This window comes from Physeter macrocephalus, chromosome 14 (assembly GCF_002837175.3).
Source record: "Physeter macrocephalus isolate SW-GA chromosome 14, ASM283717v5, whole genome shotgun sequence".
NCBI classification, from domain to species: Eukaryota; Metazoa; Chordata; class Mammalia; order Artiodactyla; family Physeteridae; genus Physeter; species Physeter macrocephalus.
In genome coordinates, this window is record NC_041227.1 from 15,140,647 (window position 1) to 15,209,323 (window position 68,677).

At 43.9% G+C, this 68,677-nt stretch overlaps 2 protein-coding genes, 1 non-coding gene and 1 pseudogene across 9 annotated transcripts in view; 1 reads left to right on the forward strand and 3 right to left on the reverse strand.

The window, feature by feature from the left end:
* LOC102986508 (cAMP-dependent protein kinase inhibitor gamma) overlaps positions 1–6,738 on the reverse strand; it is a 75,748-nt gene extending 69,010 nt beyond the window's left edge. The window contains exon 1 of the transcript XR_003683113.2: positions 6,648–6,738. This is a non-coding gene — a transcript (cAMP-dependent protein kinase inhibitor gamma). The remainder of the gene's footprint in view (positions 1–6,647) is intronic.
* An 8,721-nt stretch (positions 6,739–15,459) lies between these two features.
* SERINC3 (serine incorporator 3) lies at positions 15,460–31,374 on the forward strand. Its single transcript, XM_007123008.4, has 10 exons — positions 15,460–15,602; positions 20,881–21,042; positions 22,050–22,243; positions 24,023–24,102; positions 24,760–24,897; positions 25,025–25,194; positions 26,343–26,433; positions 27,739–27,919; positions 29,693–29,920; positions 30,567–31,374. Exons 1-10 carry the CDS (start codon positions 15,564–15,566, stop codon positions 30,703–30,705), a joined length of 1,422 nt encoding a protein of 473 aa, XP_007123070.1. The 5' UTR covers positions 15,460–15,563; the 3' UTR covers positions 30,706–31,374.
* Positions 31,375–32,034: 660 nt separating this feature from the next.
* On the reverse strand, positions 32,035–53,643 carry TTPAL (alpha tocopherol transfer protein like). Of its 7 annotated transcripts, none has more exons than XM_055090945.1 (6): positions 53,548–53,639; positions 48,345–48,577; positions 47,459–47,918; positions 44,197–44,390; positions 42,932–43,042; positions 32,035–40,800 (listed from the first exon to the last, which is right to left on the reverse strand). In XM_055090945.1, the coding sequence occupies exons 3-6, from the start codon at positions 47,901–47,903 to the stop codon at positions 40,522–40,524; spliced, it is 1,029 nt and encodes a 342-aa protein (XP_054946920.1). In that variant the 5' UTR covers positions 47,904–47,918; positions 48,345–48,577; positions 53,548–53,639; the 3' UTR covers positions 32,035–40,521. The 7 variants fall into 7 exon arrangements, with proteins under 7 accessions (XP_054946920.1, XP_054946919.1, XP_023984319.1 ...); XM_055090944.1 differs by lacking the exon at positions 53,548–53,639 and adding an exon at positions 50,257–50,273; XM_024128551.3 differs by lacking the exon at positions 48,345–48,577 and having other exon boundaries at positions 53,548–53,643.
* A 3,275-nt stretch (positions 53,644–56,918) lies between these two features.
* LOC102994405 (mitogen-activated protein kinase 6-like) lies at positions 56,919–59,233 on the reverse strand (annotated as a pseudogene).
* Between the last annotated feature and the right edge of the window lie 9,444 nt (positions 59,234–68,677).

Here is a 68,677-nt window from a genome sequence, read left to right on the forward strand (position 1 = left end):
AACTGGCGGTCACCCAAAAAATCTTTTAAATGACATTCTAAAATGGATCAATGTACTGCACTATTTTATAAGTAGTAGATTTGAACATAATTGAATCCTTGGCTGAGAAATTTGCTATACATCTCAGGGTGGTCATCTGAACACTGGAATAATATGGTTTTGAACATGACCACAATAATGGAATACATTTTATACCATTGGCTTACACATACATAAAAAGGGCTGAAAAAAAGTTTTACAAAAGAAAGCTTATTCTTAATATATGAGATATAATCTTTTTTCTGTTCTATTGGGGTTTTTTTTCCGCTAAAAAAAAATATGCTGGAACTCCTCTCCCAAATAATTCCTCTACCTACTAATTCCCAACCTACTGTAGGTAACAACCTACGGTTTGAAAAGCACTGGTACAAGCAGCCCTTCACAGTGTGGTTTTGCCAGCACATAAGACCAACCCAGGAAAGCAATGTTGTAAGTAACCAGTATTGGACAGAACATACAGGCTCTGTTTTCTTAAAAAATATATATTAAGCTGAATTATTAATTGAGGGGATTTTCTCCACCTACCAGAGGGGAAAATACATGACAGTTGTGCAAAGGTTTCCTTTAATCGGGACAGTGCGATTTAACAGAGCACATGACTTGGCATCAGAAAACCTGTATTCATTTTGCAACCCCTAATGAAATAGCAGATCTTGGCAATGATAATTGACAGCTGCTAAAACCATTCTGTGAAAGGCTAATGAGAAACTTACAATGAAGGGATCCTGCCAACAAACACCTGAACCCAATGATGAACCTTAATATCACACAGGTGAGAGCCAGCCTTTACTGCCTGCTGATATACACAGCACCACCCATAAAGTACAATGGACAAAAAAATAAAGGGAATGGAGGAACACATTAAAGGGATATAACCAGCCAAATCCAGAGTAGCTGTACAGGACAAATGACCTGATTTTTCAACAAATAAAAGGCAAGGGCGGGGGGTGGGGAAGAAGAGACAAAATTGCTATAGATTCAAAGATTTACGAGACTATCACCCAGATGTAATAGGTGGTCCTTGTTTGGATCCCAATTCAAACAAACCAACTGTAAAAAGACATTTATGAGATAACTGAGGAAACTGAATACCAAACGGATACTAGGTAATATTTAGGAATTACTATGTTCATTTTCTTAGGTGTGATTATAGGGGGAAAAAGGGGGTGAAAAAGATCCGTACCTCTTAGATGTGTATTAAAGTATTTATAGATGAAATGATATGATGTCTAGGATTTGCTTTAATATAATCTAAGGTGGGGAGGGAGTGGGGGGTATAGATCAAATAAAACTGACCATATGTTGGTATCTGTTGAAGCTGGGGTGTGAGTATAAGGTATTATACCATCTTTTGTACTTTTGTATATGTTTAAAACTTTCCATAATAAGAAGCTATAATATAAAAGGAAAATAAGAAAACCTGGATTCAAACTCCAGAATTCATTAGATGTAGGAGCTGGGAGGTTTCTTAAATCCTTTGATCTTCAATTTCCTCATCTGAAAATGGAAAAGATAATCCCTATTTAAGAGTTACTGGGAGTAGGGCTTCCCTGGTGGCGCAGTGGTTGCGCGTCCGCCTGCCGATGCAGGGGAACCGGGTTCGCGCCCTGGTCTGGGAGGATCCCACGTGCCGCGGAGTGGCTGGGCCCGTGAGCCATGGCCGCTGAGCCTGCGCGTCCGGAGCCTGTGCCCCGCAATGGGAGAGGCCGCGATAGAGGGAGGCCCGCATACCACAAAAAAAAAAAAAAAAAAAAAAAAAAAAAAAAAAGAGTTACTGGGAGGAATGAAATGAGATCATGGGTTCACATCTTTTGGACATGCAGCTCTCATAAACTGCAAAATGCTTAAGAACATCAGCACGATAGTTAATTCCCTCTCTGCGATGCTCTGGAAGCAGAGACACATTACAGGTTTGTGGGAATAGAGATAGGTAATAAGCTGAATCCATTTGAACGCTCAACAATTTTTGTTTTGTAGTAACCCTTTAATAAGACACTGTTTACTTCAGTGGCCCCTTTCTCCCCAAAGGACAGTGTCAAAGATATTGTAATCAATTGCATGTCTCGCGGCTTCCCTGGTGGCACACTGGTTAAGAATCCACCTGCCAATGCAGGAGACACGGGTTCGAGCCCTGGTCCAGGAAGATCCCACATGCCGCGGAGCAACTAAGCCTGGGGGCCACAACTACTGAGCCTGCGCTCTAGAGCCCGCGAGCCACAATTACTGAAGCCCGCGTGCCACAACTACTGTAGCTTGTGCGCCTAGAGCCTGTGCTCCGCAACAAGAGAAGCCATTGCAATGAGAAGCCCTCGTATTGCAATGAAGACTAGCCCCCGCTCGCCGCAACTAGAGAAAGGCTGCACGCAGCACTGAAGACTCAACGCAGCCAAAAATAAATAAATAAAATCTATTAAAAAAAATTGAAAGTCTCTAACTTGAGTTGTTTATATTTCTTGTTTACTTTTTTCCCCTGCTAAAGGTAGAGAGTAATTTTCAGGAGACTGTGTTAAGATAAAACTGAATGCAATTAGGAATCAAGGTAATCTAAATAGGACTTTGTTTAAAATATTCCAGGTGCTGTGAGAAGAACAGATTTGCATCTTCCAGCATTAATGCTTCACCTCAAATAAAAGGAAATTAACAAAGGTTCAAGTCTAAGTAACACAAAGGGAAATCTGTCACTATCTGGCTTCAGCTTGCAGAATGGGTTGGTGGGAGCCAAGGTGATCTTTCTATAATGCGAATCTGATTAAGTCATTTCCCTTCCTTTCAATGGTTTCCCTCTGCTTTCAGGAGAGAGTCCAAACTCCTGAACAAAAAGGCTCAGGTGGCTCTCCAGCCTTACTTCCTCCCTCCTCCCCTAGTCTAAGCCCCTTCTGCCCACAGGCCCCCAAGGCTTCATCCTCCACTCCTTTCTCCCTTACCTCTTAGTTGTCAAGTCCTGTTGATTCTCCTGAAACGTCTCTCAAATCTGCCCACTCCATTCCATTCCTGCTGCCACTGCCCTAGACCAGACCCTTTTTTTTTTTAATAACCTTTACTCCCCCATCTCCCCAAATAGGATATATCCTTATTGCTTTTTCCAATTATGAAAGCCATTCATGCTCATAAAAACGAAAAATAAGGCAATAAGGAAAAGAATAAAAGTCTCCCCATGATCTCACGACACAGACATAAAGAACTTATCTTTCTGGCACATTCATGTTTGTAGCAGCATTATTCAAAATAGCCAAAAGGGGGAAGTAACCCAAATGTCCATCTATGGAATGGATAAACAAAATGTGTTCATAAATACAATGTACGTACAAAATGTGTATATCCACACATGGAATATTATTTAGCCTTAAAAAGGAAGGAAATTCCAACACATGCTACAACATACACAAACCTTGAGGACATGATGTTAAGTGAAAAAAGCCAATCACAAAAAGACAAATATTGTATGATTCCACTTATATGAAGTATCCAGAGTAGCCAAATCCATAGAAACAGAAAGTAGAATGGCAGCTGCCAGGAGCTAGGGAGAGGGGAAAACGTGGAGTTGTTTTAATGGGTATAAAGTTTCAGTTCCGCAAGACGAAAAAGTTCTGGAGATTGACTGCACAACACTGTGAATATCCTTAACGGTTAAAAACGGTTATGATAAATTTATGGGTATTTGACCACAATTACAAATAAAAAATTGTTTTAAACAACTCATCTTTCTAGACATTTTTCCTATAAATATGTATACACTTAAAAAATCAAAAATAGAAACATACTGTAATCTGTTTTTTCACACCTAACCATATGATGTAAACATCTTTCTCATATATATGGCTCCCACCTCCTTTTTTAACAGCTGATAGTACCCATCCTATAACTGCATCATGATTTAACCAGTCGGTTTTCAGTTTTTCAATATTATAAAAACATCACAGTCAACATCTTTGCATATTTTCTCATCATGTCCTTAACAGACATCTGGGTTTTTTACATGCCTTTTTTTCTGGTATCCATACCCTGATTTTCCCAAGGCAAAAATACCTCCTCTTCACACAAGCACCCATCCTGACCCATATCTCCAAACCTCCAGCCAACTCTTACTCTATCTGACTAGCTAGGCACATTTATTTTAAAGTTTATTCCTAGGTATTTATTTTTCATGTTGCTGTTGTCATTTTACCTACAATTCCATTTTCTTACTATTGCTTTTTGTCTCTCTTGTAGCTTGCTTATTTTTAACTCAATTCTGTTGAATTTTCTCAGCAGATAATCATATCATAGGCAGACAATCGTATCATTTAAGTAGCGATTAAGAGCAAAAGTTCTGGCTCAGGCAGGCCTGGATTCAAATCCTGTGTGACCTTGGCTAAGCATTTTTTACCTCCATTTCCTCATCCATCAGCTGGGAATTACACTAGAAGCTATCTTCCAGGGTTGATGCAATTAGGAATCAAGGTAATCAAGGTTTTCAACTGAGACTGCATGGAGAGTGCTTAACACAATGTTAGCTCAATAAATGTCTCCTATCTGTTGAGAAAGAAAATAGAACTTTCTCTCCATGCTAACATCTTTTATTTATTTCTTCTGGTTGCATTACACAGGTGTGCTCCTTTTCGGCAATTACCTTGCTTCCCACGTCTCCAAAACAAAACGAAACGAAACAAAAAAGCAGTCATCCGACTCTTTGCAAAGAATCTGTGCTGTGGATCGCATCCACTCTCACATTTGCTGGAAAGTTGTGCCATTGATTTTCCCCTTCATCTCCTGTATTTTCTCAGTCTCTCCCTCACTACTGGCTGTTTGCCATCAGCATTTAAATCTGCTTGTGTCTCTCTCTCCTGCTTAAAAAGACTTCACCTGATTCCCCAATTGCTCTCCAGCTTTCTCGCTTCTCTTCACAGCCAAACTTCTTGGAGCTGCCTACACTTTGCCTTTACTTTCTCACATCCCACTCTCTCCTCATCCCACTGACATATTACATTGAACCTTTGGAACCTGCCGATATTATAGATTCCACCCCCATCATTTCACCAAATCTGCTCAACTGGGGCTTCAGTGACCTCTATATTTACTTATGCAAAAGGCACATTTTAACGTTTAACTTCTTTTACTTGAAATCTCAGCAGCATCCAGCAAAGTGGACCTCTTCCTTGGGCTTTCGTTACTACACTCTCCTAGTTTTCCTCCCACTTCTCTGGCCATTTCTTCTTGGTGTAGTTCTAAGTGAATGGTTCTGCCTAGAGTGTACAAGACAGTGGCCCTGAATGACCTGGGCCTTCAAAAGAAAAAAGAAAAAGCTCTCTGAATGGGTCTCTTCCAATACCGATTCAGTTCCAGTTGTACTGGACTGCTTCTGTCTCCATGAATGTACCTTTAATGTCTGGAATACATGCCATGAGGGCAGGAACCTGATTCCTTACTACTTACAGTGCCTCGCACACAACAGGTGCTCAGTTAATATTTTTTTGAATCCCCATAAATGAATAGCTGCAATGTGAAAAACAGACTGGAGAAGTGATGAGACCAAGAGAGAACAAAAAAAACCCTGATCTTTTGAAAACCATACCTCTGATCATGCAACACACACTCACTGCCTGATTTAAATCCTTTGGGGCTCCCCACTAACCCCCATGACAAAGTCCAAACTCAGGAGGAGATACAAGTAAGGTCTTTCTTCTATAAGAAGAGCACCTGCTTACCTCTCAAACACACCAAGCCAGATCACTTCCACTTCCCGGAATCTGTCTCTAAACAGGCTAGGAAATCCCTGCAGATGCCCAAGAAGCCTGCACTCTCTCCCCAGGACCTTGCACTGGCCGTTCTCTCTGCCTAGAACACTATGCACTCCACCAGCTTCATCTTCCGGCCAATACAGAGGCAGCCTTCATGTCTCATTTTGGAAGTCATCTTCTTTTGGAAACTCTCTTTGACCATCCTCCCCAACCTCATCTCCGGAAATCTGGGTTAACTGCCTTCTCTGTGCATTCACAGTCCCCTGTATGTCCAAAATCATAGCTGGAACCACAGTGAGTTCCTATTTATACCTTAAATCTGTGGAGTTCCCTGAAGACAAGATGTCTCATTCACTTTTTTACCCCTGGCAATTAGCCCAGGCCCTGATACACAACACATGCTCAATGATGGACCTCCTTGGAGTAGTAGTAGTAACAACGAAAGCTCCCAAGGCTTACCTGCAAGGATTTGAAATATATTATTTGCTTTGTAATAAGCTTCTAAGATAGGTGCTATCATTATCCCCATTCTGCAGAAGGGAAAACTGATGGACAAAGAAGTTAATCCTCTCTGGCCCCAGAAGAGTCACACAGACGCACATTTTCTGCAATTCTGAGTTATTCCTCGACCCCAAATAAGAAGAGCTTTTAAAAAAAAAACTTCCGAATCAGGCCAATGGCCCTCTAATATAATGAACAGACCAAAGCGCAGGACAGGGTTAAAGGGCAAGAGGGGGCACAGCCCCGGCGCCAAGGGTGGGGGAGCGGATAAAGGTCAGGCCCCGTCTCCCTCCCGGGAGTCCCCAGTGGCCCAGCCCCTCGCCCGCTGAGACGAGTCGACGCCGGGAACCGCGCGTTAAGACCGCGACTGCCCGCCCGGCCCCTGCTCACCTGCCGTCCCGCCGCCAGCCGAGCCCGGGCCGCTGGCCCGCAGCGCCTCCTCCGGGCTGCCTGGCGCCCGCCGAGCGCAGCTGAGCCCGTTGCCTTGGCGACCGGAGCTGCCGAACTCCCGCGGCTCGCGCTACGGCGTCTCGGAGGGGACCAGGAGGCCTCGCGGCCCCTTCCGCAGCCCCCTAGCGGGCGGAGGAGGGAAAAGCGGGCGGAGGAGGGGAAAGCGGGCGGAAGTCCGGGTCCGGAGAGGAGGGGGACCCGGGTAGGGGTTGGCAGCTTCAAACTTGGCCCGGAGGAACGGGAGAAGGAAGGAAACTTTGGGGGAAAGGGGGACAGCCAGGCCGGGGGAGGACTTGGGCTTCATAGCCTGCCTGTGCCTCAGTTTCTCTCTCGGTCACCTGAGATGGAGACTATTCCGGGAGATGACGGAGCCGCAGGCGGAAGCTTGCGAGACTGGGAATATATAAAGACGTGAAAATTGATGTGGGAAGGGTGGCACATGCCTCTCCCTTTTTAATTTCCAAAACTGTGGTGGGACAAAGAATTTTTTTTAAAAAAACCAGAACAAGAAACAAAAAAACTTGTTTCTTTGGGCTCATGGTAAGAATGCGATCACCAGATTTAATTTCAATATGAGAAATAATGTACTTTAACTTGTGACTAGCAGTTATACTTCCTGGAATAATCCTGCAGATAATCTTGGAACATGAGCATAAAGAATATTCATTGCTCCATTGATTGGAACAGAAAAAGGGCTGAGACCAGTCTAAACGTCCATCAGTAACAGATTAATTATGGTACATCCGTAAAATGGATTACCAGAGAAAGAATTAAGAGGGGCTGAGGTAGATACACATACAGTTTCCATATAGACCTAGCTTCAAGCTATGCATATAGCTGTTGACTGAAAAAAAACCAAAAAAAAAAAGCACAACCTAAAAGTTGAGAATTATGTTTTCTTTGGCTGGACACAACCTCTCAGACAGCTCTGAGAGACTGCTCCAAAGAAACGAGGGAGGAGTCAGAATATATCTGAGTTTTCGCAACAAAGATTACTGTTAATTAAAGAAAAACATATCTCAAGTTGAGGAATTTAGCGCTTTTCTGTGTATGGGAAGATGCAAGAGTCTGGGCTCACTGAAATCATTCCTTTGATATGCACCTTAACTATCTAGGGCCAGTATCCTGCTTTTCTCCATCCTGAATCCCCCAGGGTGCACAGCTGGGGGTGACTGCAGTGGCTGAGGTTTGGCAGCCCGTTGGTCTCCATCCTGAGTTCCTTCAGGCCTCGCTATCTGGGGTGTCTGTAGTGGTTTGATGGCTGCAGCATCCTTTGTTTACTGTTATGTGTCACCTACAAATTGGCACTTGCCACCTGCCTCTACAAGGATTAAATTATGAGTTGCTGCAGCTGCTGACCTTCAACACCCAGTGAAAGGAGTTCAGGGTGGAGATCAGGAAGGAGGCACTCTGTGCTCTAGGAAAAACTGGCAGAACAGGTCTTCAGATGGTTAGATATTTTTAAGAAGATTTTATGAGCCCAATTCTTACATTTCCTCTTATCTAGAAAAGCACTAAAATCTTTCATGGTGATGTCTGCTTCTCGTGACTAGCAGCAACCTTCTGCAAAAATGTGTGCTTGATTGCATGTACACCCCCTTCACCAAAATCACATATACAGTGACCTTCACCCCTACCTCTTTGGAGCCGTTTCTCAGAGCTATCCGAAATGCTGTCTCCCGGCTATAGTCCTCATTTTTGCCCCCAGTAAAACTTAACTCACAGCTCTCGCGTTGTGCATTTTTTTTCAGTTGACATATGGCAGGCAACATTTTTCACTTCACACAGCGATAGTCTCCTAACTAGCCCTGTCTTTGCTTCTACTCTAACTTCCAACCCTGCCCCAGTCTCTTCTCCACCCAGCAACCAAAACGATCCTTTTAAAATGTGAACATGATCACATCCTTCCCCTGCTCAAAACCTTTAAGTGCGCTGAACAAAATCTAGAGTTACCATGATCCACAGACCCCGCCTGCCCCCAAGTGAACTACCTCCCTGGATAGCCATCTCTCACCATTTTCCCTCTTGTCCATGCTCCAGCCACCCTGGCTTTGTGGTTTTTTAAGTTAAGCATACTTCTATCTCAGGGCCTTTCCTCTTGCTGTTCCACATTGGGACCACCCTTCCTCCAGGTATCCCCATGACTTCCTCACTTCCTTCAAATCTCTGCTCAAATGTCAGGTCTTCAAAAAGACCTGCCCTGACTATTTAAAATAGCAGACCCCACCAACTCTGGGGAATGTAAATTGATACAGCCACTATGGACGACAGTATGGAGGTTCCTTAAAAAACTACAAATAGAACTACCATACGACCCCGCAATCCCACTACTGGGCATATACCCTAAGAAAACCATAATTCAAAAAGAGTCATGTACCAAAATGTTCATTGCAGCTCTATTTACAATAGCCAGGACATGGAAGCAACCTAACTGTCCATCAACAGATGAATGGATAAAGAAGATGTGGCACATATATACAATGGAATATTACTCAGCCATAAAAAGAAATGAAACTGAGTTATTTGTAATGAGGTGGATAGACCTGGAGTCTGTCATACAGAGTGAAGTAAGTCAGAAGGAGAAAAACAAATACCGTATGCTAACACATATATATGGAATCTAAGAAAAAAAAATGTCATGAAGAGATTAGTGGTAGGACAGGAATAAAACACAGACCTACTAGAGCATGGACTTGAGGACATGGGGAGGGGGAAGGGTAAGCTGTGACGAAGTGAGAGAGTGGCAGGGACATATATGCACTACCAAATGTAAATTAGATAGCTAGTGGGAAGCTGCCGCATAGCACAGGGAGATCACCTCTGTGCTTTGTGACCACGAGAGGGGTGGGATAGGAAGGGTGGGAGGGAGGGAGACGCAAGAGGGAAGAGATATGGGAACATATGTATATGTATAACTGATTCACTTTGTTGTAAAGGAGAAACTAACACACTATTGTAAAACAGTTATACTCCAATAAAGATGTTAAAAAAAAAAATAGCAGACCCCACCAACTCTGTCTTCTCTTCTCCTGGTTTATTTTTCTTCGCAGCTCTTGTCAGTATCTGATGTCATTTTATACATTTATTTGTTGCCTGTCTCTTTTTGTTCCCAGTGAGTTTAAGGTTCTTGCCTCGTCGTGAAAGAATTTGGAGACAAAGCAGGGAGGTTAAGAAAGTAAAGTGAGGGTTTATTTAAGCAAGAATCCACTCTCAGAGGGAGAAGGCAGACAGGTGAGGAGCTGCTGCCCTGGGCTTCTTTGGCAAGCCGGTTATGAAGGGCATACAAATGAAGGGGTGAAATAGTCACTGGGGAAAGAGGAGTTTGGGGGTCGTATTCCCTGATTTTCATCCCAACTCCATCTTCCCAAGGGGAGGAGGGATTTTTGTCCCTATTTAGTTTAGATCAGAAGTGTCATGGCGTTGGTGCATGATGGGTCCTTCTAATCTGCTAATTTAATAAGGCTAATTTTATTGTAATGAGAGCATAATGAGCAACAGGTTACATTCGGACGCAGGAGATTCCTGCCTTTCCTCACCTTTCTTTGTCTGCTTCCAGGACACTTAACACCCAAAAGGTGTGGTTTCCTGTTAGTCTGGAGGTTCCTGCTTTTCTCTGTCTGACCACGGACTCCTGCTGTTTACAAGATACGTGACTTCCTCCCACCTGGCCCCTGCCCCTATTTCTCTGCTCATACCTAGCTACCTGCCTGCTCTAACATTTTCACTACAGCATAAACTCTTTTAAGGGCAAGCATTTCGCTGTTCCCTGCTGTTCTCTCATCACTGGCAACAGTGCCTGGCACATAGTAAGAGCTTGGTAAATATTTCTTGAATGAATGAATAAGTTATGTGATATAAGCAATGTACAACACCACGTGGTTGGAACGCTACAACAGGTAAAAGGGGAGTGGTAGGTAATACATACACAGCTGGCATATGCATACAAGAACTCTGGAAAGAGATCTGGGAGACGGCGGGGGCGGGGGGAGTAAGCTAACACATTTTCACTGTATGTACTTGAGAAATAAAATACTGCCTGCCATATCAGTAAACAAAGGATCTAGCTACTACATTACAGCCTCCCATAAGACACTGAACCCTGAGGGAACTCAGGAAGGAAACAAAGAATGCCTGCCATCTAGTAGTCATCAGACTGCAGCCACTCCCAGCCGTGCAGCTTGAGGAATCTCAGTTTGAGAAAACACAGGATATGCACCCAGATAGCTGAGGTGCATATCAAAGGAATGATTTCAGTGAGCCCAGACTCTTGCATCTTCCCATACATAGAAAGTGCTAAATTCCTTAACTTGAGATATCTAGTTTTCTTTTACTAAGAGTAGCCTTTTGTTCCGACTACCTTGGTGGTGTTGCAAAAACTCCTATCTGTCCTGGCTTCCCCTTTTCCTCTTTGGAACAGTTTTCTCAGCCTTCATCTGAGACGCTGTCTCCTGGGCTTGAAGTCCTAAGAATGTCTGCCGAATAAAACATAACTCTCAACTTTTAGGTTGTGTATTATTTTTTCAGTCGACATTCTTTTATGCAGTATTTTTAAAAAATCAAGTTCTAGTAATTACAATGAAACAAGAAAAATGAAATGTTTAGTATTAGAAAAAAATTAATAACTTATTGTTTATAGATGACATGATTGTTTATATAGAAATTACAAAAAATTCTATATACACATTATTAAAGTTAATAAAAGTTTTGCAAGTTTGCTGAATACTAAGTCAATATACAAAATCAATTATATTTCTATATACCAGCTACAAATAGAAAATTAAATTTTAAAAGATAACCTCTAAATGGACTTGAGGACACAGGGAGGGGGAAGGGTAAGCTGGGATGAAGTGAGAGAGTGGCATGGATATATACACACTACCAAATTGTAAAATAGATAGCTAGTGGGAAGCAGCCGCATAGCGCAGGGAGATCAGCTCGGTGCTTTGCGACCACCTAGAGGGGTGGGATAGGGAGGGTGGGAGGGAGACGCAAGACGGAGGGAATATGTGGATATACGTATGCATACAGCTGATTCGCTTTGTTATACAGCAGAAACTAACACAACATTATAAAGCAATTATACTCCAATAAAGATGTTGAAAAAGAAATAGAGAATCCAGTTTAAAATGGGCAGAGAAACTGAACAGTTTTCCAAAGTAGACAAAACAATAATCAACAGTTACATTAAAAAGTGCTCAGCATCACTAATCATCGGGAGAAGACAAATCCAAACCAAAATGAGATATCACCTCACCTTTCAGAGTGGCTATCATGCAGACACGTGATAACAAGTGCTGGCAAGGATGTGGAGAAAAGGAAATAATGCTATCATATGTTCCAGCAACCCCACTATGGATACACACCCTAAAGAAATAAAAATAGGGTATTGAAGATATAGCTTCATTCCCAAGTTCATTGCAGCATTATTCACAATAGCCAAATTATGAAAACGACCTAAGTTTCTCTGAATGGATAAAGAAGATGTGGCATATACACATATGATGAAATACTGTTCAGCTATAAGAAAGAAGGAAATCTCGCCACTTTCAACAACTTGGATGGACCTTGAGGATACTATGCTAAGTGAAATAAGCCAGACAAAGAAAGACAAATAATGAATGGTATCATTTATATGTGGCATCTAAAAAAAAAAAAAAAAAGGTCACACTCATAGAAACAGAGTCAGATGTGGGCTGGAGGATGAAGGAATTAGGGAGTGGGTGGTTAATGGATACACACTTTCAGCTATAAGAAGAAAAAGTCTGAGTATCTACTGAAAACATGGTGACTATAGTTTATCACACTGTATTGTGTAATTGAAAATTGCTACGAGAACAGAGCTTAAATGTTCTCAACAACAACAACAACAAAAAGACAAATGTGTGAGTTGAAGTATCTGTTAATTAACTAGATCGGAGGAATCCTTTCACAATATATACAGACATCAAATCATCACGATGTATACTTTAAATATCTTAAAATTTTATATGTCAATTATACTTCAATAAAACTGAAATAAAAATTAACACATTAACTTAAAAAAAAATCAAGTACATGGGTTACCTTTTTTTTTTTTTTTTTTTGTGGTATGCGGGCCTCTCACTGTTGTGGCCTCTCCCGTTGCAGAGCACAGGCTCCGGACACGCAGGCTCAGCGGCCATGGCTCACGGGCCCAGCCGCTCTGCGGCACGTGGGATCCTCCCGGACCGGGGCACGAACCCGCGTCCCCTGCATCGGCAGGCGGACTCTCAACCACTGCGCCACCAGGGAAGCCCCATGGGTTACCTTTTGAAACAATATATAGGAGTGTAAGTGATCAGATCATTCCACCCCAAATATGCCACTTTGGCATAAGCATTACCTCCAGCTGAAGACACCTGAGAAGTAGACACAGAAAAGGTCTCTGCCCTCCCCCTATAAATTTCCCTTTGTGACGGTGTCCCCCATCTCCTCTCTACCAGGAGGGGCAAAAGTTAATCACAGGAGACAACTCTAGACTCTTATCGGTGAGAGGAATCTACAAAACAAACTTTCCTAAAACAACCCTTATCTTCCATTAGTTTCTCCCATATATTTACCTACCTACAGGCTGCCCCCTAAAAGCCATAAACCCCTTTCCTTTGACTTATCACTTCTCCACAAATTTAAATTGTATCGCTCTTCGTCAGAATGGTATAAAAGCCTCCATGCCTAGCTTGCCCAATCACTAACCCTAAGAGGTGCGGGGGAAATTTTTCCTTCCCTCCAGGGGGGAAAACAACCTAGTTTTGATAGTATGAATATGGGCGGGGCTGCTGTGACAGTGAGCTCCGCCCCCCACCCCCCCCACCCCGTGCTCCCAGAACAGATGTTGCTGAGGGATTCCTACAGGAAGAGGTGGGAAATTGGAGCAGAGGATCTCAAAGATCCGCTCTCCCCCACCTAGGCCACCTAGACAAGGCACACTTAACCACTTAGGGTCAGAAACACTGAGAGAAGGGCAGGGTCCCACATTTGGGAGGACTAATGCTTGCAGGTCAGAAAGTGAAAAACCCTTCAGCCGCCGGCTAGACCCATTGTTCCTCACTGAACGTAAACAAGTGCTCACAGAATATAAACAAATATCAAACAAGGCCACTCTGTATTTGGAACAAGGCATAGACAAGGCCACTCAGGAACCAAAATATGACTCAACATCCTCCTCTTCTGACAAACATGAGTGGGTCCTGGTTCTTTTTCAGTGACAACTCTGGCCCTGCTTTAAATCTCCTACCTTCTGGATGAAAAGTTAAGATACCTGTTATTGAATTGTCCCTGCTTCTTGACTGTGTCCAATTCAAAACTGTTCCCCACTTCCTTAAACCCCTCTTAGAGGTACCCAGCACAGACCCAAATCCTACAATAAGCTCTTCCCAACTCCCTCTTACCAAGATACCTCATGGTTTCTCTTAATGCATTCTCCCTTAACAAACAAGCTAAATAACTAATTCATTTTGACTGTGGGCATGTTCCTGGTAGAATTTGATCTCGGGCTTTATCACAGTCTTAGCTTTATTCTGCCCAGTCCAACAATACCCAGACAGGGAGAAGCAAGGATTTTAAGGGCTACCTGGAAGGTTCAGTGGTCCTGAAACAACCTGACTTGGGCAAGTAGTGTGGGGGGCAGAAGAGAGAAGGGAATTAGGAAAGACTGAGTAATTCTTCTTCCTCAGCCATCAACCCTTCCTGTGGCTTTAGGCAAACCATCTCACTTTGGGTCTTTTTCCATTTCTTTACAAGAAAAGATTTGAATCTATTTCTAAGGCATCTTCCAACCTAAATATTCTAGGATCCAAACTCTACAGGTTCTCATACTCCCAGGTAAATGTTCCCCTACACCAGTTATTTGTAGAACATTGTCATCATTGTTGCCATATCTACATACCACCTGTTCTGTTACGTAAGTAAATAATTTTTCAAAATTTTTTCTTTAAATGGACTCAGTTTTTACTTAAATTTACAAAGGAAAATTTACACCACTACTTAAAGGGAAATCAAGTATTGCTTGGTAGAAGTGGAAGAATTTCTACAAACACACATATACACAAACCCTAAAACAATGTTATTTAACTGTAGATTTGTTACCTTTTGATGAGATTTGGAAAATGAAGCCTTTGCTCTGCTAAAAAGGGAGATAAGCAAATGTTAGAAAAATGTTAAATACATACGAGTCGCAAACACACTTTCTCTTTAGTTTGAAACAAGACTTTCTCACTCTGCCTTTCAGTGTTACTAAATGTCCTATATATACGTGCATCCTTAGATCCTTTCAGTCACCCCAAATGGTTTATATATCCCACAGTTTAAGAAACAGTACCCATCTTTCTTGCTTAACTTGGGCTCATCCTTCAGTTCTTAGACTTAATATAAATACCTCAGATTAAATATAAAGTCCTTCCAGGACTACTCCCTAACTGATTACCTTCACCTTACATAGTAGGCATTAAATACACTTTTACTGAAAGAATATTTCCTCGTAATACTTTTGCATAGTGATCATCACAATATGCCATGGTGCGTTTCTGTCCATTGTCAGTCTCTTCTTAACTTGGCCATAAATTCTTGTGCACTTCTGTACCCCAGATCTTGACATAGTGGACTCCCAGGGAATGCAAACGAGATGAAGGAATAAACGCTGCTCTGTTCCTGCAGCCTCCGGCCGGTTTAGCCCCGCCTCCTCTCCCCAGCCCCGCCGAGAGCGGTGGGCGGGGCCACGCATGACGCAGGCCGCACGTTTCTGGCCTGAGAAACCGTCGCGTTTCCGAGAAGACACCTCAACCAGCAGTTACTACCGCGGTAGGAGCTTCCGCATCGGCCACCTCCATCACCCGCATCACCATGGGAGCTGTGCTGGGCGTCTTCTCCCTCGCCAGCTGGGTGAGTTCGGGGTCTGGTGTCTCCGTCGGTCCTGTGGTTTGGGGGAGGGCGATAAGGGCTCACCAAGCGCAGACCCCGACGGGCCTGGCGCCCGGGGCCCGGGGTTTGGGGGTCCGTCCCTGGGCTGCAGAGGGTATCCGGGGGTCCAGGGTAAAATCCGTGATGCCCTGCGATCAGGATCAGGCGGTTCGCCTTCTGCGATTGTGGAGGAACGTAAGAGGCCAGCCCTCCATTGTTTACAATTTTGATTGCCCCGCCCCCGCGAGCCGTCCGGCCTCTGGGTTCCTCCGGAGCTGGAATGGGACCGGGGACTGAGCTCGGCTCCCGGGGCCCGGGCTCTCTGGTTCATTTCCAAGCACCTTCTTAAGGTGGCGTCATTTATTTGAGCGGTGGGGTGGGGCTTGAATAATATTTTTATCCCCTAGCACAGGATTTGCCAGAGCTACAGAGTCTGTGGCAGAGGTGAGATTTTAACCGAGGCCTGTCTGCGGTTCTGGCGCAATGGAAAGACGGCCTTGTGGATTATTATTCAGAATTGGAAGTCATGGCCTGAACATTTGGGGACCTTGTACAAGTCATTTCTTTCTGGCTTCCCTTAAGATGAGGACAATCACCCCAGCACTCCTCGCCTCAAGAGCTGTTGTGAGGATGAAGTGAATAAATAGGTTGAATCACTTTGTAGATTGTAAACACCGTATTTTAAAAAAGGAATTTGGGGATCTATGGAAGAGAATATGATGAGTTCACTCATACACTCGCTTCCGAGGAGCATGATTCCTTAACATCATTTCCTTGTTTCCTAATTCCCCAGCTGACTTAAATGACCAAGGACGCTATCTCAGCTAATGCCACTACTTTTTCTTAGGGACAGAATGTATTTTCCATCCTTTAAGGCTGTTGATCTTAAATGAAAAGGGCAGTTGGTCTTTTAAGGGCCTAGCTTGTAGTGGCTTTCCAGTTTTTCAACCTTGACCCAAAGTAAGAAATAAATTTTACGTGCTTGATTTAATACACCCATTTAGACACACGTTTCGTGAAATAATTCTTACCTTTGCCCTCTGCTGTACAATTTTTCTTTTCTATCCCATTAAAAAAAAAATCCTGGTCAGTTCATTTTCTTTCTTTTGTTTTTTTACAGTTTACTAGTGGGTCAAACTCACTGTTTACAAAATAGATTTAGAAAAAAATAGTTAAGAAGGAAATTAATTAGGGCGTGAATTGGTAATTTGAAACCAGAAACACATTTTGGCTTTGATGTAAAGCTGAGATTTGAATTGACGCCATCAAAGCATTTCTACCTATAAATCACTTTTATATTTTATTAATTCCTTTTGTTCAAGAGGAACAGCAAGGAATTCAGTGTACCAGAGAATGGAATGAGTGAGGGCAAGAATAATAGAAAATGAAGTCAGAAAGGTAAAGGGAGCCAAATCACGTAGATACCCATTGGCCAATTTAAGGACATTGGCTTTTACTCTTATGTGATTATGGGGATCCATTACAGAAAAGAGGAATGATGTGATCTGACCAGTGTTTTAACCAGGTTGCTCTGTGGAGAACAGATGTTAGAAAAGAAGGGGTAAAGCAGTGTAGGGGAGGAAAAACTTCCATTCTCAATGGGTTAGTGATTGGGGCCTGCGAATTAAACTGAGAAAAGACAAATTAGCAAGAGAAAAAAAGAGTTCGTGTACTTGTGCAACCCACATACACACAGGGGTTCTTAGTGATGAATAACTCCAAGGGGTGCTTAGAACATCGGGCTTATTATATGCCTAACTTAATGGGGGTTAGGGTTAGGATTGGGCGGGGCAGGAAAGGGCTGCCATGGGAAGAACAGATAGGTTTCTTTAGGAAAGACAAATGGGTTTTTAGGAGAACAAACAGGAGATAAGAAAGTTTGTGATAGTACTTGTTTCTGTGGGTGCAGATGTCTTTTTATCTTCTTCATGGCCATAAAACTTCCTTGGAGAGAGAATTTATGGCAGTTGCTGCTTTCAGTCAGATGAGAAAAGCTCAGAAGGCATTTTTTTCTGCTTCTTTTGAATCTCACATGTCTTCATCTGAAAATAATTTTTATACTAACTCAGGGTTCTGAATGGGTTGCTATAGCAGCGAGACAGGAGCTGTTGCATTTAATCCAGGTGAGGGATGATAGTAGTGGCTTGGACCAACGTGATAGCTGAGGATGCTATGAGAGTGGCCAGATTCTGGATACATTTTGAGGATAGAGCTGATGTGCTGACAAATGGAATGAGAGTTTTGGAAAAAGAGAAGGCATGGAGGATGACTCCAAGGTTTTTGGCCTGGGCAACGGGAAGAGTATGTGACTCACCTGGGTCCTTGGACTCTTTAATCAATAGAAATTGTTAAGAGGCCAGACGAGAATTTCAGCCAAGCAAGAGAGAGAAAAAACAAGTAACAGATGGGGGAACTGGTTCCTTAAATGGGATATGGGTAGGGGCGAATCAGTGGATTGAGCAAGAGGTATGGTTTAGGTAATCTGCTCTCCCCCTTGGTGGGGCTCTGTGCAGGGATTATGCACAGGACCCTGCTATTGCTCTGCGCACCTCAGAAGTGGCAGTTGGTTTGTGGCTTTTTTGTATCTTACTGTTCATGTGTGCAGTTATTTCGAGTCCCTTATAGTTTCTTTGTATTCTGTTGCTCAAGGGTTAGTCCAGGTGCAAGCACTCAGGTAAACGGTCCCAGGTTCCAGCCTATCTCAAATAGAGTTGTTTACTGAGATGGGGAAGTGACATAACATATAGTAGCACAAGTTTGTTCCACAGATTGAGTACCTACTGTGTAAAGGTGCAAGAGATATAACGCTAGGTGGGCCCCCCTCAAGGTACAAGACGTAAACAAGTTAAGTAGATGTATTGGTTTGCCAGGGCCTCATAACAAAGTACCACAGAGTGGTTGACTTAAATTACAGAAATTTATTGTCTCATGGTTTTAGAGGCTAGAAGTCTGAGATTAAGGTGTCAGCAGGGTTGGTTCCCTCAGGGTGGTGAGGTAGACTCTGTACCAGGCCTCTTCCCTAGTTCCCGGGAGTTTGGTAGCAATCTTTGGTGTTCCTTGCTTTATCAATCTCTGCCTTCATCTTCACATGATGTTCTCCCTGTGATGCATGTTTGTGTCCAGATTTCTCCTTTTTATGACATCAGCCATGTTTGATTAGGGGCCCACTCTTCTCTAGAATAACATCATTTTACCTAATTACATCTGCAGCAACGCTGTTTCCAAATAAGGTCACATGCTGAGGTACTGGGGATTAGGACTTAAACATATGAATTTTGGAGGACACAATTCAACCTATAGCAAACAGTAGGCAACTATCATTAGTTTATTTAATTGGCTGAGGGGAAAAAATAGCTAAAGGGAGTCAGGAGTGTGAGAGTACAGACAAAATAAACCCGAAGCAATTAGTGTCATTGTTTTCAGCTGTAAAATGTCTGTATTTCTGTCTGCGACCAGATACAGACTTCTATTACAGTCTTTTGACCCAGATTGTAGTTAAGAATTGGAGATGAGGCTGGGTGGTCAATTCTCCGTGGTTGTTTTGATTATGGATATTAACGGTTACCTTGATATACGGAGCCCCTGCTATGAAAGGCATTGTGCTAGGTGCTATGTATTCCTGACATTATCTCATAAAAGATTATTACTGGGACCATACTGTAAAACCAGAATCCCCCAGCGTTGCATTTGCTGCTTCTGCTGATGATTCTGAACTAGACTGTCCTTGTAATGTGACTTCATAACATCGCCTGTCAAAGCAGTTCAGGTGGTTTCCTAATCAAGCATATAGAAGAATGACTCAAAGTATGTCCTCTCATCTGGAATGTTCATTAGGAGAATTTAGCTGACCAAAGATCCAGGTTACTTTTTTTTTTTAATTGAGGCAAAATTCACATTACATAAAATTAACTATTTTAAAGTGACATTCAGTGACATTTAGTATATTCACAGTGTTGGGCTATCATCACACCTGTCTGATTCCAGAACATTTTCATCACCCCAAAGACAAACTCGATTTCTGTTTAGCAGTCTACTCTCTTCTCCCCACTCCCTCCAGCCTCTGGAAACCACTAATCTGCTTTCTCTCTCTGGATTTACCTATTCTGGATATTTCATATGAATGAAATCATACAATATGTGACCTTTTGTGTCTGGCTTCTTTCACTTAGCATGATGTTTTCTAGGTTCACCTATGTTGTACCAGCTATCGGTACTTCATTTTTATGGCCAAATAACATTCCATTTTGTGGGTATACCACATTTTACTTATCCATTCATCAGTTGATGGACATTTGGGTTGTTTCTGCCTTTTGACAATTGTAGATGGTTTTGCTTTGAACATTCATATACAAGTTTTTGTTTGAATACCTGTTTCAGTTCTTTTGGGTGTATATGTAAGAGTGGAGTTACTGGGCCATATGATAATTCTATGTTTGACTTCGAGGAATCTCCAGGTTACTCTTTTTTTTTTTTTTTTTTTTTTTTGGCTGCGTTGGTTTTTCGTTGCTGTGTGTGGGCTTTCTCTAGTTGCAGTGAGCAGGGCTACTCTTCGTTGTGGTGCGCAGGCTTCTCATTGCAGTGGCTTCTCTTGGTGTAGAGCACGGGCTCTAGGCGCATGGGCTTCAGTAGTTGTGGCATGTGGGCTCAGTAGTTGTGGCTCGCGGGCTCTAGAGCACAGGCTCAGCAGTTGTGGTGCACGGGCTTAGTTGCTCCGCAGCATGTGGGATCTTCCCAGACCAAGGCTCGAACTCCAGGTTACTCTTGAATGGAGCTGAATGTCTCTTGCTTTCATTATTTATAAGGGTTTCCATGTAACGTTGCCTTATGCTGTAATATCAGATTTAGTAGCTAGGATTCCCAGAAAACAGCAAGTGGAGTTAGTTTCTATTTTTCTCAGTATTAAGATATATTGTTTTTAAATAAAATATGCTGTCTGTGAGAACATAACCAACATTTATTGGGCTTTTACTATGTTTTAGGCACTGTGTTGAGTGCTCATTTAATATAGCAATGTCTGAGGGAGGAAGATTCTGTTGTTGAGTTTAATTTACAGATGGAGAAATAAGCTTACATTATGTAACTTGTTGAGGTAAAGTGGCAGAAATAATATCAACTCCAGAGCCCATGCTTTTAACTACGTCCTCCCAGCTAAGTTCTCAGTTAAAACTCTCAAAGCCTGGTTTGCCTCATCTGCTGTTCTGGATGTCACCAAGGAGTCCACCGAAGGAGGTCTCAAATGGTGATGATGTGCTTATTACAGGTTCCATGCCTTTGCGGTGGTGCATCATGTTTGCTGTGTAGTTGCTGTCCTAACAGTAAGAGTTCCACTGTGACTCGCCTCGTCTATGCTTTCATCCTCTTCCTGGGCACTATTGTATGTTGTATCATGTTTCATGAAGGGATGGAAACTCAGCTGAAGAAGGTAAGTAGAAGTAACTGTAACCTTATTTAATGTAGTGGGTTTTGTTGTTTTCATATTTTGCAGAGTTTTAGTCGTAATTAGTATTTATTTCTTCACTGTTGTGAAAGTCAAGTGCATCAGTCTTTTCCCAAAGTAAAGGTAGTCAGAATGAACATCTTTTTAGTCTAACAGCTTTGGAAAAGATATTAAAAGAGTGGCCCTAAAACTTTATCTTTTCTTGTATGTATAGTTTTAAACATTTAAACTAGACTAGCCCTTCACCTTCGGAAGGAGTGGGTTGTAGCATGAAAACTCATGGGAAAATGGGAGATAACCTCATCCACAGATAAGGGCCAAAAAGAGGGCACTCAGGACTTCCCTGGTAGTCCAGTGGTTAAGAATCCGCCTTCCAGTGCAGGGGACGTGGGTTTGATCCCTGGTCGGGGAAGTAAGATCCCACATGCCGCAGAGCAACTAAGCCCGCGGGCTGCAACAAAGAGCCCGCACGCTGCAATGAAAGATCCCGTGTGCTGCAACTAAGAGCCAACGCAGCCAAAAAACTAAATAAATAAAATATTAAAAAGGGGGCTTCCCTGGTGGAGCAGCGGTTGCGCGTCCGCCTGCCGATGCAGGGGAGCCGGGTTCGCGCCCTGGTCTGGGAGGATCCCACATGCCGCGGAGCGGCTGGGCCCGTGAGCCATGGCCGCTGAGCCTGCGCGTCCGGAGCCTGTGCTCCGCAACGGGAGAGGCCACAACAGAGGGAGGCCCGCGTACCGCAAAAAAAAAAAAAAAAAAAAATTAAAAAGAAGAGAGAGAGAGAGCACTTGCCTTTTATTTTCAAAATGCAACTTGTTTATACTATTTGGTGACAAGATTGTAAGTGAATTGGAAGGCAAAGAGAAAAGTCCCACAGGAGAGTCTTGCAGTTGTTGAAGTGGTCAGCTTTAAAAATCCAGGCTTTCCTATTGTGGAATAGAATCTCTCTTTAAATGTGGATATTCCCATAACATTAAAATTGCTTTTTCCAGATTCCTGGATTCTGTGATGAAGGACTTAAAACCAAGGTGGCTGATACAATCATGGATAAAGATTGTGATGTGCTGGTTCGTTATAAAGCCGTATATCGAATCAACTTTGCCTTGGCCGTCTTTTTCTTTGCCTTCTTTCTGCTCATGTTAAAAGTGAAAACGAGTAAAGATCCCAGAGCAGCGATACACAATGGGTTTGTAGGAATTCTTTATTATTAACTTGTTATGTTATGATGTGCATCCCCCCCTTCAGCAGTTAATGTTGCCATTTTGATGAAAGCAGTAGAGTATGTAAATCAGTGGCCCAGATGTATTTCTGACCTACTATACATGGGAAGTTGTTTCAACGTCATTTTCAGCTGGAGCCCTGCGGCATGGAAGAGGTAGAGTGGACCAGGAGAATCTTGTCTTTTTCCTGTATTTTTAAAAAATACCTTTGCTTAAAGTGCCTAGATTTTTATGGAACACCTATGAAACAGTTCAAGCATTGTACTAAGAACTACACACACACACACACACACACACACACACACACACACACACACACGTTTTTTCTTTCTATTGTTAAAAGAGAAACATTTACCTGATATATTTAAACAGTATACAGAAAGATAAATAGTGAATATATTTGGGCCACTGATTCATATATTCTGTCGCTTCCCATTCCTGATCCCCGGTTCCCCTTTACAGAGAGGTTAAATAAATTGCCTGAGATCTCTCAGCTAGTGAGGGTTGGAGCTAGGATTGAAACTCAAGTCTGTCCAGCTCCAAAGCTGCTTTCTTTACACTCTGCCATACAAGGCAGTCTTTAAAGATTGACTGAAAGCCAGGTTTGGTCCTGGCTTTGCCAGTGACGGACTGTGTGATTGTGGGCAAGGCATTTATGTCCAATCGCCTGACGTGCAGCAAGCCAACCTGAGATGCTGAGGTTTGCAGCAGAGACGGGAAGACAGACCTCAGATCCGCCTCCCCAAAGGCGAGAGGCTTTAGATATTTATGGGATAGAGAAGCAGAGTAGTCTTAGGTTTGGGGAAGGGGAATTGGAGGTAAGGAAAAGGTGAGGTAATCAGTGTTCTGCACAGGTGTATCTGAATTACATGCTTCTTAATAGGATGCATGTTCAAAAATGGAGATGCTTAGCATAATCTGAGGTAGAGTTTTTGGCACTCTGACATCAAAAGGGTTATTCATTGCACATCTGTGCAGGCCCTGTTTTAGGGTCAGTGGTCCCGACCAGTCTTAGGCAGCTTGAACTGGACAAAAACTAACGCCCAGTTTCTGAAAAACAGCTTAAGCCCCCGTTACTATAGTGACCCATAAGTCAGAGGCACGTTATCTATAGGGGTAGTTAAAAAAGAAAGAGTCTTGTGGTATATTATCTAGGCTATATGAAGGTTGGAGGGTATGAAATTTGAAAAAAAAAAAAATTACGATGAGCCTTGTGAAGGCAACGCTGCAAGCGGGGGCGGTTTTTTAACCAGCTGTTCCCTTAGCACTGTTCTGTAAGGCAAGCTCAAGAATTTCTGTTAGGCACCAGTGTCTGTTAACTATGGGGCACGGTTTCAGGATGGATTTTTTAACACTATGGGGCATGGTTTTACCATGTTGTAAAAGAAGGATTCCGTGATTCACTTTCCCCCAGATCTTAGTTGATTGCTGTATATTTAGCTAACATGATTAGTTCAGAATGCTCCAGAATTCTAGAAAAATTCCTATCTTTAAGTGCTAAAAGTAGGGAAATACTAAATAACATGTTTCTTTCTTGTGAATGTGCATGATTTGGTCTCCGTGCTAATGTTTGTCCTTCAATTGTGTGAAGTATTGAGTGAAGTAGTTTCATGTCAGATGAAGAAATAAGCCTAATCATGTTAGAAGTGGCTAGTAAGGCTTTATTTTTGCATTTTAGAAGTTCATTTTTCTCAGTGTAAGGGCAAAAATTAGCATTTCGTAAATGCACTTTTATATTTTAATAGGTTTTGGTTCTTCAAAATTGCTGCCATTGTTGGTATCATGGTTGGATCTTTCTATATTCCTGGGGGCCACTTCACCACAGGTATGGTTCACTATTAGGGGAGTCAATTATAATATATACAAACTCCACAAATGATTGTGTTAAAGCTACATTTTCATCACTGATTTTTGCACAACTGGTGATTAAATGAGATGGTGTCCCATTACCATGACTTGGTACTAATATTAAGATATTAATGGATTGATTAAAGCCGGGAGGCATTCAGCCCACTTCTCAGCTGTTCTGGAACCATATGTTCGTTTGCCAATATTTTAATAGTTTCCCTTCTCACTTGGCAATACCAAGTTAATCGGAGATCTTGTCAACGTAAGTACGTGTAACCATGTGTTCCACTATCCCTGTCTTAACCTGCTTCCTTATCGTGACATCTGTGGATTTCCACTGTGATTTTTATCCCTGTAAGTAAAGGAAAAGACTTATATCTTTTCCATTTGGAATGTCAGACCCTAGGCGCCCCTTGGCACAAGCTAGAACAAGTTTTAAAAGGTCTGAAACCCAAAAGAACACTTCTCAGAGAATGCCTTTGAGTTTGGAATTGCAATAATCTTGCTGTACTGCTGGAGACAATGTCTTTATTACCTCTCTATTACTTGAATTGAAATCTTTTTAGAATGTTGGACAGTAACATTCTGAAATGTTGCTCCTATGGTGAAGAGTAACTGTGCTTTTGGTTTGTAGCCTGGTTTTTTATTGGCATGGTGGGGGCTGCCTTCTTCATACTCATCCAGCTGGTGCTGTTGGTGGACTTTGCTCACTCTTGGAATGAATCATGGGTAAATCGAATGGAAGAAGGGAACCCAAGGTGCTGGTATGCAGGTAGGTATCTTAACCCCTCTGAGAGCCATACTGCATCATGCTACGTTAAATAGGGTGCAAATTGGTCCTCGTTAGTATAAGAGTTTGTTATGATTGTGGGCATTCATGTTTGTTTTCTTTTTTCTAGCTTTACTGTCTGTCACAAGCGTGTTTTATATCCTGTCAATCATCTCTGTCGTATTGCTCTACACATACTACACCAAACCAGATGGCTGCACAGAAAACAAGTTCTTCGTCAGTTTTAATCTGATCCTTTGCATTGTGGTTTCTATTATGTCAATCCATCCAAAAATTCAGGTATGGTTGTGATTTCTGCTTCTTCCTCCTGTGAAGGATTTTTAATTAGTGCTAAACTTGAAACCTAGGTAACCTGTTGTATGAATTTATGTCTAAGTTTATCTCCTTAAACATTTTTCTACTTCAACATGATAAAGTCTTCTTAATTATAACTTAATCACTCTAAAATGTACCATTGAGGGCCAGTAAATGAATAATTTCCCTATTATTTAAGAAAAAAAACTATATAACTTGAGAATTTATCGTTCTTATAAAATTGTTTATATCATGAGAATGATTCTTAGGAATCTTTAGCAAAGATATTTTAGGGGAATTCAACTAGAAAAAATAATTGATTTTAATATTTAAAACACAACTCATGCTCCTGAGTTTCCTCATTTAAATATAATATTTTTAAAATTCAGATATGAATTTAGGTATGAAAAGAACATCTAGACATCATCGCTCCTTTTTTAAAAAAAAAAATATTATTTATTTATTTATTTATTTTTGGCTGCATTGGGTCTTTGTTGCTGGGTGCGGGCTTTCTCTAGTTGCGGCGAGCGGGGGCTACTCTTCGTTGCGGTGTGCGGGCTTCTCATTGCGGTGGCTTCTCTTGTTGCGGAGCACCGGCTCTAGGTGTGCGGGCTTCAGTCGTGGCTCGCGGGCTCTGGAGCACAGGCTCAGTAGTTGTGGCACACGGGCTTAGTTGCTCTGCGGCCTGTGGGATCTTCCCGGACCAGGGCTCGAACTCGTGTCCCCTGCATTGGCAGGCAGATTCTTAACCACTGTGCCACCAGGGAAGCCCACCTCTCCTTTTAAAAATGAGAAAACTGAAGTTCCAGAGAGGTGATGGGTCACCAAGCTAGCCAGTGGCAGGCTTAGCTTAGATTTCACTATACCAAGGTACTAGTAGTAAATCTAAGCCTTTGTATGATATACAGGAATTTCCAGGATTATGAAATGCCTGAGAACCAGTAGTACATGCCTCCTCTTTCTTGGTTCTTTTTCAAGCTAACTCAAACTGAAAGGTTACTTGTCATCTTTCAACTGTCAAGCAGAATCAGAAGGTTCTCAATAACAATTCACTGGGTCCCAGGAAGTATGCTGGGTTTTAGAAATTCAGCCCTTGCAATTCCTATGGCATTGCTTTCTTTTTGATTCTGTAGGAACACCAGCCTCGTTCTGGCCTCCTGCAGTCCTCTATCATCACCCTCTACACCATGTACCTCACATGGTCAGCCATGTCCAATGAACCTGGTAAGGGAGTTTTAATAACACATTCATTTGGTGAAAAGAAAGTAAGAAATGAGAATTTCCCTGGAAGCCCAGTGGTTAGGACTCCATGCTTTCACTTCTGTGGGTCTGGGTTTGATCACTGGTCGGCAAACTAAGATCCCACAAGCCATGCCATGCAGACCGAAAAAAAAAGAAAAAGAAAAAAGAAAGTAAGAAATTACTCATTTGGTGGGTGCAGAAACTAGAGCTGGAGCAAATGTCAGACAAACAAATGAACAGACAAAAAACTTCACTTAAAACTTCACTTAAATAAAACCTTTTAGGTTTTATTCTCCGTGTCTATTCATAGCTGTTCAGAGCTGACAGCCTAAAGGACCACAGTCCTTTATATAGTCCAGGCTTTTCCCTGGACTAAGTCAAACTAGTTAAGAGCTGAACAAGGCAACATTGTTTTGGCCCTTTGTAGAATTACTTTAATTGAATGTTACTTTGGTGGTACAGGCTCCAGAAGAAACAGCTGCGGGAAATCTTTTGTAGATCTTATGGGATTGTTTCTCAGTGGGGGTATTTTATGGACTCCTTTTCAAGGAAAACCATTATTTCAGACCGTTCAGTGATGACTCAACTTATTTTTATTGTATTCCTGTGTAACTATGTAGAAACAAAACTAGGGATAAACTCCTTGTGCTTTTTTTTTTTTTTTTTGATAACCAAGTTTATTGAATCTAACCTTATTTTGCAAACAAATTAGTCTTTTTTTTAACTTTTTATTTTATATTGGAGTATAGTTGATTAACAATGTTGTGATAGTTTCAGGTGTACAGCAAAGTGATTCAGTTATACATTTTCCCATTTAGGTTGTTACATAATATTGAGCAGTGTCCTGTGCTATACAGTAGGTCATTGTTGGTTATCCATTTTAAATATAGCAGTGTGTACATGTCAATCCCAACCTCCCTAACTATCCCTTCCCCCCACCCTTCCCCCCTGGTAACCATAAGTTTGTTCTCTAAATCTGTGTAAACTTGTGCTTTAAGCACAACTATAGAGCCAAAAAGACTTGCCAGTTAAATTTCAAAACCAGTGAGATCAAGATTGACATTTATAATATTTGACAAATACTTTGTTGTTGTAGTTTCATTTCTTTTTCGCTAAAACTAAGTCTCTGGTTGCAACACAGATGCATTACTGACTGCCCAGTCGCAGGTTCTTTGAAGTGTAGCATTCCCATGTTTTAAATCGACAAGTGATGTATAGCACACCCCTCAAATCCTTTTGGACCAAGATGAGTTATACCTAAAGATATAAACCATTTCTCATTTGCAGATCACTCCTGCAACCCTGGCCTGTTGAGCATCATTATGCACATGACCTCCCCAACCTTGGCTCCTGCAAATGCGACTGCTCTTGTCCCTACTCCTGCTCCACCATCACCGGGTGGGCCTTCTCTGAATAAAGAGAATTTTATTGGGCTGGTAGTCTTTGTTCTCTCCCTTTTGTATTCTAGGTAAGTTAAAAAGTACTTAGGACAAGATTCTTCTGAAGGTTAGTAATAGAGTGAAAAAGCTATTTTGCTTTCAAAAAACAGTGAGAAGAATTACAAAAATCTAACTCTTCTTTATTAAAGTCATTGACTTGCTTCAGTTACCCTGCTGTGTACATTTCTTTAAGTTCAGTAAATCCTCTCATCAAATAATTCCTCCCAGGCTTACTAAGAGATACGTTGTCCTTTGTATGGGAGGATAAAGCCCTTACCTGACCCTAGATCAGCTAGAATAGTGGCTCTGAAAATTGGTTGGCTTATCTTTTTTTAAAACAATCTTTATTTTCTGATCACTGTAAATAATATTTAAACAACTACAGAATTTTATACATGAAATGTTAGTCTGTAGTTAAACCAGGACACCAGATATAACCTATGTTAGCAGTGTTCACTCCTTCTCCCACCCATTTTTATTGATATTGTCTGTATAAGTGTATGTTACTTTAATAACTTAAAAATATGAAATAATAAAAAGGCACGGATACATTTATATAAATTAATAGCTTAAGTGAGAACAGTAGGAAATGAAATGGTCCTGCCTCTAAATTTACCTCTTCTACGATTAACATTTTGGTACATATTATTTCAGGCTTTTTCCTTTGCTTATACTTACTGTCTGTTGACCTATCTGTATCTATATAATTATGCATATTTTTATAAATAGTTACATACATAATTTTGTTTATATCACTTGGTATCTAATTTTAAAAAAATAAATTGGGAGCATTCTATATAACAGTATATATACTGTTCTGAAATACCTATGAATTTGTCATAATTTGGACAGCTTTGCACATCATGTGTAGATTTATCCTTTTTTCTTTTTTTAATGATTGCTTAAAATATGGGTTGGCAAATAACAGCCCTTTGGGCTGGCTTCCTTTTTTTGTAAATACAGTTTTATTGGCATACAGCTATGTTCATTTGTTTTCATACTGTCTGTGACTGTTTTTGTTTGTTTTCCTTTGATTCTTGATCTTGGGGGCAAAGCTTTTAGTCTTTCACTATTAAGTATGATGTTAGCCCTGACTTTTTGATAGATGCCCTTTATCAGTTTGAGGAAGTTCTTCTCTATTTCCATTTTGAGTTTTTATCATGAAAAAATAGCAGATTTTTGTCAAATGCTTTTTCTATGTCTGTTGAGATGTTCATGTGGGTTTTGTCCTGTATTTGTGTGTACTTTTTTATTCAGTCATTTAACAAACTTTTAGTGAGTATCTGCTGTGTACTAGAAATGCATAGATGACTAAGGTCATTGTTGTCAAAAAGTTCTGTGCATAGCAAGGAAGACGGGAACAGTAAGTGATATAGCAGAAGGAAGAGTAAGGAGCTGTGGGAATTTAATCCAGCCTAGTGAGAGGGTGATGTCAGGGAAGACCTCCTAGAGGGCACAGCATGATCAGAGAATTTAAAGGGTGATTAAGTTAGCTGGGAGACGGTGGGCAGTGCATTCCAAGCAAAGGAGAGGTACTTGTGAAGTCCTGGAAGCGGACATTGAGAGCATAGTATGTTTTGGGAAACTCCTAGGCAGTGAAACCCTCAAATTGCAACCGATGAGAGTGCTGTCTCTGTCTTGTGATGACAGGCAGCAGCTCAGAACTTTAAGCAAACCCTTCAGAAGCCCTTCGGTCCCCATAGCAGGAGCAGCTCAGAAATAACCTTCATGTATATAGGCCAGTGACAGCAGTTCGTCTTCATGGTCCCTTTCTGACTTACCTTCTTGGGGTCACTCTCCAGCATCCGCAATGCCAGCAATAGCCAAGTAAGTAAGCTGACCCTGTCAGGAAGTGAAAGCGTGATCCTCCGTGATACGCCTGCCAACGGCGCCAGCGATGAGGAAGATGGGCGGCCTCGGCGGGCTGTGGACAGCGAGCGAGAGGGCGTGCAGTACAGCTACTCCGTATTCCACCTCATGCTCTGCTCGGCGTCTTTGTACATCATGATGACCCTGACCAGCTGGTACAGGTAGGAGGCAGAGAGAGAGAACGGAGGGAAAACCACCTGGCCCCTCAGGGTTGCCGGTAAAGTCTCCATCCCTTGTCCTGACTCCAGAATCCCCTTTCTTTACCCTTATAATGAAGTTGTGTTCAGCGCTCTTTTCTGAAATACTTTTGACTTTTTCTCCTCTTGCATTTGAAATCCAGTGGGAATTCTTACAGTGAAAATCATGGGAAGCCCTTCCAAACTGGAGTTACTTGAGAGAGAAAATCATGACATTAAGTGAGCTGACTTGTCTCTGTTCCCTGATTTTTCTCTGTCTAGAGATGTCCGTATAGAGTATTCTGATCAAAGTAATCATGTGGTAAGGAAGGAAAGTTTCAGGGAGGTCATTTCAATCTAGACTTTGACCAATATGTAGAAGAGCCAGATGTTCCTGAAGAACTTTTTGCAAGGAATAGTCACGGTTCTTCATGCAAAAGCAAGAAGATAAAAGCTGTTTGAGAGGCAGAGTCCCCTGCTCATAAAAACTAAAAATCGCAGCTTTCTCAAGTCTCTTCTAGAAACTTACTAGGGAGCCATGTCAGTCGAATTTCACTGGAGCATTTCTTAGCTTTTGCTGACGGGCTGCTGAAATTAGGCTCCTTTACCTAACTCTCTGCTGTTTTCTTAGCCCTGACGCAAACTTCCAGACCATGACCAGCAAGTGGCCAGCTGTGTGGGTCAAGATCACTTCCAGCTGGGTCTGCCTCCTCCTCTACGTCTGGACCCTTGTGGCTCCGCTCGTCCTCACCAGTCGAGACTTCAGCTGAAGCTCTGAGTGCCAAGGACACCACTGAAATTCATAAAGGTCTCCTTTGCTGAAAGCTCACATCCCTTTTATTTTTGCTTCAACTAATATATTAAGCAAACTCTCTGCAAATACGACTATATCCAGGTTTATATCAGAGGGCAAGAGTGAATGATGCTTGATGCAGGATCAGAACTTTTCGTTTATATCTATATTGTGTTTATTTGTAAGGATATAGAGTAAAAGGAACGTTTTGCCTTTTAAAGTGAACTACAGCTGTGCTGTGAAGAGAGTTCTTTATTAAGACTTGTAGGTTCCTACAACTTTGATTTAACATGTAAGACAGAAAAATGTTGGATATTTGAGGCTGTCGTTAATATATTTCTATTGCAAAATCTTTAAAAAGCATAGTAATTATAATAATACATTTCTATGACAGTTTTCTTCTGTGAAAGTCTTGTGTGAAACAAGCTCTCTGTTCAGTCCTTAAACTCATAGTGCTTGGGGAGAGGAGTACATGTGTGAGTCTTGCCCAAGAAGAGGGGTTGCTGGTATGGCTACTGTTTCTGTATCTTGAGTTTTTTCATTTACTTTTTTTTACATTACAGCCTTGATGCTGCTTGATTTAATTAAGCCTGTGGCTTTGCCAGAAAAGTTAATTTCAATTAAATGCTTTGTAGGTTTGGTTAAACTGAAGATTCACTTGGGAAAACCGTGCAACTTTAGTCTATGTAATTATCTTGTCATGAGTATGTAAAAGTATAATGCATGTGAATTTATTATATTTGCACTATAAAGGTATTTGATTAAAATAGAAAGACAAGCTTTTAAGGCCCTTTCTTTAACAGCTTTTATCAGTTAGCAGCCATTCTATGTTTTTCATTTTTTTTGGACATACGGACAGTCAGGTTTATAAATCATCTTGCAGAATGCTCCTGATCCTTCTAAAACTTAAGGTCTGGCTGGTAAGTAAAGTCTTGAACTCATTTGGAAATGGTACTAAATATCGTTACTGGACAAGACACTTGGGTAGATGAGAGAGAAGGTCAGCACTGTCAGGAAACTTCTTCGGGAGAGGTAGCACACAGGGCGGCAGAATAGAACCGTTCACTCAGGAAAGGTTTACTGAGTGTTCTGTACCAGGCCCCATCAGGTTCTGGGATGCACCTTTAAACAGGATAGACAGTGGCTCTGCCATCTTGGACTTAGAGTTTCGAGGAGGGTATAATGAGCTGACAGGTAGTACAACGTGTTGTGATTAGTGCTGTGATTTGGGAATTGCAGAGAACTCAAAGTAGAGGTGCTAGGTTGGGGTGTCATGGTAGGCTTCTTGGAAAAAGTGTTGTCTCAGCCAAGAAATGTTAGGAGTTAGCTAATAAAAGAGAAATGGGGAAGTGGAATGGCATTGCTGAAGGGTAGACTAAACGGTATGTTAAGGGTAGGGAGATTTTAAAAAAAACATGTTCAGTGAAGCTGTAAAGGGGAGAAGTGGGCAGGGACTAGGTCACGAAGGGCTTTGTAAACCACATTGAAGAGTTTGGACCTTATGCGAGGGCAGCAGGGAACATATTCACGTATTCAGAGTGACGTGGACAAATGACGTCTTCAGTCACTGTGGCTGATATATGGAGAATGGCTTTAGGGACATGAGACCAGGGGCAGTCCATATAATAAGGTTTGAAACAAAGAAGTCAAGGTGAGGATGGAGAGAAACTGAGAGCTGAGAGCTACTGAGTAATTAAAAATTTTAACTCGGCAATTGAGTAGCTATGGGGGAGAGGTAGATTCCTGAGTGATGCTGGTTTAATCACCTGAGTGTATGGTGGTTCCGTTTATATGGTGAGAAAAACTGGAAGGGGAGGAACAATTTGCGCTAGAAGAAAGATGGGAGGTGGTCCCTCAAGATGGCTAAGAGTCAGACTGTTTAGGTTTGCAAACAAGCTTTGTCATTTTCTATCAGTCAGACTGGTCAGTTAATACTTACTGAATATATACTATGCTTTATGACCTTGGGCAAATGACAAGCTGTCTGAGCCTCAGTGTTTCCTTTGTTTGAAAGTTTATCTTAGTACAAAAGATTGTTCAGGGAATAAAACTACTTTGCTTAACCCATTTTAAGTGCTTAACCCATTTTAAGCACCATCTGGTGGTAGCTGCTAATCTCCGTGTGGGCTAATATGAGACTGGACAGTAGTCAAAGGTGAGAGATATTCAGCCATAATCTGGCGGAGGTTAGATTTGAGGTGTTCTTACAGAATTAAACAGATGGGACATAGAGGGGACAGTCTCAGTTGAGCTATAGGTGAGGGGTCAGGAAACAGGGCTTGATATGAAGTGTTGGAACCGCCACCATTTAAACCAGTTCTTTATGCCGTGGTTCAGCGATAAAGTTGCCAGGGATTTGGGGGGCCATTCGGGGAGGTGTAGCCCCTTACTTTGCCAGTGAAAAGCAATCACCTCATTTTCCTTAAAGCAGGGCCAGCCAGATTAAGACTTTTAAAGGTCCTGAACTTCCAGAACATTACCGTGTACCATCCCCCACCTTATGTCCTTTAAGGTAAAAGCAATACTAAACTGTAAAGTAAATGTAACAAAGTCCAATAAAGGTTTTATTTTTTTCTCATGATGATAACTTTGATATTAATTTGAAATAACAAATTCTCTTTAAAAACGAGAGGGCGGTGTCCCTGCTTTGCTTGGTTATACCTTAAGAATAAGTTAAAGTTGGCCTGTTGCTAGGACACCCAGTAGTTTACTCAAGACTCAAGTGAATTACACACGTTGAGTGCTGAATTATACACATGCATAAAAAATGTCAGTGTTTTCGGTAAGCCCAGGATTATACTATAAAGCAAGGGAGTATTGAATCCTCAGACCTCATGGTGTTATCCCCTTCCAGAAGAGTCACCTGGTGTCTTATCACCATGAACAGGCCTCTCTGTCCCCCACTATTGCAGATTGGGGTCCCTGGCTTTGAGGTCAGCAGTGTGCTCTAGGAATTCATCAAAGGCAACATCCATGGCTGCCAATTACATGCTTAGAGCTGGGAGAAAGCTTATAGGCCCTTGTTGGAGTTCCCTGTCTAGGTTGCTCTTGCTAGGTACTCAGTTGGATGGGAAATAAACCTCTTGACAACCAAAGATACTCCCAAAGAATGGCCATAGACCTGGTTTTCAGGTGCTTTTTGATGTTCTGGACCAAACCATGACTGAGGCCTAATTTAAACCAGGAGAGCTTTTTCGTCCATTCCAAGTCCCTGCTTGATTATATTTTTCTTTTTACACAGTCAAGCTAAACTGAGTATTCAGTAATACGAGTCATGCATGTGATCTCTGTGGATTGATGGCAGATGCCAGGCTTATGCTTATTAATGGGAGCTGCTGTTCATCTCTTTACACTTGTGTGTTTGTCTATCCATCCTGTTACCTAGGAGCCCAAATCAGGCAGCCTACTCGGTGGTCTCCTAATTACTGCTGAATGACTCAAGCCACGTGATGCCTGTAGCCTCAGGTGAAGAAGAATGAGAGCTACCCCAAAACAGCAACATGTACCAAGCAATGAACAGACATTATCTACAGCCCTGTAAGGTGGTGATGGTTCTCCCCCTTTTATAGATCAAACCAAGGTGTAGAGAAGTTAGTGTCTTGCCCACAGGTACTTAGTAAGAGGCAAAGCAGAGAAACAAACCCAGGGCTTGATTTTTTCCAGTTAGACCCCAATTTCCCTTGGCCCATAAGGATGTAAGATAAACTAGAGACTGCCTAGAGACATGTAGGGGAGCCAGCTGGCTCTCTATAAACGCATCACTAATGAAGGAAAGTTAGTAGCTCCCTGAAGGCAATAACTGCTGTCTTCCTGGGTCACTGTATCCCAAGGTACTGGCACCTTATCAGATGAGAGAGTGAACATTTGGTTAAAAAAATTGTTTTTCCAGAAAAGTAGTGCCCTAAAGGATTCTATTACCCACCAGCTTTAAATGCAATAACATGAAACATTTGGGGCCACTGATTATATAGAAGTGCTGAAGCAGTACTGTGAGCAGTGGGTGCTGGGGAACTAAGAGGTATTTTACAAGAGAAACCGGAAGTGCTGGCTCATAACATGGAAAATCACTCCTGTGGCTTGTAAAGCACCTAGCACTGTTGTGAGGTAAAAAGGATTGGAGCCATTAGCTCCATTTTTCCAGATGTGAGAAACAGACTAAGTTCCTTAGAGAAGGCTGACCTGAAGAGCTGGTATGTTGCAGTGTAAGGACTTCTGTTGGCTTCCTCAAAAGCCAACAGTAAGTGTATGGCTATCCTGAGTATTTCTCAACTGACCCATCACCAACACACCAGACCCAACAAGGACGGGGACCTAGCTTCTCTCTCCTCTGGGGAGATGAATAGGGGGCAGAGAAAAAGCCATTAGCTTAGAGAAACAGCTAAGCAGCATGGGACCAGAGATGGTGAAGCCACACCCTAGTCACCCCTCAAGGAATTTGGGTTTACTTACAGGTGCTTCCAGAATAAAATGTTCAGTTACAACTTGGGTCTCAGAGGTTAAGGACTTCTGCTTTATATTTTCAAAGAAGCCAGAAAACAAGCCAGTTTTCACATTGACACTTTCTCACTATAAAATACCTCCCTTCTTTCCGTGGTCTGTCTGTGGGCTAACTAACTGCACAGCCTGGCTCCAGCCATCAGGAGGAAATCGTGAGCTGCAGTCAGACTGCCTGACCTTGAATCCCAACGCTACTTAACTAGCTGTGTGTCCCTGGGCAAGCTAGCTTAACTTTTCTGTGCCTCACTTTCCCCACAGGGGCAATACTACATTTCATTAAGGGTGCTTGAAGATTAAATGAGATTTTGTATGTGAAGCGCTTAACACGATGGATGCCCAGCCCACACTCAGGAATCATTAGCTGTCAGGGTTAAAGGCCAGTCTGGGAAGCATACCTGGGCCTTGTGAAAGGAAAAGTTTGCGTATCTATCACTGTGGGCATCTAGCTCCACCTCCTTTCTTCACATTGGTGTCTTCTCACTGCACATGAGGCAGCCAGCCCACGGTCTAGAGAATGCACGTGCTGCCACAGCGCCCCTGCCGGCCTCCCCAGGAAAGAGGCTCTGCCCAGGCCACTGTGTCCCGTGAATAATAAACCCTCAGAACCTTTACCCAAACTGCCATTGTCACAAAAGATCTCCACACACACTCAACCTTACAGAGATTTTTATTTAAGACCCAGTCATGCATACTAAAATTACGTTTTCACCATTTTGACTTAGAAAATGCACTAGAAAAATAAAACTTTTGATCAAAACAAACACTGAAGTAGATGTATCCACCACCATGTGTCCCTATACTTGAAGCCAAACTGAATTTCAGTTTGAAGCGAGGAATGCGACCAGTGGCCGAAATGGTGCCCCAATCTGGTCACAAAATTGGTCCACCTCTCACCCCTTCAGAGTGGTGTCAGAGGCTCTTGGCCCCAGAGAATTTTCAAGTATTTCACTTGTAACAGGTTCCCACCTGATATACCAAGAGGCCGAGGCATATCCACAAGAATCCCAATGGCAGCTACTTAACTGCCCAACTAAAACATGGCGCCCTGTGAAATGAAAGGAAAAGCAGCTAATTGGCAAAGAGGAAAAAGGTCACTAGCATCTCCATCCACAAATCACCCTGGGCCTTCCCATGGAGCAAGCTCTATAAAGGAAGAATATTTGACTCTGATGTTGTTTAATACTTGTATTTCAAGCAAACCATTTCTGAGTCAGGAGAGCAGAAGGGAATTTACTTGAGATTAACAAAATTCACAGATCCCAATACTGAAAAGGATGACCAGAACTGACATCTTTCCTGAACAATCGATATGTTTCCGTTTGCTATCTCCACACCTCTCATGCCATGGGACAGCCATACGTACATCATTACCTTAGCGAACATTTTACTTCCTAAATGAAAGGAGAGGTTTCAAAGGAACACCTTAAAATGCGGTGCTACCCAATTGAAAAAGCAATCCGTGACTGATCTGAGAATCGGATGGCATTTAAAGCAGCTGCCCACCCAGGAAAAATTCTGAACGGCTCAATATCTCATAGGAATTCCGGGAAAATCTCTCTTATTACCCTGACTCTATTTCTGGCAAAAATGTAGTATCTTGCGAACTGAAGTGTTTGTAAACCTCTAAGGACAGGTGGCTCCTTGTGAAAGCGGGATGAAGTACTAGGGAGCTGAAGCCACCTTTGCCAAGAGCAAATAAGAAACTCAAGAGGGGAAGCCAGGGTTGCACTTACGGCTATTTCTGTAGATTTCTTCCAGCCTCTGGCCGTGAAGGTAGAACAGGATTCCAGGAAGAGGCACAATTTTCCAGAATTCTGTGTAGAAGAGAGGAAGAACACGCCCTCCCCCAAATTTCTCAAGCTTACAGATTCATTTGGAAGCTTTAGGTGTCAGTTCATTCAGACCTAAATTTCCTAAAGAATCACCCAGATGCAGGGAAAAAAAGAACAAAGCCTCTTATGCCAGGAACAGAGGGTTCAGAGCTCCGAGTGTAGACCCCCTTTATCGTATGACGATTCAGGGATGTTTGGTGGCTGATCTGAGGCCACGCGGCAAAGTAAAGCTGGAACTCTGGTCTCCTGGTTTACTATTCCTTTCCCTTACCTACGCCATGCTACCTGGAATTGCAGGAAAAGTTCATTTTCAGGTGTTTGTGAAACGGATCAGAACTTTTCCCTGAAGGAAAACACTCGCAGTTCTCCAGGTGTTCAACTACTTGCTCCATCACTGTGCCCTCACTGCTGAGTGAAGCCCCCAGCGTGCTCCTGTGGTCATTCCCCTGCCCTGCCTGGGGCAGCTTCACACAGACGCCTGGTGAAGCCATGCGGAGACCGCCATGTTCTCCACCCAGGGAGGTCCTGGTTTCACAGCTTGGTTCAAACCCCTGAGGTGCCAAAACCATTTGATCTCTCTGGAGCCAACATAAAATACAGCAGCTCCAGAAGGTAGATAACCCTTGGCTCTGACTCCTTTCAGAAGCTGAATGAAACAGCTCCTTGATCCAACTGGGAAGGCCTGGGAAAAGGGCAACATCCTTCCTGGTCTTTGAGAAATTTCTCTAGGTGAGCTTGGTCATCCCTACGTTAAGACATGTAGACAAAGGCAATTGGCCAGCAATGCAATGCACAGTTTAAACCTTGGAAACTTGAACGATTCGTGTCTAACCTTTTTGTTTTGTTTTTTAATCACTCTGTCCTCTTTGGGACCTAAGAAAGCCTCTAACCAACTCTCCCATCCAGGCAGTTGAGTTCTGAACCCTCTACTATAGCCATCCCACTTGTCCTATTTAGACCTTTCCAGCAATGCTGGTCACACTATCATTGTCAGATGGGACTAGAGGCAGCCAGGGGTATGCATTTTGACATTTCCCGCTCAGCCAGGTCCCTATAACATCCAGGGTTAGCATCTATAGTGAAAAGAATTCTCCCCAGAATTGGCACTAAGGAGGTAAGTCATTTCCACCAACAACTTCTCCAGGCATTTTTAAAAGTGCTAGAGAGATGAACAGCTTATTAACACCTGACTGGCCTTTGAATTTCAGAGGGCTGTTCTAATCCTAACTGAGCCATCCATCTTGCCTGCTGCTCTAACAAATGCACGGAGAAGGTACACACACAACGCGTGGTACTTGTCACTGTTTTTTTTTTGGTCACACCACGCAGCATATGGGATCTTAGGTCCCCGACCAGGGATCAAACCAGCGCCTCCTGCACTGGAAGCGCGGAGTCTTAACCACTGGACTGCCAGGGAAGGGGAAGTCCCACTTGTCACTTTTTAACACCACCATTTGCATGGAATGAGTATGAAGGGAAATAGGTCAAAAGCCGTCAGATGAACCACTTATTTTGATGCGTGGGCTAAGGCTAAATTCTTGACAGAAAAGGGTCTAAAGTGCTGAAATGCAGAACTAACATTCAGTCTGGCCGAACACGAGAGAGAGAAACTTAAGTGGGCTGGGGTGGCAGGGGTGAGGGTGGAGGTCCCAGAATAATCTGCCTTTGCGTTCATTTCCGGAAGCCAAAATCTAAGAATCCCAAGGAAGTTAAACATTCACCATTGCCAGGTTTAAAATATACCCCCGAGTCTCAGGAATGGAAGGAATTCATCCAAGATTCTGGGCATCTCACCTGCCCTCACAACGGCCATCCTTTCCAAGTCTGACCCTCACCATGAAAAGAAAACGGGGATTGCCCAGTCCACTGTTTCTTTAAAGGCAGGGCCAAAAAATGACGCATCCCTCTTGGAAAGGCCCAGGCGTACTACGAAAAACAGGATGCAACCACTGGTATCTAGAGAGTCCTCTTTCTAGGCAGAAAACCGACGTTTAACATTCAATCAATCACTAAACCAAATCCCAGAACCTCGGTAGTAGCCAAAAGGGCCCTCAGGATCACTTCATTCAGCCTCATTTTACAGATGAGAAAGCTGAGGCCCAGGTCTCTTAATTCTTAGGCCAGAATTCTTTTCTTTTTTAAAATAAATTTATTTATTTATTTATTTTTGGCTGCGTTGGGCCTTTGTTGCTGTGCGTGGGCTTTCTCTAGTTGCGGTGAGCAGGGGCTACTCTTCTGTGTTTGTTTTTTTTTTTTGTGGTACGCGGGCCTCTCACTCTTGTGGCCTCTCCCGTTGCGGAGCACAGGCTCCGGACGCGCAGGCTCAGCGGCCATGGCTCACGGGCCCAGCCGCTCCGCGGCATGTGGGATCTTTCCGGACCGGGGCACGAACCCGCGTCCCCTGCATCGGCAGGCGGACTCTCAACCACCGCGCCACCAGGGAAGCCCTGGGGGGCTACTCTTCATTGCAGTGCACGGGCTTCTCATCGTGGTGGCTTCTCTTGTTGCAGAGCACGGGCTCTAGGCGCATGCGCTTCAGTAGTTGTGGCACACGGGCTCAGTAGTTGTGGCTCGCGGGCTCTTGAGCGCGGGCTCAGTAGTTGTGGCGCACGGGCTTAGTTGCTCCACGGCATGTAGGATCTTCCCAGACCAGGGCTCGAACCCGTGTCCCCTGCATTGGCAGGCGGATTCTTAACCACTGTGCCACCAGGGAAGCCCCCAGAATTCTTTTAGCTACACAGGCCTGGCATCCAGTCTTTTAGGTTGAGTAAAATCATGTACATCTAGGATCATGTATGATTCCATTGAGAACCAGGCCTAAGGCTTTATGGGTCTGGGAAAACTTTAAGTTTCTATTGCAAGATTCAACCCATGAATCCCAGAGGTACGTGAGGTCCCTGGCTCCCGAATTTGATCAGGAGGTGCTGCTTCTGTCTGGGTGCTTGCATGATTCAGTGAAGGTGCTTTCCAGACCCAGTGATGGACTAACACTTAAAGTTTCTTGATGAGCACAGAGGTCTGCAGTTAGGGTTCATGTGAAGAACACAAACTCCCATTGTCTCACGTGTGGCCACTTTGCAGCCTCGGTCAAACTGTTTCATAGGTGTGTGCTGACTGGCCAATCAGGTTGTTTCCTCTTAGAACGTGGCATCGAAGTGACTTTGGTCCCAATTTTTCTTGCTTTGAGCTGTGTCAAAACCAGATACGGCTTCAGATGAAGGGCTGCACACTGGGATTCCAAACGTTTGGAGTCGCTGGGAGAGCTTTCTCCATGTCTTCCATAGGAGTCATTCAAGTAACCAAAGCCTCACCCCGCGGCGTACCTCAGAGCCCTACAGGCTTTTCCTCCACGCTGCAGTTCCGTTACAAGGAGCAAGACAATCCATGGCACCTCAAATTCTCCTTGGACCTCTCCAAAGAAAGAAGAAAAGGTTTTAAAGATGGTGACATTCACAGGGGACTGGCTAGTAGCAGGAGTACAGCTGTGATTTCACAGCCCACATGGAGTCATCACACGGCGCCTCTGAGCTCAGCCCCTCGGGCGGCAAGGCCTGGCCCAGGATGCTGTCGCAGGGAGGGCCAGGTTGGCAGAACTCCCTCACAAAGTCCTCCTCCGAGGCCAGCAGCGCCGCGTTCCAGGCGGTGATGTCCAGCTCTCCGGCCGTGCCCCCGTACTCCTTGGGGAGAATGTTTCTTGGAAGGTTTGAATGGAGAGAGTTCAGGTCAGACCCATGAAGGAAAAACTACAGAGGATGAAAGGAAAGCACACATGTCCTTAGGTTAATCAGTAAATCAGGAGGTGCTCAAACAAATATCTGTTGAATGAATAAAGGAACAGTTGATGCCAACTTTACCTAGTTCCTCGAAAAGCTTGAGGATCCTTAATCCTCTTTTCTTTATACATGTCCTGTTGGCTGGTAAGGAGTATAAGGAAATGCATCCGGAATTCTAGCCCTTCCCTGCCACCCTAATGGTACCATCCCTTCTTACCTGGATTTCTACAACAACTTCCTCACTCGTCTCTGTGCTCACACCCTTGTCCCACCACAATCTAAGCGCTTTTCAACATGCGTCGGATCAAGTCACTCCTCTAATAGGTACAAGCTTCCCGTGCTCCCACGTCACGCAGACTAAAAGCCGGACTCCCTACGATGGCCTACATGACCTGGCCCCTGTTACCCCTCTGCCTCCCACTCCTACCACTTGCCCTGCTGCTCCCCCAGGCCACTCCCATCTCAGGGTCCCCCAGATCACTGTAAGGTTCACTCCCTCATTGCTTTCAAGTCTTTGCTCAAACGCCAGCTTCTCAGTGACACCACTTCTAACTACCCCATTGAATACTACAACCCCTTCCCCGCTTCCAGCACCCGCTGTCCCCGTTCTCTGCTTTATTTTTCTCCATAGCACTTAGCACATCCTTATCCTAGATAGCATATGTAATCCATTGTCTGTGTCTCTTTCTAGAATGAGAGGGATTTTGGGGGCAGAGATTTTGGTCTGTTTTGTTCATCGAGAACATACTTGCACAGAGTAGTTGATCAAAAAATATTTCTGAGTGAATGAATGAACATACGAAGGACCAAGTGAACAAGATTGTGGGCCACCAGTAAGGTCATTTCACAGATGTAAAAGACCTCTTCCAAAGGCTGCTTTGGTAAAAGCAGGTTCCAAACGGGAGCTCCAGGAACCAACATGGGTTCAAACCCAGGTAGGGAGGCCACTAAATCAGAGGTTCTCAAATCTAACCATGTATCAGAATCACCTAAGGAGATTCTAAAAGCATAGATTCCTGGGCTCCACCCCCGAACTGATGAGTTAAAATCTTCAGGGAAAGGGCCTGGGAATCTGGATCTGGATTTTAAGTTTCCTCGCTTACACACTTGAGATTCTCTAGATGTTTCCTCTTTGAAAAAGAGAACAAAATTCAAGAATATTTGAGTGACCAGAACCATGTTCCCAGGCCTAGGAAAGAAGGAGAAAAATACCACCCACCACATTTCAATTGTGATCCTGGGAAAAGTTAAAAGAGAAGTGGCTCTTCAGGGTCAGAGAGGAAGACTGTCTTTGAAAGTGACATCTATCCTTTCTTAAATAAGAATTAAACTAAAAACTCACAGATCTCATAAACCTTGAATTACTCCACAAACTACAAACAAGACCACAAACTAGGTAAGTGGAAAGGCTTAAAGAGCATTTTTAAAGCCCAAAGAGTTGTAGTAAGAAATTGCCGGGCTTCCCTAGTGGTGCAGCGGTTAAAAATCCGCCTGCCAATGCAGGGGACGTGGGTTCGAGCCCTGATCCGGTAAGATCCCACATGCCGCAGAGCAACTAAGCCCGTGTGCCACAACTACTGAGCCCGCGTGCCACAACTACTGAAGCCCGTGCTCCGCAATGAGAAGCCACCACAGCGAGGAGCCCGCGCACAGCAACGAAGACCCAACGCAGCCAAAAATAAATAAATGAATTTATTTAAAAAAAAAAAAAAGAAATTGCCATGACTCTTTTTAACTACCTGCCCAGTGACTACCCTTTGCCTTGTCCTCTTACACATAAAACACAATGTTGGTTCACAATGCCCAGGCCAGGATATTAAAAAAAGTCTAAATGATCACAGAGCGGGGACGTTCCTACGATAACAATCCTGGTTCTGCTCTCGCCACTGGCAAATATTATATTCTCATTAATTTCATCTCCCCCTCACAGAAAGGAGTGTTCATTTATTTTATCTGTAACCTTGCACTTTCCAAATTAGTAGTCCCAGGGCAAGAATAATACGCTAAGTTTACTGTCATCACAATAAATTTACAGATGTCACAAAAAAGGCAGCATTAAAAAAAAATTGAAGTATCTGAAGTCGATAGGATCATCACTTACTCTGTTTGCTATTTTCTCCTTCAGAAACGGTTTTATGATGGCAAAAATGCCTTTAAATATTCGAGGCTCGTTCACTACATGGACTGCTTTTATCCGAATGGGGAAACCATCCTGTGGGGAAAGGGAAGGGGGTGTTAGAACCTGTGGAGCATCTGGATACTGTCCATTACCACAGCCTGGGAACTTTTTTTTGTCCCCCAGATCATCAGACAGGACTAGAAAACCACTGATCCAAATGCATTATCCTTACACCTGAATCTGCAAGGAAGAGTGGAAGCTAAGGAAAACCAAAGTATTGTCTCAAAGCCAGGATTCACATTTCTGATAATGACCAGAGGTGACATTTAAATGCTTAAATAATCAGCCTGGTGTGCAGCAGTGGCTCAAACACACCACTGAGGAGAATCGTGGTGTCGCTGAACCTCCAGAGCTCATGGGAGACAGCACCCCACGGGCTGGGTCAGAACAAAGTTCCAACCTGCCAGAGCTGGGAGGCACGGGCCAGGCTACATCCTGAAGGTCTCGGTTTCCTTTCAACAGGGAAAGATAATTATTGCCGTGTCTCTCTCAGAGGATTCCTTGAAGGAATGAATGGGTTATAAAGACTGTAAGTGTGCTTTGCAGCAACGATGATATACTGCCCAGCACAGGGAATTACAGCCATTATTTTGTAATAACCTTTAATGGAGTATAATCTACAAAAATACTGAATCATTACGCTGCACACCTTAAACTAACATAATATTGTAAATCAACTATACTTCAAATTTAAAAAAAGTGCTTTGCATGTGCAAACCATTTCACACACTACTGGTGTGTAAGGAACTTTATGGTTCCCAGAGATTTGAGTTCTGAAACACAGAACATGAGGTGTGAAAGCATCTGACCAAAACAGCCCAACAGGGCTCCCAATGCCCAGGTCCCACAGAAAGGAGGAGAGGTTCCATCACTTCGGCAGAAACCTTCTCAGTTTCGTTTGTTTTGAGAATTTCTCTGCCTTCTGGACCAAAAAAAAAAGCAGAAAGCATTTCTCTGTGTTTTGGACTCTTGCCCTAAAGCTGATCTTGCCCAGAAACTACTGGAGACCCTGATGAGAATGAGTGGTGAATTGGCCTTTTACGTTTCTTCCCATAATGCTTTTCTATTGTTCTGACTGTGGAGAGGAGGTGGGGGTTTGTGTATCAGGTGGAATTAGAGGTAAGTGGACGGGGCCCTGGGGAAACCAAACAGCCACAGGACAGGCACACGACACACAGGGGCCATACCTGAAGGATGCCAATCACCTTTTTGGCTATAAAAGGGCCAAAATGAGATGCCTTTGATAAGCTCACTCCTTTGTAGTCTGCAAGAATTACAATTCCATTCACCTGGGTTTCTTCAGACTGAATGAGTTTTTCTAATGTCAGGTATATGGCTCGGATGTTTTCGGTAATTGGATAGTTGCTCGGGATCCATCTGTCTAAGGTCATAAGAGATGGACAGTATGTTACAGAAATGAACACAAACAAGTAATCAGACAGGCTATGATTTATCTCCTTCCTAAAACTATTGTTTAAAAATGGAAAAGACAGAATTCTACTGGCATGACTATTTAGATCTCTAAGTGGTAGCTGATGTTTCTTAACTCCAAACATAGCAGCACATTCTGAAATGGAAATGCAATTGAGTGGTGAAGATGAAATAGTGAGTTCTGAAGTCAGACACATGCGGGGGTTTGAATCTTACTAGTTGTGTGACCTTGCGCAAGTTACCTTCTCACCATGGGCCTACATATTATGCTGTACATAGAATAGGATAACAACACTGGCTTCATGGACATCTGTACCTTCTGCCATCACAAGTCCCCTTATCTTCATGAGACCACCCTGATTTTCCTTGGGGAATTACCCCTTCCCATGCTAGCCATACAGTTTGGGTAAACGGACTTCACTCCTGGGTCCAGAGGTGGGCTTGGCCAATACGGGTATTATAACCTCCTGGCCACAAGCATGTGATCCAAGCCAGGTCAAGCAAAACCATGGGGACTCAATTCTGGGACCTTGGCCCTTTGGAAAGAGAAGATCTCTCTTCTTTCTTGTAGTGGTGAGGCTGGGAGCCTGAGACTCGGGGACCCCATGAGGCAAGAGCTGGTCTGAGAATGAAGCCCAGACTGAGGACAGCAGAGGTGGAGACTACAGCCTTCCAATGCTGTAGTCTGAGCAAATCCCCCTTTCCAGGCTGGATGCTCCTTTAATGTTCCCCATATGATCGAGGAGTCTTTCTCTCTTTGGGGAAAAGATGAAAATGATGACTTTTGAGTGTTAACCACTATTCTCAAGAAAATCCCACTAACATCTCGGTGTCTCTTTCTTACAAAGGTGAAACTCCACAGGGGGACTTCCCTGGGGGCGCAGTGGTTAAGACTCTGCGCTCCCAATGCAGGGGGCCCGGGTTCGATCCTTTGTCAGGGAACTAGATCCCACATGCATGCCACAACTAAGAGTTCACATGACACAACTAAGACCCAATGCAACCAAATAAAAAAAAAAATAAATAAATAAATATTAAAAGAAGAAAAAAACTCCACAGGACTGCCACCAGTGGGATTTGTGATATGTGCAAAATTCCTATGAAAAAACCCTTGTCCAAAAATTATGCCAGCTTGTTGTTTGATGTTGCTGCCAATTGAACGTGCTTCTACACAACTGGCTATCATCCTTTTCAATCACATATGTCTCAAAAGAGCTTGTAAAAAGGCAAAGCCAATACCTAGTTCAGAACAAAATCTGTATCTGCCTCCTGCTAAAATGTTGAGTCAGTGGGGAGGGATCCAGATCTGCTGCAGACATATGGGGAAAAAAATCCATCACACGAGCAAAGAGTTCAAACCACACAAGCAAAGGGGTGAAACCAGTGTGGTAATATCCGACTGTTTTGTAATATTCGTATGAGGTGAGCACAGAGGAGGGGCAGAAACTCGCTGACTGGTTTCTAGGTTCCTTGGTGCCCTGACATCTCCACCGCATTGCTTATTTTAAAATGAACGGCCCTCATTTTGGAAAAGCACCTAAAACAGCAGGTAAAGCAGTTAACACTGTGCCTGGTACACAGTAAAGGCTCAAGAGAATGTGGTTTAGTCTACCAAGAGGGTTTGGTAAATGGCTAAAGGAAATGGTAACGTGGGGCCTGCAGGCAGAGAGAGGTGCCCTGCCGCTTCCACTCCCCATTAGCTTCAAGAGGCGCTTGTACGCATGAGCAGAAAGGGCAGGCAGCAGGTTCTCATTTTCCCAGCGTGGTTGGGAAGAAGAACACAGCAATCTTACTTTCACATTTTGTTTTTCAGTTCTGCTCTGATGGAAAATGTTGAGGTTGGGGGCAGAGTGGAGAACTCTCCTGAGTTTATAATGCATTTGGTGTCAGGGAAGAGAAGAGGATGAAGAATCAGAAGGCTTGAGTTCTAGGACCCCTCGTTGTGTCAACCAAAAAAATGTTCCCACGCATTTCTAAATGCTTTGGGGAGGGGGGAGGTGCCTCCATTGAAAACTACTGTGCCAAAGAAATGTCAGGTGTCCCGACTGCCATCATGCAGTGCTGAGATCTAAGAGTGAATCTAAAGTGAATACTTCAAAGCAGAGGGAGGGGGGAGAGGACAGAGGAGGCACGTGGTAGGCAGATACCTTTCCAGGCATCTGCCCAGCCCAGACCCTTTCACTGATATCTGTATCTCACGTGCTCACTAAGGAGTGAAAGGGTGGGAGCTGAGGGGGGGTGTCCTGGCAGCCCCGCTTGTACGCGATGACCAGGGTTGCTTTCTCAGCCCACCAGATTCCCGACCCTAGAAATCTGGAATTTGCATCGAAAGAACTTAGTTGGGTGGCCAGGTAAACCTGGGAGCTGCGGGGTGTACCGAGGGAGCAGAAGCCGTCCATGGACAGAAGTGTGAAGAAGATGTGCAAAGGGCAGCAGAGATGCGGTCCAGAGAGACACACGGACTGACAGACAGTCAGAAGCACAGACAGGGAGAATGGGGGGCTTAGTTCCTGATGGGGGAATGAATTGGATTCTGGGTCTTGGCTCCTGGGCCCGGCAAGAGCCGTGTTCCTTCAGATCTCTGGTGCTGTGCTTCCATCTCCTTAGACTAAATCCTCCCTTTTGTCTTAAGCCGGTAGAGCAGGGTTTTGTTCTCTTGCGATCAAAAGAGCCTTGACTGGGACTTCCCTGGTGGCTGAGTGGATAAGACTCCATGCTCCCAATGCAGGGGGCCTGGGATCGATCCCTGGTCAGGGAACTAGATCCCACATGCATGACGCAAATAAGAGTTTGCATGCCACAACTAAGGAGCCCGCACCGCAACCAAGACCTGGTGCAACCAAATAAATAAATATATATACGTATGTGTTTATATACATATATATATATATATATATATAAGAGCCCTGACTAAGGCAAGAAGGGGACAAAAGGGAATAAGAAAGAGAGAGAGGGTGCTAAGCAGACGCATCCCAAGCTGTACCCACGCCCCGCCCCCAGAGACGGTGAGGGTGGTACCTGGACGGAGGCAGAGGATGTGGCAGCCCCTGGGGTCGGTGTGGGGCAGTACAGTGAGGAATCCGGAAGCCAGGGCCTCTTTCAAGGCCGAGGGCCGCAGGTTGTGGAAGACTTCGGGCCAGCTTCTCCGGCAGCTGTGGTAGTTGATCAGGAGCTGGAGGGCCCGGTCGTAGTCAAACTTGCGGGCTCGGAGGAAGCGCAGCAGGAAGGCGTCCTCGAGGGAGGTGCTCAGGTTCGGGCACTCCTTGCGCACCATGTCCCGCAGGGCCTGGACATCGCGGAGCCTCCATTCTGGCTTCTCCTGCAGTTCCTCCCTGGCTTTGGCCACCAGGTCCTCGGTCAGCGAGCACACATAGCCGGCGGGCGCAGGGGGCGGCGGCAGCTCACTTTCTGAAAGTGAGGCCGCGGAAGGGCTGGTTCTCAGAGAGTCACTTTCTTCTGACATTAGTTCCCAGGATCCCTGCAAAAACAGAAGCCCTGCGTGATGTGGAGAAAGCACAGCACCGCTCATTCCAAATCAGAGAGCAGCACGAGGGAGGGCGGCAGAGACGGTTTTTGTCAAGCCGAGAACCTCGGAGCAGTGGTTCTTGACTGGAGGAGTATCTGAACCACGTGCCCAAGCCCAACCCCAGACGGCATGAAGGAAGAATCTCTGCAGAGGCACCCAGGCAGCTAGAGCAGGATGCACACACCCCTCATCACACACACTGGCCTTGCTCACAGAGGTATGAACCGGTGCTCAACACTACTTGTAATTAAAGAAATGCAAACTAAAACACCTTTGAAATTCAGATTAGCAAAAATGCAAAACAGGTACTCTGATATGCTTGCTGTTGGTGGGAGGAAATGCAAACTAAAACACCTTTTTTTTTTTTTTTTTAATTACCTTTATTCAAGTCAATTTGTGTGTGTGTGTGTGCGGTACGCGGGCCTCTCACTGTTGTGGCCTCTCCCGTTGCGGAGCACGGGCTCCGGACGCGCAGGCTCAGCGGCCATGGCTCACGGGCCCAGCCGCTCCGCGGCATGTGGGATCTTCCCGGACCGGGGCACGAACCCGTGTCCCCTGCATCGGCAGGCGGATTCTCAACCACTGCGCCACCAGGGAAGCCCCTAAAACACCTTTGAAATTCAGATTAGCAAAAATGCAAAACAGGTACTCTGATATGCTTGCTCTTGGTGGGACAATAAATTGACATAGCCTCTTTAGGGTAGTTTGTCAATATCTATAAAGATTTCAAACCACATACCCTTACAAGTATCATATGATATCACTTGTACGTGGAATCTAAAAAAGTGATACAGATGAACTTATTTACAAAACAGAAATAGACTCACAGACAGAAAGCAAACTTATGGTTACCAAAGGGGGAAGAGGAGGAGGGATAAATTAGGAATTTGGGATTAACAGATACACACTACTGTTTATAATATAGATAAACAACAAGGACCTACACAGGGAACTATATTCGGTATCTTATAATACCCTGTTAATGGAAAAGAATCTGAAAAAGGATATATATGTATAACTGAATCACTTTGCTGTAAACCTGAAACATTGTAAATCAACTATACTTCAGTTAAAAAAAAAACAAAAAACAACACATACCCTTTGGCCCAGCATTCCATTTCTAGGACACGTACTTGTATGTGTGTGCAAAATATGCACACCAGGATGATCGTTACAAGTATTAATTATGATGGCAAAAGACTGGAAACACTACCTACATCACCCAGTTGGAGCCTGGTTAGATAATATTACCATATGAGTGGAATACTATTCAGTCGTGAAAAGGAATTAGGCAGATCTTTATGAATTGACACGTTAAGGAAAAAGAAAGCAGTTGCAGAAAAGTGTGAAAAAAAGACCTGCATTTAAAGGAAACCATAAACAAGACGAAAAGACAACCCTCAGAATGGGAGAAAGTATTTGCAAATGAAGCAATGGACAAGGGATTAATCTCCAAAATATACAAACAGCTCATGCAGCTCAGTATCAAAAGAACAAACAACCCAATCAAAAAATGGGCAGAAGACCTAAATAGACATTTCTCCAAAGATGACATACAGATGGCAAAGAGGCACATGGGAAGATGCTCAACATCACTAATTATTAGAGAAATGCAAATCAGAACTACAATGAGGTATCACCTCACACCAGTCAGAATGGCCATCATCAAAAAATCTACAAAAAAACAATAAATGCTGGAGAGGGTGTGGAGAAAAGGGAACCCTCTTGCACTGTTGGTGGGAATGTAAACTGATACAGCCACTATAGAGAACAGTATGGAGGTTCCTTAAAAAACCTAAAAATAGAATTACCATATGACCCAGCAATCCCACTGTTGGGTACATGCCCTGAGAAAACCATAACTCAAAAAGACACCTGCACCCCAATGTTCATTGCAGCATTACTTACAACAGCCAGGTCATGGAAGCAACCTAAATGCCCATCAACAAATGAATGGATAAAGGAGATGTGGTAAATATATACAATGGAATATTACTCAGCCATAAAAAGGAACGAAACTGGGTCATTTGTAGAGACGTGGATGGACCTAGAGATTGTCATACAGAGAGAACTCAGAAAGAGAAAAACAAGTATCGTTTATTAATGCATATATGTGGAATCTAGAAAAATGGCACAGACGAACCTGTTTGCAAGGCAGAAATAGAGACACAGACATAGAGAACAAACATATGGACACCAAGGGGGGAAAGGGGGGGTGGGATGAATTGGAATATTGGGATTGACATATACATACTAATATGCATAAAACAGATAACTAATGAGAACCTACTGTATAGCACAGGGAACTCTACTCAGTGCTCTGTGGTGACCTAAATGGGAAGGAAATCCAAAAAAGAGGGGATATATGTATACATATAGCTGATTCACTTCACTGTACAGCAGAAACTAACACAACATTGTAAAGTAACTATACCCCAATTAAAAAAAAAAGACTTGCATTTACATTTTAAAAATATAAGCATATATACTTGCGAATGCACCTAAAATTTCTGGAAGGAAGCACAAGAAAACTGTTAACCATGGTTCCCTCTAGGGAACAGAACTAGACACTGGACATTTAAGGAGAGAGAGAGAGAGAGAGACTCTTTACTGTACTGTTAAATTTTTTGCCGTGTCGGGATGGAGCATAACTGATGGGTGTCCCCCGCTGCTGTCCCTCCGGATCCACCATCCAGTGGACGCACACTTTCCACAGACTGTCCCTGGCCAATGACTGAGTGAAACATAGGACTCCTTGAACAGGCAACTTTACCTCAAGGACTCCCTATCAGCCTGGCTGAATCTTCTGTGGAACCACAGTGCAGTCCAAGACTTCCTGCCCAAACCTCCTGCAGAGGGACTGGCCTCAAATCGCTATCGGAAGCTCTCCCTGATTTCTCCAGTTCCCCTCCCTTTTATGTGTTGCTGCCATTAAATTTCCTGCATGTCTAATCTCATCCTAGTGTCTGCTTCTTGGAAGATCTGAACTAAAACACCTATTAAAGGAAAAACCAAAACAAACAAAACAAAATAACACAGCTGCCTTAGGTATTTCAGGAATAAGGTTGCAGCAGGGCTGGCCAGTTCCAAAGCCCAAGCTCTTGTCCATGGGCTGTCACTGGTCCCCCACTCAGAACTCAACAAGGAAGGCAGAAACCATCTTGGGGTCTCTGCACATAGCAGGTCTCCCCCCAGGCAACGGCAGCCACAGTGACCGGGTCACCCCCTCTAAATCTTAGGTCTGCACACTCTGTTTCTTGTGTTCTAACCTCCAGCCTCACCCAGCTTCTTTCACTTCCTCCCAAAGGTGGTTTTCTTATCCTCTGCACATCCTGTTTCCTCTGACTAGCATGCTCATCCTCCAGTGCTTCTGACCAATACCAATTCACCCTTCGGTCCCCATTAGATGCTACTTCATTTATTCAACAAATATTGAGCACTTGGTAGGTACCAGGCCCTCGTCCAGGCACTGGGGGCAACTACTAGAAGATAATAAGTGCTATGGAGAGAAATAAAAGAGGCAAGGGGGTTGCATGTACCTGGGGATAGGACTTGCAATTTTAAGTAGGGTGATCAGGGAAGGGTGATCAGGGTGATCAGGGAAGTCCTCACCCAAGTGACATGTGTGACAAGATGACGATGAGGGAGCAAGCCATTCTGGGGGAAGAAAAAGTGTAAAGCCTGAGGCAGGACCATGCCTGGCTTTTTCAAAGAACAGGGAGGAGGCCAGTATGGCAAGAGCCAAATGCGCAAGGTGGAGAATATTGGCAGATGAATTTAGAGAGGAACTGGGGACCCAGTTGGTACTGGGCTTTGTAGGCCAGTAAGAGTGTAGTTACTCTGACTTCAGTGGGAGCCAAGGAGGGTTTTGAGTAGACTGACATGATCGGATTTAGATTTCAAAAAAGATCACTGGGCTATCTTGAGAATGGACTGTAAGAGGATGAGAACAGAGGCAAACAGACCATTCAGAGGCTACTGCAATAATCCAGGTGAGGGATGATGGTGCTTAAAGCGGGAAGCCTTCTCTGACTCCGGGCCAGGTTAGGAGCTCCCCTCACCCCTGCAGGAGCTCTTCTGCATAGCGCTTCTCTCACTGTTTCAACTGTAGGCAATTTGTGCACAACATCCACATCTGTCTTGTTCATCACCTTAAACCCACCCAGCACTTAACAGGGTGTCAGACACATAGTCCGTGCTCCATAAATATTTGTTGAATGAGTTTAATCTGCTTGGTGGAGGTATGCTGAGTGAGGAATAAATCAACAATCACGATTCACAGGACCCACCCTGGGCTCTGTTTTCCTGGCAGTCACCAACAGATGCCTGTAATCCCAATCGAGTAATTAGCCAGAAGACAGACTGTAGCATCCACGGACTACAGGCTTAGCCTCAAAGTCCCTCTCCAGCCTGTCTCCCACCTTTCCCCCTCTCAATGCACATTAAATGTCAGCCAAAGCAAACTAATGACCCACCATTCTTGGAACACCTCATGCATTTCTGATTCCTCTGCCTGGAATTTCCTTGCCTCATTTGTTCTCAACCAGACAACTCATCACCTTCCAGGCCCAGCTTCAATGTCACCTCCTCTATGAAGCCTTCCTTGACTCCCCCAGGGTGACTCTCCCGTTTTCCACAGCATTGGGTTCCTCCTTCTCTTTCAGAAAATGCAGGCCAGTGTCTTGTGTGTTTACCTGAAACTCCTCCAAGCCAGTTTTACCCATCCATTCATTTATCAAAGAATTACTGATCACCCGTGGCAGGCACTGTGCTTACAGGTGCCGGGCACACAACAACGAACAATATAATTCTTTGCCTTATGAAATTTAACTCATAGTGGAATGATGAAAAGAGATAATATGTACTTGAGCATTTTACCATGTATCAAGTACTGTGATAAGCACTTTACATCCATCTCTTGTTTAATCTTCACAATATTTGGTGACAGCACTAATACTGTTCCTATTTTACAAAGGGGGAAACTGCCCACTAGAATGTAAATTCCATAGGGGCAGACAACTTGCCTGCCGCGTTCACTGCTATCCCCAGTGCCTAGCCCATGATGGTACTCTGTAAATACTAGCGGATGATGTGAGGTTAAGGGCCCAAGGGTACACACCTAGTGAGGCAGAGCAAGGATGTATCTAGCCCCACACTGGGCTCTACGCTGCACCTAGAGCTTCCTGTTTAATCTCCAGGGCCTTGGCAGTATCGAGCACAGAGCAGGACCCAGTCACAGTCTGGTAAATGAATTGATGGGTGGGCATACAGATGGGTGCAAACACCATTAGTTAGGGTCAAGCCGGGAATCTCCCCCACCTGGAGCCTATCATTTTTCGAGCATCACCTTCCTTCCCGTCCTACCCCAAGAAGAGGTCAGGAATCACCGTTTCTGAAGCCCCCGAGACCCCACTTCCCGTCAACAGCCTTCCGAGGCCCCCACTTCCGGCTGTCGCCCCTTCCCCAGGTGTCCCCATTTCCTGGGGTCTCTCTCTACTCGGATGCCCCACTTCCGGTCGTCCCTCCCTCTCAAGGGTCCCTCTCCCTGGCCCCCGGGGCACACCGGCTCGCGGGCACTCACCGGCCCGGCTACGGGGCGGAGCGCGGGTCAATCGGCGGCGGGAGCCTCGTCCGGCAGCGCGCACAGTACCGACCCGCACTCCCCACCCGGCCGGCCCGGCCGCTCGCGCCGGAAGTGACGTACGCAGAGCGTAGGAAGGCGGGGCACCGCCCGCGAGTGCGCATGTGCGACATCTCCTCGAAGTGCCGGCCTTCGGTCCCCACCTGGCGGCCAGGACGGCGCGGTGGGACCTGAGCCTGGGAAGAGGGTGGCTGGGAGGCACAGGGAGCACGACCAGGTTGAGCTGGTATAGATGAGGAAGCTGAGGCCCAGAGAAGGAAGGGAAGAAACCGCCGTTTTCCGAGAACATGTTAACTATGTACCTGGTGTTTTACATCCATCATCTCATTAAATCCTCACATGGAATCCTACTATTTTATGAAAGGGAAACGCAATCAATGAAGTACAGAGTTTCAAACCTAGATCTTGGGATTAGCATTCCAGGATTCTCCCCACCAGAGCTGCCACCAGGACTGGCTGCTCCAAAGTGTAAGATTCCAATTCAGGGGACGTCTGTCTGTCTGTCTTTAGCCAAGTGACTTTGAGCAAGTCCCCATTCCTCCTTGGGCCTCAGTTTCCACATCTGTAACATGATTCTTGCTCTGGAATATTGATTCAATAATTGTTTCCTGCTTTGGTGTTCATGAAGTCCTTTTCAGAAAGTGGTAGTTTAAAAAAGCCTTTACTAGCGCCCGCCTCCAGTCCATTAAAATCCCCAGCACAACCCCCTCCCCGCCTCGCCCCGCCCCACCCATATATTTTGTGCAGCTACAACTTTGAGACAATCTTGAGGCCCCTCTTTCAAGCAGAGTAATACTAATGTCTTGGTAAAGACACTAAACCATTTCTAGAGAGAAATTGTGTGGTCCAGGAGGACTCAACAGCCCAAAAGAGTATCCAGGAGATGACCTTAAACAATCTGTTCCTTTCCCTACCCTTGGGGCAAGAGGCAACAGTTGCAGGGAGATGGGAACTGACATAGGTGGGCCAGAAGAACATGGCAGTTTCTTCCAGATGTTAGATGGGCTAGGGGGGTGGGGGTGGAGGATCCTGGGATAGCACCATGCTCTGGCTCTAAGTTTCTCAACCTTGGCCAGTTGCAGGGAGATGGGAACTGACATAGGTGGGCCAGAAGAACATGGCAGTTTCTTCCAGATGTTAGATGGGCTGTGGGGGTGGGGGTGGAGGATCCTGGGTTTCACTCCTGCTCTGGCTCTATCACTTCTAGGGTAAAGTACAGAAGACTCAGTTAAGTTTGAATTTCATACAAACAATAATTTCTTTTTAAGTATGCAACTTTTGGGATGTACTTATACCAAAAAATTTTTGTCTATCAGAAATTCAAATTTAACTGGGCATTCTGCGGTTTGGGGGGTTTTTTAATTTAAAAAATTTTTTTGGCCACACCACGCAGCTTGTGGGATTTTAGTTCCCCAACCAGGGATTGAACTTGGGCCCTCGGCAATGAGAGCACGGAGTCCTAACCACTCGACCACCAGGGAATTCCTGGGCATCCTGTGTTTTTGTTTGATTTTTTTCCTATATCTATGTATTAGTTTCATATTGCTGCTGTAATAAATTATTACAAATTTAGTGGCTTGAAACAACACAAATTTATTTTATAGTTCTGCAGGTCAGAAGTCTAAAGTCAAGGTGCTGGCAAGGATGCATTCTCTCTGGGGACTTCAATGGGGGGGGAATGCATTTCCTTGCCTTTTTAGCTTCCAGAGGCCACTTGCATTCCATAAATCATGGTCCCTTCCTCGAATTGCTTTAACCTCTTACTTCTGGTGTCATATCTACTGCTGACTTTGATCTTCCTGCCTCCCTCTTTAAAAATATTTCTTAAAATTTTTTCTTGTGGTAAAAGTATTTAACGTGATCTACCCTCTTAACCAATTTTTAAGTGTACAGTACATTATTGTTGACTATAGATACAATGTCTCCCATCTCAAGATCCTTAACTTAATCACATCTGCAAAGTTCCTTTTACCATACCAGGTAAGATATGCACAAGTTCCAGAGATTAGGACAAGGACATCTTTGGGGGGCCAATATTCAGCCTACCACAGTCTGGCATCCCTATTCCCAGCTGTGTAACCTTGGCCAAATCATTCAAACTTCCAAAGATTCTAGTTCTTCATGGGCAAAAAGCTGATTAAATAAGTTTATAAGAGGGAACACCTTGCCCCATGCCAGACAAACAGTGAGTGGTTTTACAAATGGCAGCTCTTGTGGCAAAAGGCAAGGGATGATCCTGTCCAAACCATGTCGTCCTAGGCATTTGGGATAAACCCCTCTCCTCAGCCAGACCTTCACCCCCCGCGCCCCCCGCCCCCCCCCCCCCCCCGTGGTAGCCCGAGTCCTGGGAGATGACCTTAAACAATCTGTTCCTTTCCCTACCCTTGGGGCAAGAGGAATTGCAGGGAGATGGGAACTGACATAGGTGGGCCAGAAGAACATGGCAGTTTCTTCCAGATGTTAGATGGGCTAGGGGGGTGGGGGTGGAGGATCCTGGGATAGCACCATGGTATAGGACATAGTTTCTCAACCTTGGCAATATTGACATTTGGGGCTGGACAGGCCTTGTTGGGAGTGGATTATGCCATTCTGTACATTATAGGGTGTTTAATGGCATCCCTGGCCTCTACTCACTAGATGACAGCACCCCACACTCACAGTGGTGAAAAGCAAAAATGTCTCTAGACATTGAAAAATATGCCCTGGGGGACAAAATTGTCCCCAGTTATGAACCACTGGTATAGGAGGAAGCAAGCTGGCTTTTGGTCAGGCAGACTTGAGTCTAAATCCTCTCTGCATCACTCACCAGCTGTGTAACCTTGGAGCGGTTATTTACCTCTCTAACCCTTGGTTCCTTCAACCATAAATTCTATACTAACAGCTACTATTTGTTGAACACATTTTCATTGGCAGTGTGATGAGCTCTTTACCTGGATAATCTCATTTAATTTTCAGTAAGGTATCCTGAAGGGACGCTGACAGATGGAAACAGGGAGGAAGGGAGGGAGACAGGGAAGAGTAGTGTACGTTAAGCATCTTCTCTGTACCATGCAGGACAGCAGACTCACACACATTTATCCTCTGCCACTAGCTGTGTGATGTTGGGCAAATCACCCTGGGGCTCAGTTTCCTCATCTGTAAAAATGATAGCAGTTGGGAATTCTGGTAAGATGAAGGCAGTGATGCCCAGCATAGATGTGATTCCTCCCAAATCCCCACATAGAAACAGAAGATTAGCAATAGAACAGAAAATTCCATACACACACTTACAACAAAACGAGGTGACCAGGTATCTTCATGAGCTCCATCTCACATGTAGGAAAAAAGTCTGGATTCTAAAAACCAAGAAAAAATCTTTTCTAAATGACACCATCTGATTCAAGTTAAAAAATGACTTAAACACTAGTAATAAAGAAGACAAAACACATTTCATGAAGAATACAAAAAGAAATGTCTGCTGAGTGTTTTAGTTCAGATGTTTCAGAATGCTGCTGTATGTTTTATGAGGAATCTGAGGGGAAGATTTCATAGCAGAAGGTGTTAATGTGGCCTGTATTGACTTAAGTGGTGACCCAACTGGACTGAACTGTGGGATGCCTATGGATTCAAGCTGCTTGTTAAAGAGGAACTCCCCACTGTTGTTCAGAAATCCTTCCTCATTTCCTCTCTCCCCAAGCTTCTCATCCTCTACCAGCTCAGTTTCTAGCATTTCAGTATCCCCTTTCCTGCTAAAGAACTTGTCCAGGTAACTGGTGTAAGTGTTTTCCTTTTCAATTTGCGCATCCTTCCTTTACCTCACAACAAAACTGATTTATGAGAAAACAGTCCTCCCCACCACCCACAGACTGGCTATCCCAAGAAGACTGGTACAAGCCTTCTAATTGAGCCAAATTGGCCATTCCTTTCTCCTGCTTTTCTCAGCTTACTGACTTTGATATCAAACTTTTCAATTCTAGTTGGGACACTGAGCTATTCAAGTCATTTAATTTGTCAACAACATCAGTAGGCTCATGTTGTGAACTGAGTTGAATAGTTCCTGCAAGAAAGGAATCAGAGTCAAATCCCTGCTTCTTTTCCCTTTCTTTTTCAGCCAGTTGCTGTGAGGCTTCCTCTAGAGCTATCTGGGCTTTAACCAATCCATTCCTTTCACATTTTGACTTGCCTTTCTTATCAGATTTTCCTTTGCCTTGTTCTTTCCAATTGGAAAGATCTATAATAAGCTTGGGTTCATAGTAATGATTAACTTCACTCTCTCTCCAAACTAAGTTATCTAAATATGATGATGACCTCGTTTTGTAGTTACAAGTATGGCTGCATTCCAGATCACAATATTTGTTTTCATGATGATCTGGCTATTGCCAACAAGGTTCAGTAGAGTAACTGGTGTCAAAAGCAGGATCCTCCAAACACTTCTCACAATCTCCATCCAAATATTTTCAGGGATCGACTTGTACTTCTTCTTCATCAGTGACATGGCACAGAGCTCTTGGGTCAAACCGAACTTCATCAATATCAAAGTTGTTATGTATAGGCCAATCATGGTCTGAAAATTGACGATCATGGTACCTTTCCCAGTTATAAACGTGACTACGAGTTTCATCCATAAGCAAAATATCATCAGCTTCATCTTCAATATGAAAAGGATGACTTGAAATTGGCTCATCCATTGGAAAAGAATAAATGCTCATGTAAGGATGGGAAAGCACTTCTTCTGCTGTCAACTGATCCATGGGGCTAAATGTCAAAATTTGTCCCAGGAAATCCAGTGCTTCTCGACTAATTCCCGGAAGCAGCTGAGTTAAAGGTTTGTGTGGCTCAGTCATGTCATTTCTAATGTAAGCTGGAATTGCGCTGATCAGACAATCTTCCTCATGTACGACAGGAAGAGATTCTAAAATCAGCTGCATCTGTTCAAGTTCATGGGCACCTGCAAAGAGAGTTTTACCAGTCAGCATTTCAGCAAAGATGCAGCCTGCAGCCCACATGCCAATGGCTTTGGTATAATTATTAGGAGAAAGTAAAAGACGTGGAGATTTGTACCATTTAGTAACCAGTCCTTCAGAAAGATGACCCTTATGGGAATAATGGGGATCCATGATCCGTGCAAGACCAAAGTCGCCCATCTTCAGCACCAAGTCTTCAGTATTAATGAAAAGATTAGCTGGTTTGAGATCTCTGTGCAGTACGTTTGCTGAGTGAATATATTTGAGCCCACGTAGCAGCTGATACATGAAAAGCCTGGCATGCTCTTCCAGTAACGGGCCCTGCTCCAGCACATTAGCCAAGTCTGTCTCCATGTACTCCTGAACAATGTAAACACTGTTCAGTTCTGTAAGACCCCACATCATCTGTTAACTGGCTTCTGCTAGGACCAAGAACTTCAAACACCTTCACAATGTCATCATGGTCAAGTCTTCTAATAATTTTGATTTCACATAGAGCATGTTTGACACTCTGGGGATCAGTAAGGACAATTATCTTGATGGCTACTCTTTTGTCACAGTCATTTTCTACAGCAGAAAAAACCAAGCCATTGCCTCCACAACCCAATGGTTTTAAGTCCATATACCTAGAGCCCAGATCAAAACCATGAATGTTCATGAAACTTTCAAATTTCTCTGCCATTTTGAAAGCCTTACTATTGCTGATACATGAAAAGCCTGGCATGCTCTTCCAGTAACGGGCCCTGCTCCAGCACATTAGCCAAGTCTGTCTCCATGTACTCCTGAACAATGTAAACACTGTTCAGTTCTGTAAGACCCCACATCATCTGTTAACTGGCTTCTGCTAGGACCAAGAACTTCAAACACCTTCACAATGTCATCATGGTCAAGTCTTCTAATAATTTTGATTTCACATAGAGCATGTTTGACACTCTGGGGATCAGTAAGGACAATTATCTTGATGGCTACTCTTTTGTCACAGTCATTTTCTACAGCAGAAAAAACCAAGCCATTGCCTCCACAACCCAATGGTTTTAAGTCCATATACCTAGAGCCCAGATCAAAACCATGCATGTTCATGAAACTTTCAAATTTCTCTGCCATTTTGAAAGCCTTACTATTGCCTTTTCCTTCTGAATTGTTGAGCTTGTGTAAATAAGGAAGAAAACTGGCATCAAAAGGAAAGATCTTTCAAAAAGGTAGAAAAAAATTAATTTTGCTTCCACAGCAAGATGGTTTCATTGCATATGCCAACCAGGCCCGTTGAGTTCCCCTTAGATTTAAAGCTCAAAAAGCTCTACTCATACTGAGAATGAAATAGATTGCAGTACTCATAGTTCAAGAAAGGGGCAGCAACTTTGCAGGCATTTAAAGAAAACACTCAAGAAACTCAAGTGGAATGAAATGACATACTATGCACTCAGATTTACTGTGCTGAAGGATTTAACATTTAACAAAAATGTGAATAAATATGCACACAACAGGCTTCTATGAACATTCTCCTCACAGTGCAGATACATTCAGTGTTGGACTGGTCCTGAGCAGCATAAATCTAAGGTGCTGGTAGGCACTGTTTCCGTTTTGCTTCTTTTCTTCCTTTGTTGCTGTATATTTCAACAGGAAGCCCTGGTGGCTGTTGGTTAACAGATGTCTTTTGTTAGTGATCAGGTGGCTCCAGCTCACCACAATCACAATCAGAGCTACAGTCCATCCTACTCTGATACAACGGGACTTCTCCGACTCATCTAGGGAGTGCGGAGCCCACGGACAGCCCCCAGTGTCGGCTCAGGTCTCTGGCTGTGCTGGCAGCAGCGGCGTCTCCAAGGCTCTCGCTTTGCTGCAGTCACTGCCATGTAACCAACAAAAATTCTTTAGGCATCTTGGGCATCTAGACAAAAAGATTTTATTATGAGGTTATAATCAGACTCTTCATCAGCAGTGCTTTCTGCCAGAAACAAATGGTGTAATATATTTAAGGTACTCAAAGAAAGAAAGTATGAGTCAAAGATTTTATATCCAGCAAAACTGACTTTCTGTAAAGAACTATTATCAACCTGAAAGCACTCAGGGAGTACTTTCTCCGTGAGCCCTTTCTGAAGAGTCTACTAGGGAGTGAGCTTCAGGAATGGTTAAGCATTCAATATATATCTACTGGTAGAACTAAAGCTAAATGATGGTAAAAAGAGAGACAATAAAGCATGTAATGCCTATATGCTCTAACAATGTAGCTGTAGTACAGTCCCTCAGAGTGGTAGAGAATGGGAATGGTGTATCAAAACTGTTTGTATCCATTTTCAATATTCCAATTGACAGTGGTAGTTTTACTATAGTTATTCTAAGACTGTTGTATGTGTAAAGTGGGCTAAAGCAAATCAGTAATTATAGAATCTTTCAATTTTATCATCTCCTGTGTCCTTGAAAATCAAATATTCTAAGTGTGGAGGGAAAGGACATACAGATGTAATATAGAAGAGGTTAATTAAAAGCCCTGTCATGCTGTATTTGCATTGGAAAAATCAGTATGAGTTCAAGAGGTGTCTTTTTTAAAAAAAGAAATGCATACTATGTATGTATATACACACATACATATAAATATATATACACACATAAAATATACATATGTATGTATAAATATATACATATATACATATTTTATATGTGTATACATATATAATATATGTATATTTGTATACATATGTATTATATATAAATATTTATAGATATAAAATACCTAGTTCTATCCACTAGAAAGGCATAGAAACAATGACTATTCTAGTAGTACCTACCACTCAGATTCTAGTCTTGAAATGCCATTTTCTATTTAAAAGAATAAAAGGACATCCTGGAGAAACTGCTGATTCCAGATCAGCAGCAGGAAATATACAAGATAAGCCTGGAAGATCTTGTCATATCAGACAACAAGGAAGCTATCAAAGGCCCTAGGGTCACATCCAAAGGACTCAGAAACCAACCTGAAGATGGGACAATTTCAGCTGCAACAAAGACAACTGCAATCGATTGAAACTCATCAAGTATGTTTCAGTCCCTGAGTTCATAATAATATTTGGCAAAAACACTAATTGCTTACCTTCTGAGGATGGCATTGCTTTTCCTATGCGAACTCTACCACTGGGTAAACAAGTCATAGATTAAGAAAAACATCTTCTTATGAATTTATTACCACTAATACAGGGAAAAAATGATGCAATATTGTCATTTTGCAACCTGCAATGTATTAATATATCTTAGCCATTGTACACAATAGCAGCTAACATCAAGAAAAGAGTGAAACTCCAGCCGTCTATGTGCTTCTCGAGAAAAGAACACAGAACTGCGTAAAATCATGCCAACAGGATGGAACCTAGGTCTGATTCAGCTGCTAATTTGCAGGAAATGAAGAGGTCAAAGGGCCATGCTGAGCTGTAGTATGAGGATGCAATTGACAAAATCCAGACTTTGAGAAATTCTCCAGGTCAATCAGCCTCAGTTCTTCAACAGATAAACTGCAAGGGAAAGAAAGAGATATAGAGGGAAACTTTGGATTAAAAGAGGCCTAAAAACATATCAAAATTTTAAAAAATGGGCAAAACTAAACTTTAATGTCTAGGGATGCACACTTGGGTGATTAAACCATTAGAAATGCAAGGGTAGGGACTTCCCTGGTGGCGCAGTGGTTAGGAATCTGCCTGCCACTGCAGGAGACACGGGTTCGAGCCCTGGTCCGGGAAGATCCCACATACCGCAGAGCAACTAAGCCCGTGTGCCACAGCTACTGAGCCTGTGCTCTACAGCCCGCGAGCCACAACTACTGAAGCCTGTGCGCCTAGAGCCCGTGGTCCGCAACACGAGAAGCCACTGCAATGAGAAGCCCGCGCACCGCAACGAAGAGTAGCCCCCGCTCGTAGCAACTAGCGAAAGCGACGAAGACCCAACGCAGCCAAAAATAAATAAATTAAATAAATAAAAAATTTTTTTAAATGCAAGGATAAAATTACTAAAAGTCAGGTAAGTGGTTACTTTTGCGGGGAGGGGCTGTGACTGGGATGGGGTACATGGAAGCGCCTCTGGGGTGGCTGCAAATTTCTATGTTGTGACCGGGTGGTACGCACAAGGGTGTTTCCCTTGAGATAACTCACTAAGCTACAATTTTAATTTGTATGATTTTCTGCATCTGTAGTTTGTTTTACAACATAAAGGTTTTTGTTTTTTTGTGTGTGTGGTACGCGGGCCTCTCACTGTTGTAGCCTCTCCCATCGCGGAGCACAGGCTCCGGACGCGCGGGCTCAGCGGCCATGGCTCACGGGCCCAGCCGCTCCGCGGCATGTGGGATCTTCCCGGACCGGGGCACGAACCCGTGTGCCCTGCATCGGCAGGCGGACGCGCAACCACTGCGCCACCAGGGAAGCCCCAACATAAAGGTTTTAAAAAATGAAAACATAAGCACTTACCTCACTGTGTGTTTGTGGATGTGTGTGCATATACACATCTGTGAATATATGGCTTCTGGGAGCACCAGCTACATAGTAGGTACTCACTAAATATGAGTTCCGGTCCCTGTTAATCCTGTCAAACACCCTTACTGGTGTGATTTCAGTGCCATGACTAACTTGTGTGACTAATCAAAAGTAGTTAATGCTTATTAAGTGATTATTATGTGCCAGGCACTGTTCCCAGTATATCTAATCTAACTGACTCCTCATAACCCTATTATCATCATTCCCATTTTACAGAGGTGAAAACTGAGACTCAGAAAGGTTTTCCATGGCCACACAGAAGGTGAGAGTAGCCTGGTTTTGAACCCAGGCAGTCTGGCTCTCCAGTGGCTCTTACTGTATTCTCTTGGTGCCCAGTGCCCCTGTTTGTGATAATAACCCTCCACCCCCCTTATTGAGTGCCTGCCAATGTCTGTGCCATCCCTTGACACTCATTACTTGAATCTCACAACAGTCCTAGAAGGTGCAGATGCTCGTTAGCCTGCATTTGACAGATGAGAACTCAGAGGCGTGAAGGAACTTGCCCAAAGTAAATGGCCGTGTCACGGGTTTGAATCGTGGATGGGGAGGGTTCATATTCTTTGGCCCTGTGAATCTGAAGGACGAAATGTTCCCTGCTCTTAACCGGATGCTCACCTGATGGGTCTGACCCAGTCTGAGGTCATGGGTTGCCCAACCAGCCATCCAGAGCCTGACGTGGCTTGAGAATTATCCAGACCAGGGCTGGGAGAAGTCAGGGGCTTGGCAGGTGCCAGATATGCCTGACCCCATTAGGGAGTCGTGCGAAGCTCATGATCTGTGGGCCCCGTGAGCCAGAGACTTCTGTTTCTCTGTGTGCCAAGCTTTTTGCTCATAAGAGCCTCGGAATCGGGACCCAGAATAGAGCTGGTCACCTCTCTGACTTGAAATAAAGACGTGCCGTGGGCTGGCTGTGTGGATTTCCCAGAAGAGGTGAGAGCCCAGCTGTGTTTTTCTGGTCACACATTGATTTTCTAACCTGAGTCAGCATGACTGCTTGGAGGCATAGGCAACCGGGCTGAAGCACTTCCCAAACAGGGCCTGGAATGGTGAGGGGACCAGGAGGGGTGGAGACATCACACCCCCTGCCTCACCAGTACCACCCGAAGAGCCTGCCCGGCTCAGCCTCACTGTATTATTTACACCCGGAAGGACCGAGTTCTTACCAAATACCAGGCACTGTGCTGAGCGCTTCATAAGTATTCACCCAACTAACCTCGCAAAGACTCTATTGGATAGGGGCTCTCACAAGTAACACTTGACAGGTGAGAACACTGACACCCAGGGAGGCAAAATCACATAGAAACAGTCACTGGAAGATGGAGTTGCTGGTCCGTGATTGTGGACCCAGAGTCAGATCCGGCAGCGCTTTGGAGATTCACGACATCACTCAGCCTTCACAACAAGCCAGTTAGGTAGGTATTGTCACCTCCACGAAGATATGAGAAAGCTGAGGCTCAGGGAGGTGGATGTGACTTGTACTATGTTTCTAGAAGGTTCTGCCATGACAGCTAGTGATCACTTTTCAAGAGCACAGTCCAAAGTTCACAAATGATAAAATCTGGCCACGGTCACTCAAAACCCCTATATGTATGATTACTTCCACTTTCACCCACGTTTTCCTATGATGGCAAGAGGAGCATGGACTCCTTTGGTGGCCATCTTTGGGGAAGGGTAGAATGGGGTATTGGGTGCTCTTCTGGAGGACGTGACTATTTGGAGAGGCTAACATGTGACCCCTGTGGGGACCTTGTGGTCCGATGTGAGCAGCGACATCTAGAGGCTGGGAGAAATGGGCTGTCCAGCTGCACTGGTGAAGAAGCCAGAGAGTGTGGGTGTCCTGAGGTCAGGCCACACACCCAGGTGCTTCAGGGCAAAGTCCGCTTGAGTATTTCCCATGGACCAGCATAGGCAGAGAGCACATATAAGGGGCCATCTTGGGCCCTGTCCCATAGGACCTTCAGCAAGAAGCTAGAATTCGATGTTAGATGCCTACAGACTGAGGAAGGAGTTGCTAGGGACTCCCAGGAAGAGACCCCCTTGCATCCATCAAGGTCAGGAGTGAAAAGGGCTAGCACAATGGCCATTTCCATGAGCCTGCAACAGCGTCCCATGACAGAAAGGGGCAGCTTTAAATGTCTACTGGGCACAGCGAGCTCAGAGCCAGCCAGGATGGCGGCAGGTCAAGTGAGACCCTCCTCTCCTTTCCCCGTCTCTACCCAGCCCCCTTGGCCCCATGTGGGGGAGAGGGGAGGAGAAGGAGAGGCGCTACCCCCGCTACCTTCTCCAGGGCAGCAGTGGGGCTGCCAGCCTGAAGCAGTACCAGGCGGGGCCAGGGGAGAAGGTCTAAACCCAAATCAGGCTGGGAGTTTTGATTAGTAGCTTGACTGGACATTCTGATTGCTAAATTGATATTGTGTTTGTGACCTAAAGTGACCATAGCACTGTCTGTTTCTAGAGAGTGGGGAGAAAAGTAATGGGGATGGGTTTTCACCTAGTGGTGGGGAAAAGTCTCTCTACTGAGTGCATTTTAAAAGGGCCATTGGAAGGCAAAAATAAAAGTGTGTTTTGATCATGCCACAGGTAAGGTTTGTTCAACATACTGGTCGCAGCAAGATGGAGAATTATCCAAAACAAGCCTGAGAAGTGAACGTTACAGAATGCCCTAGAGCTTGGTTCATTAGGCAGGCAAGAAGTGTGAGTGCTTCTGGGAACCTCTTGGGTCCTTTATGGGGCCAGCACGCCCATCCCCCCCAGATGCTTCGGTTGTTGGCTTCTAATGGCCTACTGTTTCTCCTTCTCCTGAGAACTGTGTCAGGGGTCACCTCACCCACAGAGTAACTCACAGCCAATGACCAGCTGGAACCAAGGGACAGGAACGAGAGACCAGCCCCCTCGCAAGACTTCACCTGAGGCCACATCCTTGCTCCGTTCCCTCCCTATCCGCTTCCCTCCCTCCCTACAGGTTCCTTCCTTAATAAACCACAAGTACCCAACCCTGCCTCAGGCTCCACTTCCAGGGAACCTGCCTGAAGACAGCCGGAGCCTCAGGACATGTTTTTTTTTTGCCTCCCTGCGGCATGCAGGATCTTAGTTCCCCAGCCAGGGATCAACCCGTGCCCGTGCCCGTGGAAGTGGAAGCATGGAGTCTTAACCACTGGACCACCAGGGAAGTCCAGGGCATGCTTTTGTGATAGGGCCATCTTACTAATTCTGAGCCAGGTCCTCCATTAGCAAGACTTCTGGACCCCAGATTGGACTGACCTAGGTTCAAAACCCAGCACAATCACTTAACTGCTGTGTGACCTTGGCCAATGTCTGGTTACTACACCTTAGTTTTCCTCATCTGTAAAATGGAAAAAAACAACCACCACCTCACACAGCTTTATAAGGATCAAACATACACAAGCACCAAGCAGAGTGCCTGGCACCATCAATGTCACTATTGTTATTCCTCCAGGCTAGCAGCACTGACCCCATGCAAAGGAGGCAGCCTTTACCGTCTAGTGGAGGATGCTGTGTCCTGGGATAAGTCGCCAGACCATGGGATGGCTGGGATTCAGTTGTAATAAAATAGCCACCTTTAATGAAGAGCTTACTGTGTCCTAGTCTCCATATGTCCTAGTTCACTGTATCTTCACTACCTTTCAAAGCTGACATGATTATCTCCATTTTATACATGAGAAAACAGGGCTCAGGAAGTCTAAGAAACTGTTTATGGGGTCCACAGATTAAAAAAAAAAAACTAGTGCATCTAGAATGGCTAAAATTGAAAAGACTCACTGTAGCAACTAGAACTCTCATACACTGCTGGTGGAAATGCAAGATAGTACAACTACTTTGTTGTACTATCTTGCACTACTTTGGAAAATAGTTTGCAGCAGTTTCTTAAAAAGTTAAACATACACTTATATGACCCAGCAATCATACTCCTAGGTATTTACCCAAGAATAATGAAAATATTTGTGTACTCAAAGACATGTACCTGAATGTTCTTAGCAGCTTCTTTTATAATAGCCCAAAACACTGGGGAAAAAAAATGTCCATCCACAGGGGAATGAGATAAACAAACTGTGATATATGTATTACTATATATATATATACATATATATATATCACAGAATATATACGTATATATATATATATAATTTAGCAATAAAAAAGAACAAACTATTGCTATGTGAGCAGTATGGATGAATCTCAAAATAGAATGAAAAAAGCCAGACAAAAACGTACAAATTGTATGATGTCATTTCTATAAAATTCCAGAAAATTTAAAGTAATCTATAGTGAAAGAAAGTAATCTATGGTGACCATGGTTGCCTGTGAATGGGGCTGCGATGAGGAGGGGACGCCTTATAAAGGGGCCTTAGGAGAAAATTTTGGGGTGATGGAAACGTTCATCATCTTGATTGTGGTGGATGAGTTCATGGGTATGTACAGATATCAAAATTCATCAAATTATACAATTTAAATAGGTGTCATTTATTGTATTTCAATTATACTTCAATAATGCTGTTTAAAAAAAAAATCTAGAGAGTGACACAATTAGGATTTGAACCCATGTGTGTCTGATGGGAAATCACTTGAGCTGATAAGCCAGGAAAAGGCCTCCTTTCTGGGCTGGAGACATAGAACCAGTCCAAATGGTACCACCTCCAGGAAGCCTTCCTGTCCCCTCTAAGGAGAACTGTGGCCTTTTGGAAACCACATCCCCTGTGGCCTCAGCCCACCCTGCCCTCTTACCTGCCTTCAGGATTTGTCAGTGGCTCCTTTCTCCACGTGGGAACCTTCCTTTGTGTCCTCCCCCATATTAGCCTCCTGGTTGAGAGCCCTGTGCCAGAATCAGATGGACCGGGGTTTGAATCCCAGCTCAGCCATTTACACCCACTGTCTGACCTTGGATAGTTCCTTACCTCTTTGACCTTCAGCTTCCTCATCTGAATAATAATAGGAGCTACTTCAAGATTGCCTCAAGGATCAAATGAGAGATAGTTCATGTTAAACAATTAGCGTAGGGCCTGGTGTGTAATAAAGCACTCAATAAATGTTAACTATTATTGATCTTCACCTGGGCAGTGGCTGCTGACTGTTTAAGTTTCTCAGGCTTTGAATCAAGTACTTACCGCCCCAGCTATATTTATCGACATGGAAAGATGCCCAAAGCATACTCTTGAGAGGAAAAAAGCAGGCTATACAACAATATATGCCTCACAGGTCATTTTAAAAATTAAAGGGAAAAAATGGACATATATCTCTTAGCACAGTGCCTGCACACATGAAGGGCCCACTGAAATCTAGCTGTGATTATTATTATTATTTTATTATTTTTTAACATCTTTATTGGAGTATAATTGCTTTACAATGTTGTGTTAATTTCTGGGCTTTCCTGGTGGCGCAGTGGTTAAGAATCCACCTGCCAATGCAGGGGACACTGGTTCAAGCCCTGGTCTGGGAAGATCCCACATGCCACAGAGCGACTAAGCCCATGTGCCACAACTCCTGGGCCTGCGCTCTAGAGCCCACGAGCCACAACTACTGAACCCCGCGCGCCTAGAGCCCGTGCTCCGCAACAAGAGAAGCCACCGCGATGAGAAGCCCGCGCACCGCAACAGA

Excerpts from the sequence above, each read along its gene's own strand:
- SERINC3 (XM_007123008.4), top strand. The coding sequence starts at position 15,564 with ATGGGAGCTGTGCTGGGCGTCTTCTCCCTCGCCAGCTGG. Across the intron at positions 21,043-22,049 it reads TGGAAACTCAGCTGAAGAAG|ATTCCTGGATTCTGTGATGA; the intron begins GTAAGTAGAAGT and ends TGCTTTTTCCAG. Across the intron at positions 24,103-24,759 it reads TGGGGGCCACTTCACCACAG|CCTGGTTTTTTATTGGCATG; the intron begins GTATGGTTCACT and ends TTTGGTTTGTAG.
- TTPAL (XM_007123009.4), bottom strand. The coding sequence starts at position 47,969 with ATGAGCGGTGCTGTGCTTTCTCCACATCACGCAGGGCTTCTGTTTTTG. Across the intron at positions 43,043-44,196 it reads AGGTGATTGGCATCCTTCAG|GATGGTTTCCCCATTCGGAT; the intron begins GTATGGCCCCTG and ends CTTTCCCCACAG. Across the intron at positions 40,801-42,931 it reads AGGAGAAAATAGCAAACAGA|TTTTTCCTTCATGGGTCTGA; the intron begins GTAAGTGATGAT and ends CATCCTCTGTAG.